The sequence below is a fragment of the Arvicola amphibius genome, chromosome X (assembly GCF_903992535.2).
Source record: "Arvicola amphibius chromosome X, mArvAmp1.2, whole genome shotgun sequence".
Classification (NCBI taxonomy): Eukaryota; Metazoa; Chordata; class Mammalia; order Rodentia; family Cricetidae; genus Arvicola; species Arvicola amphibius.
Window position 1 is genome coordinate 52,798,391 of NC_052065.1, and position 72,089 is coordinate 52,870,479.

At 40.9% G+C, this 72,089-nt stretch overlaps 1 protein-coding gene, 1 long non-coding RNA gene and 1 pseudogene across 2 annotated transcripts; 1 reads left to right on the forward strand and 2 right to left on the reverse strand.

Annotated features, from left to right (window-relative positions):
• The first annotated feature begins 13,724 nt into the window (after positions 1–13,724).
• Positions 13,725–58,299, forward strand: LOC119804725. The gene is made up of 2 exons (XR_005283837.2): positions 13,725–13,873; positions 57,427–58,299. It is a non-coding gene; the product is annotated as an uncharacterized LOC119804725 (long non-coding RNA).
• LOC119804722 lies at positions 16,568–17,561 on the reverse strand (annotated as a pseudogene).
• Positions 45,615–46,490, reverse strand: LOC119804724 (Y-box-binding protein 1-like). Its single transcript, XM_038316331.1, has one exon. The coding sequence runs from the start codon at positions 46,488–46,490 to the stop codon at positions 45,615–45,617; it is 876 nt and encodes a 291-aa protein (XP_038172259.1).
• Positions 58,300–72,089: the final 13,790 nt, after the last annotated feature.

Here is a 72,089-nt window from a genome sequence, read left to right on the forward strand (position 1 = left end):
CCAGTAGGATAACTGTATGTTTTTCTTTGCGTTCACGTTCTTACTTAGCTTCTCTAGGATCACGAATTATGGGCTCAATGCCCTTTATTTATGGCTAGAAACCAATTATGAGTGAGTACAACACATGTTCATCTTTTTGGGTCTGGGTTACCTCATTCAGGATAGTGTTTTCTATTTCCATCCATTTGCATGCAAAATTCAAGATGTCATTGTTTACCGCTGAGTAGTACTCTAATGTGTGCATATTCCACACTTTTTTCACCCATTCTTCCATTGTAGGGCATCTAGGTTGTCTCCAGGTTCGGGTTATTACGAATAATGCTGCTATGAACATAGTTGAACAAATGCTTTTGTAATATGATAGAGCATCTCTTCAATATATTCCCAAGAGTGGTATTGCTAGGTCCTGGGGTAGGTTGATCCCGAATTTCCTGAGACACCAGCACACTGATTTCCAAAGTGGTTGCATAAGTTTGCATTCCTACCAGCAATGGATGAGTGTACCCCTTACTCCACAACCTCTCCAGCAAAGGCTATCATTGGTGTTTTTGATTTTAGCCATTCTGACAGGTGTAAGATGGTATCTCAAAGTTGTTTTGCATTTTCCTGATCATTAAGGAGGTTGAGTATGACCTTAAATGTCTTTTGGCCATTCAAACTTCTTCTGTTAACAATTCTCTGTTCAGTTTAATACCCCATTTTTTAATTGGGTTAATTAACATTTTAAAGTCTAGTTTCTTGAGTTCTTTATATATTTTGGAGATCAATCCTTTGTCTGATGCGGGGTTGGTAAAGATCTTTTCCCAGTCAGTAGGTTGCCTTTTTGTCTTAATGACAGTGTCCTTTGCTTTACAGAAGCTGCTCAGCCTCAGGAGGTCCCATTTATTCAATGTTGCCCTTAATGTCTGTGCTATTGGGGTTATATGTAGGAAGCGGTCTCCTGTACTCATATGTTGTAGAGTACTTCCCACTTTCTCTTCTGTCAGGTTCAGTGTGTTCAGATTGATATTGAGGTCTTTAATCCATTTGGACTTGAGTTTTGTACCTAGTGATAGAAATGAATCTATTTTCATTCTTCTACAGGTTGACATCCAGTTATGCCAGCACCATTTGTTGAAGATGCTTTCTTTCTTCCATTGTGTGCTTTTAGCTCCTTTATCAAAAATCAGGTGTTCATAGGTTTGTGGGTTAAAATGCAGGTCTTTTATTCTATTGCATTGGTCGACTTCTCTGTTTTTATGCCAATACCAAGCTGTTTTCAATACTGTGGCTTTGTAATAGAGTTTGAAGTCAGGGATGGTAATACCTCCAGAAGTTCCTTTATTGTATAAGATTGTTTTGGCTATCCTGGGTTTTTTGCTTTTCCATATACAGTTGATTATTGTCTTCTCAAGATCTGTGAACAACTTTGATGAGACCATGATGGGGATTGCATGGAATCTATAGATTGCCTTTGGTAGAATTGCCATTTTTACTATGTTGATCCTCCCAATCCAAGAGCAAGGGAGATCCTTCCATTTTCTGGTGTCCTCTACAATTTCTTTCTTCAGAGACTTAAAATTCTTGTCAAATAGATCTTTCACTTCCTTGGTTAGAGTTACCTCAAGATATTTTATGCTATTTGTGGCTATCATAAAAGGTGATGCTTCTCTGATTTCCCTCTATGCTTCCTTATCCTTTGTGTATAGGAGGGCAACTGATTTTTCGAAATTGACCTTGTATCCTGCCAAGTTACTAAAGATGTTCATCAGTTGTAGGAGTTCTTTGGTAGAGTTTTGGGGGTCTTTTAAATACACTATCATATCATCTGCAAATAACGAAAGTTTAACTTCTTCCTTTTCAATTCCAATTCCCTTAATCTCCTTATGTTGTGTTATTTCTATTGCAAGAACTTCAAGCACTATATTGAAGAGATATGGAGAGAATGGACAGCCTTGTCATGTTCCTGAATTCAGAGGGATGGCTTTGAGTTTCTCTCTGTTTAATTTGATGTTAGCTGTTGGCTTGCTGTAAACAGCTTTTATTATATTTAGGTATGACCCTTGTATCCCTAATCTCTCCAAGACCTTTATCATAAAGAGGTGTGGAATTTTGTCAAATGCATTTTTAGCATCTAATGAGATGATCATATGGTTTTTTTTCTTTCAGTTTATTTTTATGATGGATTACATTGATAGATTTTCGTATGTTGAACCAGCCCTGAATCTCTGGGATGAAGCCTCCTTGATCATAATGGATAATATTTCTAATGTGTTCTTGGATTCTGTTTGCCAGTATTTTATTGAGAATTTTTGTGTCAATGTTCATGAGTGAGGTTGGCCTGTAATTCTCTTTCTTGGATAAGTCTTTGTGTGGTTTTGATATCAGGGTGGCTGTAGATTCATAAACGGAGTTTGGCAATGACTCTTCTGTTTCTATATTGTGAAATACATTAAGGAATAGAGGTATTAGGTCTTCTTGGAAGTTCTGGTAGAATTCTGCATTGAAACCATCTGGCCCTGGGCTTTTTTTGGTGGGGTGTTTTTTTTTCCTCATTTTTTAATTAAAGATTTCCATCTCCTTCCGTCCTTCTCTCACTTCCCTCCCCTCCCTTCCACCCATACCCCCACTCCACCCCTCTCCAAGACAAAGAGCCATCAGGGTTCCCTTCACTATGTTAAGTCCAAGGTCCACCCAGCTCCCCCTAAGTCCAGGAAGGTGAGCAAAAAACTGACAAGGCCCACAGTGAGCCCGTCCATGCTGTAGAGTTCACGTTCATTGCCGTTGTCCTTGGTTTCTCAGTCCTCCTCCACCGTCAGCCACATTCAGAGAGTCCGGTTTGGTACCCTGTTCCATCAGTCCCATTTCAACTGGACTTGGTGGTCTCCCATTAGATCTGTCCCACGGTCTCAATGGGTAAACGCACTCCTCACGGTCCTGACTTCCTTGCTCATGATCTCCCTCCTTTTGCTCCTCATCTGGACCTTGGGCGCTCAGTCCGGTGCTCCTATGTGGGGCTCTGTCATTTTCTCCATCCAATGCCAGGTGAAGGTTCTATGGTGATATGCAAGATATTCATGAGTATGACAATAGGATCTGGCCATTTCTGGCACCCTCTCCTCAGCTGCCCAAGGACCTAGCTGGGGGCGTCTTCCTGGACACCTGGGAACCCCTCTAGAGTCAAGTCTCTGCCAACCCTAGAATGGCTCCCTTAAGTAAGAGATATAATTCCTTGTTCCTATATCCATCCTTCCTATATCCCAACCATCCTATTCCCCCAAGCTCTTCCCATCCTCCACTTCACACTTTTCTCGCCCCATCCCCCCTCCCCCCATCCCACCCCACCCCTATGTTCCCATTTTTTGTCCGGCAATCTTGTCTACTTCCAGTATCCAGGAGGATAACTATATGTTTTTCTTTGGGTTCACCTTCTTATATAGCTTCTCTAGGATTTTTTATGAATTATAGGCTCGATGTCCTTTATTTATGGCTAGAACCCAATTATGAGTGAGTACATCCCATGTTCATCTTTTTGGGCCTGGATTACCTCACTCAGGATGGTGTTTTCTATTTCCCTCCATTTGCATGCAAAATTCAAGATGTCATTGTTTTTTACCGCTGAGTAGTACTCTAATATGTATATATTCCACACTTTCTTCATCCATTCTTCCACTGAAGGGCATCTAGGTTGTTTCCAGGTTCTGGCTATTACAAATAATGCTGCTATAAACATAGTTGAACAGATGCTTTTGTAATATGATTGGGCATCTCTTGGGTAAATTCCCAAGAGTGGGATTGCTGGGTCCTGGGGTAGGTGGATCCCAAATTTCCTGAGAAACCTCCACACTGCTTTCCAAAGCGGTTGCACAAGTTTGCATTCCCACCAGCAATGGATGAGTGTACCCCTTATTCCACATCCTCTCCAGCAAAGGCTATCATTGGTGTTTTTGATTTTAGCCATTCTGACAGGTGGAAGATGGTATCTCAACGTTGTTTTGATTTGCATTTCCCTGATTGCTAAGGAGGTTAAGCATGCCCTTAAGTGTCTTTTGGCCATTCGAACTTCTTCTGTTGAGAATTCTCTGTTCAGTTCAGTGCCCAATTTTTTAATTGGGTTCATTATCATTTTAAAGTCTAGTCTCTTGAGTTCCTTATATATTTTGGAGATCAGACCTTTGTCTGTTGCTGGGTTGGTGAAGATCTTTTCCCAGTCAGTAGGCTGCCTTTTTGTCTTAGGGACAGTGTCCTTTGCTTTACAGAAGCTGCACAGCTTCAGGAGGTCCCATTTATTCAATGTTGCCCTTAATGTCTGTGCTGCTGGGGTTATACGTAGGAAGCGATTTCCTGTGCCCAGATGTTGTAGAGTACTTCCACTTTCTCCTCTAACAGGTTCAGTGTGTTCAGATTGATATTGAGGTCTTTAATCCATTTGGACTTGAGTTTTGTACATCTTGATAGACACGGATCTACTTTCATTCTTCTACAGGTTGACATCCAGTTATGCCAGCACCATTTGTTGAAGATGCTTTCTTTCTTCCATTGTGTGCTTTTAGCTCCTTTATCAAAAATCAGGTGTTCATAGGTTTGTGGGTTACGATCTGGGTCTTCTATTCGATTCCATTGGTCGACTTCTCTGTTTTTATGCCAATACCAAGCTGTTTTCAGTACTGTAGCTCTGTAATAGAGTTTGAAGTCAGGGATGGTAATGCCTCCAGAAGTTCCTTTATTGTATAAGATTGTTTTGGCTATGATGGGTTTCTTGTTCTTCCATATAAAGTTGATTATTGTCCTCTCAAGATCTGTGAAGAATTTTGATGGGATCTTTAAGGGGATTGCATTAAATCTATACATTGCCTTTGGTAGTATTGCCATTTTTACTATGTTGATCCTCCCAATCCAAGAACAAGGGAGATCCTTCCATTTTCTGGTATCCTCTTCAATTTCTTTCTTCAAAGACTTAAAGTTCTTGTCAAATAGATCTTTCACTATCTTGGTTAGAGGTACCCCAAGATATTTTATGCTATTTGTGGCTATCGTGAAAGTGAAGCTTCTCTGATTTCTTTTTCTGCTTCCTTATCCTTTGTATTTAGGAGGGCGACTGATTTTTTGGAGTTGATCTTGTAACCTGCCACGATACTAAAGGAGTTTATCAGCTGTAGGAGTTCTTTGCTGGAGTTTTTTGGGTCGCTTATGTACACTATCATATCATCTGCAAATAACGAAAGTTTAACTTCTTCCTTTCCAATTCGAATCCCCTTGATCACCTTGTTTTGTCTTATTGCTATTGCTAGAACTTCAAGCACTATATTGAAGAGATAAGGAGAGAGTGGACAGCCTTGTCGCATTCCTCAATTTAGTGGGATGGCCTTGAGTTTCTCTCCATTTAATTTGATGTTAGCTGTCAGCTTGCTGTAAATAGCTTTTATTATATTTAGGAATGACTCTTGTATCCCTAATGTCTCCAAGACCTTTATCATAAAGGGGTGCTGAATTTTGTCAAATGCTTTTTCTGCATCTAATGAGATGATCATATGGTTTTTATCCTTCAGTTTATTTATATGATGGATTACATTGATAGATTTTCGTATGTTGAACCAGCCCTGCATCTCTGGGATGAAGCCTACTTGATCATAGTGGATAATTTTTCTAATGTGTTCTTGGATTCTGTTTGCCAGTATTTTATTGAGAATTTTTGCATCGATGTTCATGAGTGAGATTGGACTGTAATTCTCTTTCTTGGTTAAGTCTTTGTGTGGTTTAGGTATCAGGGTAATTGTAGCTTCATAAAAGGAATTTGGCAATGACTGTTCTGTTTCTATATTATGAAATACCTTAAGGAGTATAAGTATTAGGTCTTCTTGGAAGATCTGGTAGAATTCTGCATTGAACCCATCAGGTCCTGGGCTCTTTTTGGTAGGGAATTTTCTGATAACAGTTCCAATTCTTCGCGACTAACAGGACTATTTAGAGCATTTACCTGGTCCTGGTTTAATTTTGGTATATGGTACTTATCTAAAAAGGTGTCCATTTCTTTTACATTTTCCAATTTTGTGGCATACAGGGTTTTGTAGTAAGATCTAATGATTCTCTGAATTTCCTCTGTGTCTGTGGTTATGTCCCTTTTCGTTTCTGATCTTATTAATTTGTGTGTTCTCTCTCTGCCGTTTGATTAGTTTGGCTAGGGGTTTGTCAATCTTGTTGATTTTCTCCAAGAACCAGCTTTTTGTTTCATTGATTCTTTGGACTGTTTTCTGTGTTTCTATTTTGTTGATTTCTGCCCTCAGTTTGATAATTTCCAGCCTTCTACTCCTCCTCGGTGAGCCTGCTTCTTTCTTTTCTAAAGCTTTCAGGTGTGCTGTTAAGTCTCCAATGTGTGCTTTCTCCATTTTGTTTTTAAGTGGGCACTTAGTGCTATGAATTTTCCTCTTAGCACTGCTTTCATAGTGTCCCAAAGGTTTGAGTATGTTGTGTCTTTATTTTCATTAAATTCAAGAAAGACTTTAATTTCTTTCTTTATTTCTTCCTTGACCCAGCTGTGGTTCAGTAGTTGACTGTTCTGTTTCCATGAGTTTGTAGGCTTTCTGGGGGTAGCATTGTTGTTGAATTCTTATTTTAATCCATGGTGATCCATTAAGATGCAGGTGGTTACTAATATGTTTTTGTAACTGTGGAAGTTTGCTTTGTTACCGAGTATGTGGTCAATTTTCGAAAAGGTTCCATGAGCGGCAGAGAAGAAGGTACATTCTTTCCTGTTTGGGTGGAATGTTCTATAGATGTCTGTTAAGTCCATTTGGTTCATTACCTCTATTAAGTCTCTTAATTCTCTGTTAGGTTTCTGTCGAATTGACCTGTCCATTGGTGAAAGAGGAGTGTTGAAGTCTCCCACTATCAGTGTGTTTGGTTTGATGGCTGCCTTGAGTTCTAGTAATGTTTCTTTTATATAAGTGGGTGCTTTTGTATTAGGGGCATAGATATTCAGGATTGAGACTTCATTCTGATAGATTTTTCCTGTAATGAGTATAAAGTGTCCTTTCCATCTCTTCTGATGGATTTTAGTTTGAAGTCAACTTTGTTAGAAATTAGTGTGGCCACACCGGCTTGTTTCTTAGGGTCATTTGCTTGATAAACCTTTTCCCAACCCTTTACTCTGAGTAGATGTCTGTCTTTGTGGTTGAGGTGTGTTTCTTGTAAACAGCAGAATGTTGGATCCTGTTTTCGTATCCAATCTCTTAGCCTGTGCCTTTTTATAGGTGAATTGTGTCCATTGATATTAAGTGATATTAATGAACAGTGGATGTTAACTCCGGTTGTCATTTTTTATTTGGCAGTATAGATTGTGTGTTTCCTTTCTTTGTGATGTGCTGGTGAAGGGTCGCTAGATATCTGAGTTATTTTGGGCAATGCTGGACTCCTTTGTTTGTGAATTTCCTTCTATTACTTTCTGTAAGGCTGGATTTGTGGCTTTGTATTGTTTAAATTTGTTTTTATCCTGGAATATTTTGTTTTCTCCATTTATAGTGAATGAAAGCTTGGCTGGGTATAGTAATCTGGGCTTGCATCCATGGTCTCTAGTTTCTGCAAAACATCTATCCAGGACCTTCTGGCTTTCATGGTTTCCATAGAGAAGTCAGGTGTTAGTCTGATAGGTTTACCTTTATATGTTACTTGACCTTTTTCCTTTGCAGCTCTTAATATTCTTTCTTTATTCTGTATGTTTTGTGTTTTGATTATAATATGACCAGGGGATGGTTTTTTTTTTTTTGATGCAGTCTATTTGGTGTTTTGTAAGCTTCTTGAACCTTAATAGGAATATCTTTTTTTAGGTTTGGGAAGTTTTCTTCTATAATTTTATTAAATATATTTTCTGAACCATTGAGCTGTATTTCTTCTCCTTCTTCTACGCCTCTTATTCTTAGGTTTGGTCTTTTTTATTGTGTCCCAGATTTCCTGAATGTTTTGTGATGAGAATTTGTTGGATTTGCTGTTTTCTTTGATCAGTGCATTTATTTTCTCTGTGGTATCTTCAGAATCTGAGATTCTTTCTTCTATCTCTTGTATTCTGTTGGTTATGCTTGTTTCCGTAGTCTCTGTTCGTTTGCATAGATTTTCCAAATCCAGCTGGCCCTCGGGTTGTGTTTTCTTCCTTGCCTCCATTTCAGTTTTCAAGTCTTGCACTGTTTCCATTATCTGTTTGATTGTTTTTTCTTGGTTTCCTAGGATATCATTTACGGATTTACTCAATTCTTCAAACTTTTTGTTATTCTTCTCGTCCATTTCCTTAAGGGAGTTTTTCACCTCCTGTTTAAGGGACTCTATTACTTTCATAAAGTCAATTTTTTCTACTTCTTCTTGATTAGTGTGTTGAAGTCCTCCTGTTATAAGTTCGCTGGGTTCTGGTGCTTTCATGTTGTTTTTCAAATTGTTGGAGGAATTCTTGCATTGGCGCCTGCCCATTTGTTCCTCTGAATAATCCCCTTTGGGTCTTCTTTTAGAAGTTCAATTCACCCCAATGAATTCAATTCACTCACCCCAATGAATGATGGATCCTCTGGCAGACTGTCAGGTCTCCTTGCAGGCCAAACAGCTCACTGACAAAGAGCCTACCTTGCTGCAGGTAGACTAGTGAAGGAGGGGACCTCCCACCGGCCTGGGTGCACTCAATTCCAGGTCCCCGGCGCCCAAACAGGCTGAGCTGTGGGATTTTGTGGCCCCAAAGACGAGAGGATGAGGCAGGGGGGGTATTCTGGGTGCAAGCTGGGAAGGGACAGGAAGAGAGAGGCAGTATCCGGGGAGAATAACCCCTGCAGGAAGAGCAGGAAGTGTGAGGGTGGCGGGGGGGGGGGGGGGGGGGGGGGGAGTTGTGGAATGTCGGTGGTCCCTCTCTGGGCAGCTGCCGCGGTTCGGGCACTCGCTCCTCACTCACCCCAAAGAATGATGGATCCTCTGGCAGACTGTCAGGTCCCCTTGCAGGCCAAGCAGCTCTCTGCCAAAGGGCCTACCTTGCTGCAGGCAGGCTAATGAAGGAGGAGACCTCCCACCGGCCTGGGTGCACTCAATTCCAGGTCCCCGGCGCCCAAACAGGCTGAGCTGTGGGATTTTGTGGCCCCCAAGATGGGAGGATGAGGCGGGAGGGGGGGGATTCTGGGTGCAAGCTGGGAAGGGACAGGAAGAGAGAGGCAGTATCCGGGGAGAATAATCCCCAAATCTGGTGGGGTGTTTTTTGATAACAGCTTCTAATTCTTCATGACTAACAGGTCTATTTAGATTGTTCTCCTGGTCCTGGTTTAATTTTGGTATATGGTACTTATCTAAAAAATGTCCATTTCTTTTACATTTTCCAATTTTGTGGCATACAGGCTTTTGTAGTAAGATCTAATGATTGTCTGAATTTCCTCTGTGTCTGTGGTTATGTCCCCCTTTTCATTTCTGATCTTATTAATTTGCATGTTCTCTCTCTGTCATTTGATTAGTTTGGATAGGGCTTTTTCAATCCTGTTGATTTTCTCCAAGAACCAGCTTTTTGATTCATTGATTCTTTGGATTGTTTTCTGTGTTTCTATTTTGTTGATTTCTGCCCTCTGTGATGGAGGAGTGTCTATGTGTTACTTTCATTATTAATAAAGAAACTGCCTTGGCCCCTTAAGAGACAGAAAATTAGGTAGGTGGAGTAAACAGAACAGAATTCTGGGTAGAAGGCAGTAGGACAGACACTTCAGGCAGTCGCCATAGTGAGTCGCCATGCCTCTTCTCTCTGAGATGGACACAGGTTAAGATCTCTCTTGGTAAGCGATCCACCTCGTGGTGCTACATGGATTACTAAATATGGGTTAATCAAGATGTGAGTAAGAGGCTGAAATTAATGGGCCAGGCAGTATTTTAAAAAATACAGTTTCTGTGTAATTATTTTGGGCAAATCTAGACGGGTAGTGGGACCCAGCCCGCTGCTCCTTCTACAAGTTTGATTATTTCCAGTCTTCTACTCCTCCTAGGTTAGTCTGCTTTTTTTCTAGGGCTTTCAGGTGTGCTGTTAAGTCTCCAATGTGTCATTCTCTGTGTTGTTTCTTCCTTTTAACGATTTATTTATTTATTATATATTCAGCTTTCTCCTGGCACATACACATGCCCACCAGGAGAGGGCAACAGATCTCACTATAGATAGTTGTGAGTCATCGTGTGGGTACTAGGAATTGAACTCAGGACCTCTGGAAGAGCAGCCAGTGCTCTTAACCTCTGAGCAATCTCTCCAGCCCCTCTCCATTTTCTTTAAATGGTCACTTAGTGCTATGAACTTTCCTCTTAGCAGTGCTTTCATAGTGTCCCAAAGATTTTAGTATGTTGTGCCTTTATTTTCATTAAATTCAAGGAAGACTTTAAATTCTTTATTTCTCCTTGACTCAGGTGTGGTTCAGTAGTTGACTGTTCTGTTTCCATGAGTTTGTAGGCTTTCTGGGGTTAGCATTGTTGTTAAATTCTAACTTTAATCCATGGTGATCCGATAAGACACAGGTGCTTACTAATTTTTTTTGTAACTGTGGAAGTTTGCTTTGTTACCAAGTATGTGATCAGTTTTCGAGAAGGTTCCATGAGCTGCAGAGAAGAAGGTATATTCTTTCCTATTTGGGTGGAATGTTCTATAGATGTCTGTTAAGTCCATTTGATTTATTACCTCTATTAATTCTCTTATTTCTCTGTTAGGTTTCTTTCTGATTGACCTGTCCATTGGTGAGAGAGGAGTGTTGAAGTCTCCTACTATTAGTGTGTGTGGTTTGATGTCTGTCTTGAGTTCTAGAAGTATTTCTTTTGCATTAGTGTGTGCTTTTATATTAGGGGCATAGATATTCAGGTCTAAGACTTCATCCTGGTGAATTGTTCCTGTTATGAGTATAAAATGTCCCTTTCCATTTCTTCTGATGGATTTTAGTTTGAAGTCAACTTTGTTAAAAATTAGTATGGCCACACCTGCTTGTTTCTTTGGTCCATTTTCTTGATAAACCTTTTCCCAACCCTTTACTCTGAGTAGATGTCTGTCTTTGTGGTTGAGGTGTGTTTCTTGTAAACAGCAGAATGTTGGATCCTGTTTTCATATCCAATCTCTTAGCCTGTGCCTTTTTATCTGTGAGTTGAGTCCATTGATACTAAGTGATATTGATGAACAGTGGTTATTAATTCTGGTTATTTTTTTCGGTAGTAGCGTTTGTGTGTTTCCCTTCTTCGAGTTGTGCTGGTGAAGGTTCGTTAGATGTCTGTATTATTGTGGGCATTGTTGGACTCCTTGGTTTGTGATTTTCCTACTAGTATTTTCTGTAAGGCTGGATTTGTGGCTACGTATTGTTTAAATCTGTTTTTGTCCTGAAATATCTTTTTTTCTCCATCGATGGTGAATGCGAGCTTTGCTGGGTATAGTAGTCTGGGCTTGCATTCATGGTCTCTTAGTTTCTGCAGTACATTTATCCAGGACCTTCTGGCTTTCATGGTTTCCATAGAGAAGTCAGGTGTAAGCCTGATAGTTTTACCTTTATAAGTTACTTGACTTTTTTTCTTTGCAGCTCTTAATATCTGTTCTTTATTCTGTATGTTTTGTGTTTTGATTATTATATGGCGTGGGGATGCTTTCTTTTGATCCATTCTATTTGGTGTTCTGTACACTTCTTGAAGCTTCATAGGAATGTCTTTCTTTAGGTTGGGAAAATTTTTCTCTATAATTTATTAAGTATATTTCCTGGACCGTAGAACTGTAATTCTTCTCATTCTTCTATCCCTATTATTCTTAGGTTTGGTCTTTTTATTGTGTCCCAGATTTCCTGAATGTTTTGTGATGAGAATTTGTTGAATTTGCTGTTTTCTTTGTTCAGTGTGTTTATTTTCTCTATGGTATCTTCAGAATCTGAGATTATTTCTTCTATCTCTTGTATTCTGTTGTTATGCTTGTTTCTGTAGTCTCTATTTGTTTACCTAGATTTTCCATATCCAGCCAGCCCCTGGTTTGTGTTTTCTTCCTTGCCTCCATTTCAGTTTTCAAGTCTTGCACTTTTTACATTATCTGTTTGATTATTCCTTGGTTTCCTAGGATATCATTTACGGATTTACTGAATTCTTCAACTTTTTGTTATTCTTCTCATCCATTTCTTTAAGGGAGTTTTTCACCTCCTGTTTAAGGGACTCTATTACTTTCACAAAGTCAGTTTTTTCTACTTCTTCTTGATTAAGGTGTTCAAGTCCTCCTGTTGTAAGTTTGCTGGGTTCTGGTGCTTTTATGTTCTTGTTCAAATTGTTGGAGGAATTCTTGCATTGGCGCCTGCCCATGTCTTCCTCCAACTACACCCCTATGGATCTTCTTTTACAGGTTCAATTCTCCTTGCTGACCAGGGAGCTAGCAAGCAAAAGGCCTACCTTGCTGCAGGCAGGCTATTGAAACAGGGGACCTCCCACCTGCCTGGTTGCACTCACTACCCAGTCCCAGCACCCAAACAGGCTGAGCTGTTGGATTTTATGGCCCTGAAGAGTGGAGGATGGTGATGGGCAGGGTTTCTGTGTGCAAGCTGGGATGGGACAGGAAGAGAGAGGCAGTATCCGGGGAGAATAGCCCCTGCAAGAAGACCAGGAAGTGTAGGGGGTTGAGGAATGTTTGTGCTCAGTCTCCTGGTGGCTGCTGTGGGTCAGGCACTCACTCACCAAAATGATGGATCTGCTGGTAGAAAATCAGGTCTCCTTCCTGGCCAGGCAGCTCACAGACAAAGGGCCTACCTTGCTGCAGGCAGACTACGGAAACCAAGGAACTCCCACCGGGCTGGTTGTACTCACTACCTGGTCCCAGCACCCAAACAGGCTGGGCTGGGGGATTTTTTCTATAGAAGGGATCTTGAACTATATAAGAAGGTAGATGGGAACTGGAGCACTACCACATATACATTTATTTCCCTGGAACTGTGAGCTAAAATAAATCTTCCTTACTTAAAAATTAATGTTACCAAGATTTTGAAGGGTCTTATATTTAATATATGCTGCTTTTTATATTATAGGCTTTTCACCATGTGAATTCTGCCAATCTATATACATGGGAGATCTTCACACCTTCTAACATTAGATTGAATTACTTATGTTCCTGTGTGTGTGTGTGCGTGTGCGTGTGTGTGTGTGTGTGTGTTTGTCGGAGAGACAGAGAGAGACAGAGACAGAGACAGAGAGACAGAGAACAGGGAATGAACCTGATACCTTACACAAGATTGGTGAGATCTTGATCACTCAGCTATGGTTCCTAGTCATGCTGTTTACTTTTTGTTTTGAGACACATAATTTTAACTTTGTTTCAGAACTGCCCTTGAACTTGGGATCATCTTCTCTCAGTCTCAACAGTGACAGAGATGCAGGAGTGTCCCATAAATCAAGGCTCCTCTTTATTTTAAGAATTTTAAAGATTTGTTTGTGGAATTGTTCTGTTCTGTTAAGATTTCTCCACGATGTTGTGGAGAGTACCTATATATTCTTGGCTACAGCCTGGGTTGTTTGGGAATTTCCATAGGGCCACTTTGGCCAACAACTCTATTAGATGTAACCTAACCCCAATACTGGAAGCTTCCTTTGGTGATAAGAGATGGGAAGTTGGGATTCTGTCTCTCCCATTATTTGATGATTTCATTTCAATCACAATCACATACGTATATATTTGAGGAAGTTTCTACTGTTTTATCTTTCTATAATAGTCCTCAAATGATCCTTAATTTTCACTCTTTCTCCCTGTAGAACCCCACGGTGGGGGGGGGGAGCAGAAAGCTTACAAGAGTCAGTGTGGCAAGAGGACCCTAAGAGAAAACGTCCCTGTAAGTAAACGTGAGCAAAGCTCCAATGAACTCACAGAGACTGAGGCAGACACAGGCCCTGCAAGGTTCTGCAACAGGTACTTTGTGCATATATCATGGCTTCCTGTTTAGTGTTTTCATGGGATTCCTAAGTGAACAAACACACGAGTCTCTGATTCGTGTGCCTTTTCTTAGGCACTTTTATTTCTATGGGTTTGTCTTGTTCAACTTTAATATGATAGTTTTGTTTTATATGACTATACTTGATTTGTTACATTGTTTTAAAAATGAATGAATGAATGTAAAGTGAGTCACTATGGTGAATGTTAACAACCAAACTGGCACACCTGTTTGGAGAGGAAACTCAGGTTACTACATGGGAGTGACACTGGGTATATCAACCACTCCAAGGCGGGTCTCAGCTCAGGAGTTGTTGACACCATATAGTGGACTCCGCAGATTTTTGTGTGCTCATTCAAAATTTGTTTGCAGGTTTGTGGCTTGTTTAGTTTTAGTTTACTTTCCTTTGGAGTGTTGCTTTCTGGTGCAGGGGTGTCTTTGTTACACATGTCCCTGCCTCTCCCAAGCCTTCCCTAGTGTATTCAAGGTCCTTGGCACAGGAACTGTGTCTTCTTCCTGTACCAAGGCCATCCACACAGAGGGGTGAGAGGCTGCGCTCCAGGCATGTCTGAATATTCCCGCAAGGGAGTGCGGGCACTTTCAGCTTGTGTGGCAAGGTCTGCTGTGTGCTACTAGACCCCGCCCTGCCCCCATATTTGCCCTTTTGTCCATGGTGTCCTGGGGCTACCAGCATCCCTGATTCAATGCTGAGGAGTTCCATCCAATCAGGAATAGTTCCTGCTCCTGCACTGAGGAGATCCACCCAGAGTCAGTCACAGCAAAGATTGGACCAAGACACCAAGTCTCTCCTGGCTCCATTTGAAGGAAGAGATGGGCAGGTGCCAATGCAAGAATGCCTCCAACAACCTGAAAGGCAACATGACATCACCAGACTCCTGGCATCTCGAAACAACAAAAATTGAAGACCCTATTCCAGAAGAAATAGAAGAAATCGACTTTAAACAGTACTTTATGAAAATAATAGAGGACCTTAAACAGGAGGTAAAAAACTGCCATAAAGAAATGGTGGTGACAAACAAAAAGGTAGACGAAATGAATAAATCTCTCAAAGATACCCAAGAAAACAAGAAAAAGCAATCAAACCAGTAAGGGAATCAGTTCAAGACCTAAAAAATGAAATGGAGGTAATGAAGAAAATTTTGCAAGAATGATCGAAGACAATGAGGGAAGACTGGAAATGGAAATTCTGAGTAAATGAACAGAAACTACAGAGACAAGGATTACCAACAGAATACAAGAGAGGGAAGAAAGAAACTCAGACTCTAAGATACTATAGAGGAAATAAACTCACAGATTAAAGAACATAGCCTAAATTCTAAAGTCAGTACCACCTTGCTGAAGCTGCTAAATTCTTCTGCTTACTTGAGTAGAACATGGGCCCATCATTCAGTTACATCTTCATCTGCTTTCTGTCCTTTGCTGCCTAAACTTGGCTATCCTGAAACTTGTTCTGTAGACCAGGCTGGCCTGAAACTCAGATTCACCACCCTTCCCAGTGCTGGAAATAAAGGTGTGCCTTACCAGACCTGGCTCAAACTGTTCTTAATTCCTTTTTACATGTTATAGCTGGGTGGGATCTGTTCCTGTGATTACCACTCGTTATATTCTATTTCTTAACCCATTTATCCCTGAACACAAAATGTAACAGTATTCCATTTCCTGGTGTTCTTTTTCTCCTCAAAATTCACATTTTGCAATTTTCTCAGCTCAGCTTACTCCTTCTCTTTATAAATCTTCATTAGATTTACCACTAATAACCACATGACAAGTTTATAATAGATTGTTTTGAGATGGCTTTTGTTTATGGAATTAATTCAAAAGAGCGTCAGGCCAATTCTTTGGACAAGGGCAAAATGCAGCTCTTTAACTCACTGAAATATTGCAAGAATGATCAAAGTCAATATACTTAAATTCTTCTCCTCTGACATCTATTGAGTGAGCACCTAATACTTTGAATAACACTTAGCAACTCTGTCGTCCTTTCTCCTGCTAATATGGCTCATTAAGCAGCACTTAGAGTAGTCCATGCTTCCATAACGCAAAGTAACATAGTCCAAAGTCTTCTAAATATAAACATAGTCATGCCCACCCCCACAGTGACATACTTCCTCTAAAAATGTCATAGACACTCCAACAAATCCATACCTCTTATTAATGCTACTCCCCATGAGAATATGGGGGCCAATCATATTCAAACTATCACATTTATAGATTAGCTCAATTCCCTAAACAGGCTAGAAACCTCCTAGCCTGCCAGAAGCCAAGCCTACATCTGACACCCAGGGCACCATGCCACCACCAGAGTCCAGCCATTCCACTAAAGCATGCCCTGAATATTTCAACACAGCCTGAGAACAAAAAGTTGATCTTTTTGAATTAGTATTTAAGACCTTTAATAAGAGTTGTTGGCTGTTTGGTGACATAATTTAAAGAACATTAAAGGTATATTGACAAAAACCAAACTTTAACAAATAAAACCCCAGCACATTTGATAGGCAAAAACATGCTGCATAGTTAATGCTGATATTTCTAGTGTATCCGGGTAGCTGTCCAAAAGCAAGCTCTTGAGCTTCATTCCTTATTGGTGGTATTTTATATTCTTTCTTGTTGGATGATGAAGCTGCATGATGGTATAGTTGGTAAACTGGCCTTCATTCAGCCACACCCTAATCAGTCTTGGGGGTAGACAGATTCTCATCTGGTGGATCTGATGCTTTTGATATCTCTTTCCCACCTGTGGCTTGGGGTTCTCTGGGAGTCTTCGTTGGTGATTGATGTTGTAGTGATTTTGATGTCGAGGTGGCTGCTGACCTTGGGTCTCCTCTCCTTGATTTTCCTCATAGTGTTCATTGCTGTCCTCTCTGGGCTGTCTTTGACGAGGAGGGCCCCTGCGGAACTGTGTTCTGTAATTACGATACATATCCAGTCTAACTGGTACACTTCGCCCGTTTGTACCATGGTGGCCAGCACCCTCCATCACTTGTCTTTGCGGGTCTTGTTGAGCTTGGCCTTCATGAATACATTCTGATTGCTCCTTCTTACCCCCACTCTTGCTATTCCCGTAATATTTCTGGGAATTGCGTGGACGACCCCTACGACCTGGATAGCATCTATACTGGTTATGCTCTGATGCATGTTTACTGCCTTGAACAGGCACTCCACCAGGGCCCATAACATTTGCAGCCTCTGCACCCTTTTCCCCTTCAACAATATCAAACTCCACAGACTCTCCGTCTCCTACACTGCGAAGGTACTTCTTGGTGGCATATTTCTTTATGGCAGACTTGTGTACAAATATGTCTTCTTTGGTGTCATTTCTGTTGATGAAACCGTAACCCTTCTTTACATTGAACCATTTCACTGTCCCCAAAACCTTCCTTGCTATGAGCGTCTTCTCCCTGACGGCCGGCACTTCCGATGTGAGACTGCCTGGGATGTCACTGTCTGTGCTGCTGCTCATAGAGTCAGGCTTGGTGTCTGCAGCACTGAGGATGGCACCAGGGGCAGCAGCTGGCTGCTGGGTCTTGGCCTCACTGTTCATGGCTGTTGTTGTGTTGACTCCAGTCTGCAGGGACTGCTGTGTCTCCTCCAGTGGTGTATTGGTGACTAGGTCAGCAGCCTCGGTGGTGCTCTCAGGGCTCTCTGGGGCCAGCACTTCATTCCCGGTGTCCATCGACCTCAAGAAAATAATCTTAGTACCAACTTTGTGATGAGGATAGAGGTCCTTAAAGAGAGAAGAAAGGTATTCTTAAACAAACCAAGGAAAAGACAACCACAAAATTAGAGGTTATCAGCAAATCCCTTTAAAAAGGACAAGAAATTCATTAAAAACAAACAAACAAACAGATGATAGAAACTATTCAAGACATGAAAATTGGAATAGAAGCAATAAAGCAAATACAAACTGAGGGAATTCTGGATTTGGAAAATCTGGGTAGACAAATAGGAAATACAGATGCAAGCATCCCCAAGAGATCACATGAGATGGAAGATATATTCTCAGGTACTAAAGACAAGAAAGACTAAATGGATTCATCAGTCAAAGAAAATGTTAAATCTAAACAATTCCTAACACAAAACATCCAGGAAATCTGTCACGTCATGAAAGAAACCAAACCTAAGAATAGGTATCTGAGGAGAAGCATCCTAGACCTAAAACTCAGAGAATATATTGTACAGAATCATAGAAAATTACCCTGTTCTAAAGTAGGATTCGACTATAAAAATACAAGTAGTTTTCAAAACTAGAAAAGGATGGATCAGAAAAGAATGTCCCCAATCTACCTAATAAACAAACACTAAAGATGCAGAATAAGAAACAAATGTTAAAAGCTGCACAGGAAAAAATCCAAGTAAAATATAAAGGCAGATATATAAAACTCACACCAACTTCTCGACAGAGACTTGAAAAGCCAGAATGGTCTGGACAGAATTCTTTCAGATAATAAGACCCTATTGATACCAGCACAGACTAATAAACCCAGTAAAGCTTTCATAAATGGAGCAAATACAATATTTTATGACAAAGTCAAATTAAAACAATTATCTTTCTAGAAAACCAGTTCTACAGATAATGCTGAAGGAAAACTCCAACCCAAGGAAGTTAATGACACCCATGTAAACATAGGTAACAGAAAATCTCCCACTGACAAAATCCATAGAAGGGTTATATGAACACGTGCACACACACACACACACACACACACACAATCACACACACAGACACTCACACATACATAAACACACACACTCCACCATGACCTCCACCACCAACATAAAACAGGAAGTAACAGTCAGTGGTCATTAATATCTCTCCACATCAGTGTACTCAATTCATCAATTGAAAGACACTACTAAAAGAATGGATGTGATACCAGGACACTTTCTTTTGCTGCATACCAAAACCTCCCTCAACATCAAAAGTAGATATTGCCTCAGAATAAAAGGTTGGGAAAAGCTTTTCCAGTCAAATGGGCCTAACAAGCAAGCAGGTGTACCTATTTTAATATCTCACAAAATAGACATCCAAGAAATATTTATCAAAAGAGATGGTGAACGACATTTCATATGCATTTAAGGAAAAATCACCCAGAATTACAGTCCAATTCTGAACACATCTGCCTCAAATTAAGAACTCCCACTTTTATAAAAGATGTTTCTAAAGTTTAAATCAAACATCAAATAGTGGGAAACTTCAACACACCACTCTCACCAGTGGGCAAGTTTTTCAGACAGAAACTAAACAAAGAAATAATGGAACTAACAGATGTTATGACTCAAATGCACCTACTGGATATCTACAGAACATTTCACCCGAACTCATAAGAATATTCCTTCTTCTCAGCACCGCACTGAGCCCTCTTCAAAATTGATCACAGACTTGGTCAAAAATCAGGTCTCAACAGATATAAGAAATCTGACGTGAGACCCCTGTAACCTATCAGACCATCATGGCTTAAAGTTGGGTTTCAACAACAACAGAAACAATAGAAAACCTACAAACTCAGAGAAACTAAACAGCTCTCTATTGAATTACCACCCAGTCAATGAGGAAGTGTGATAGAAATGAAAGACTTCCTAAAATTTAATAATGAATGTACGACTTACCCAAATTCATGGGACACAGTAAATATGGCCTAAGAGGAAAGTTCATAGCACTGCCTGCCTGCATAAAGAAATGAGAGAATTCTCATACCAGTGACTTCATAATACACATGAAAGTTCTAGAACAAAAAGTAGCAGCCACACCCAACAGGAGTAGACAGCAGAAAATAATCAAAGTCAGGGCTGAAATAAACAGAATAGAAACAAAGAAGGCAATGCAAAAAATAAATTAAACAAAAGTTGGTTCTTTGAGAAAATCAACAATAAAGACAAACACTTACCTGTTCTAACTAAAAGACACAGAGAGAATATCCACGTTATCAAAATCAAAAATCAAAATGGAGTCATAACAACAGAAATTGAGGAAATCAAAAGAATTATTAGGTCATTATTTAAAAATTTTACTACAGAATATTGGAAAACCCGAAAGAAATAGACAATTTTCTCTGTGTAAACGACATATCAACCTGCAATCAACACGAGATAAGTAATGTAAACAAACTTATAACCCTCAAGGAATAGAAGCAGGATTTAAAAATCTCCCAACTAAAAAGTGCCAAACTCCAGATGGTTTCAGCACAGAATTCCATCAGATTTTTAAAGGAAAGCTAACAGCAATACTCCTCAAATTATTTCAGAAATAAAAACAAAATATATATCTCCATATTCATTTTATGAGGTCATAGTCACAATTATACACAAACCACACAAAGACTCAACACCAAGAGTATTACCAGACCAATCTTCTTCATGATCAAAGATGCAAAAATACTCAGTAAAGTGCTTGCAAAGAGAATCTACAAAACATCAAAAAATATCATTCACCAAGATCAAATGGGCTTCATCCCAGAGATTCAGCGATGGCTGCACATATGAAAATCTTCCAATGTAATCCACCATATAAATAAACTGAAAGAAAATTAAAAAAACACATGATGATCTCATTAGATTTTGAAAAGAGCATTTGAAAAAATCAAACCCCTATAATGATATTTTATGTATGTTTTCATAAATAAAACTTGCCTAAATTTCAGAAGTTCTAACTAAGCCATTAAAAGGTCAGGTTTTGGTGGCACATATCGTTAATCGAAGGATTTTGGAGGCAGAGCAGAAGAATCTCTGTGAGTTCAACTTTACCCTGAATTACAAAAGGTCAATGCAGAAACCAATCCAGGAGGAGGGGGACTATACCTTTAATCCCAGTTCAAGGGATTCACATGCCTTTCATCCCACCACTAGAGGGAATATAAAATGAGAGGAAGGAAAGGCATGGTCTGTTCAGGCTGCACTTGCCCAGCCTTGGTAGAGGTTAAGACTTCATTAGAGGCTTGGCTGCTTTGCTTTTCTGGCTTTCGGGTTGAGCCCAGATATCTTTCTCTGGGATTTTATTATTTGTGCTACAAACATCCTGTAATGATAAAAGTCTTGGGTAGATCAGGTATATAAGCGACATGCCTAACCATAATAAATGCAATATACAGCTAGCTGATTGCCAACATCCAATTAAATGGAGAGAAACTCAAGAGAACTCCACTAAAATCAGGAACAAGACAAAGCTGTGCACTCTGTCTAACTACACCAATAAGGAAAATAATGCATACAAATTAGAAAGGAAGATGTCAACACATGGCTATTTGCAGATTATAAAATATTCTATACAATCTTCCCCCCAAATTTAAGAAGGTACCTCCTACAGCTGATAAACACCCTTAGTGAAGTGGCTGGATAAAAGATTAACTCAAAAAAAAATCAGTAACCTTTCTATATACAAAGATAAATGGGCTGAGAAAGAACTCAGTGAATAAAGACCCTTTGCAATAGTCAGAAATAAAAAAAAAATACTTTGGGTAACTCTAACCAAACAAGTGAAAGACCTGTATGACAAGAACTTCAAATCTTTAATGAAATATGTTGGAGAACATTTCAGAAGGTTGAAAAATCTCCCATGCTCATGGATCGGTAGGATTAAGATAGTATAATGGCCATCTTAGCAATAGAAATCTACAGATTCAATGCTGTCTCCATTATAATATCAACACAATTCTTACATAATTTAAAAGAGCAATACTCAACGATACATGGAAAAAAAAACAGGTTATCTTAAACAATCATGAACAGTAAAAGAACTTCTGGAGATATCAATATCCCTGATTTCAATTTCTACAACAGAGCTATGGCAATAATAGAAACCACGTGGTATTGGCATAAAAATAGAGGGGCCATTCAATGGAATCTAAATTTATCCAGGTGTAAATCTACACACACATGGACTCTTAATTTTCCAAAAAAAGCCAAAATTATTCAAGGTAAAAGAAGCATCTTCAACAATCTTTGCTGTTTTAACAAGATGTTTGCATGGGAAAAAATGCAAAATAGAATAGGGAGGGAAATGGGAGGAGGGGTGAAAGTGTAAATTTTTGAATAGAAAAGAAATAAATTTTTTTTATAAAGAAAATATGTAACTGTGGTGGCTTACAGTTCAGAGGTTCAGTCCATTACCATCACAATGGGGAGAACTCAGCCTGCAGGCAGACATGGTGCTGCAGGGGTAGCTGAGAGCCCTACATCTTGCAGGCAACAGGAAGTCAACTGAGATACTGGGAGGAATACTAAGCTTACCAAGCCTCAAAGCTTGCTCCCACAGTGACACCCTTCCTCCAATAAGGCCTTATGCCCTCCATCACAGCCACACCTCCTAATAGTGTCACTCCCTATTAGAGTATGGGGGTCAGTTACATTTAGACTACCACACCTCCCTTCAGTGAGCTCTGAGCAAAGGACACTCAGGTTCTTTGCAGGTAAGGGGCATAGAAATGAAGGGGGATTCCATGCTGGCAGCAGGAGAGAGAGGATGGGCTGAAGATGCAATTTGTAATGTCCCTCTCACCTTAGCTGTGTCAGAGACGGGAATATTGAATGGCTGGTGAGCCTTGGGGCTTTCCTCAGGTGTTGCTTCATCCCTGTCTTTCGGTGTCTTTTTCTTTCTTCACTTTTTCAGGATCTCAATTTGGACAAAATTCTTCTTGTTCCTGCCTTAAATCCATAGAAACTCAGAAAACACCTCTACTCCATCACCCTCCTAATCCTGACCCAACCCCATCTCTAAGGAGGACATTTCTTGTATCTACATTGAGAGTCCCTTTGAGTTTTGTTATGGTCGTGGACCTTACTAAGAGTAGAGTAGAGTAAACAGAGTTTAATTTGGATTAAGTTTCCAGAGGTTTAGATTCCCTGATGGTGGAGCAATGGCATGGCAGCAGGAACAACTGAGCAAGCACACATCTCAAAGGAGAAGCAGGAAGAGGGAGCCCACTGCATTTCCTGCAGACAAAGTGCCTCCCACAAGGGAAGATGTCTGTGCTGGCTAGCTCTGTGTGAACTTGAAACAAGCTTGTGTCACCTCAGTGGAGGAAACCTCAACTGAGGAAATCCCTTCACAGGATCAGAAGCAAGCCGGAAGGGCTTTTCCTTAGTTACTGATTGATGGGAAGAGACCAGTCCATTGGGGGTGGTACCAACCCTAGGCTGTTTCTACTAAGTTCTATAAAAAAAAAAACTAGGCTGAGCAATGCACATTGAATAAGCCAGTAAGAATCACGCCTTCATGTCCTGAAAACTGCCTCAAGGTCCTTAGCCTGTTAGTGTTCCTGTCCAGACTTCCTCTGGTGATCCAGTGTGATAAAGAAGTCAAGAGTCAATACATACTTTCCACCTCAAATTGCTGTGAGTCATGCTTATGGTGCTTTATCACCACAACTGTAACTCCAGCTAAGACAGAATTTGATTCCAGGGTAATAGAGTTGGAACTGCAACTGTCCTAACCATGCTATTTGTGTGAAGATTGAGGAAGTACTTTGGAATCTTGGGCTAGAAAAGCCATTGAGTGTTGAGTCTTCAGGGAACAGTTGTGTAGGGTCTTGTTAAAAAAGAACTTTGAGAGGAGTGGAGACAATGGCGGCCTGTCTTGTGACCTTTCCAAGGGAAATTTGAAAGTCCCTTAAAGAATCTCTATGGACCCTTGTGTTTCTTTCCATTAAACATCTGTGGTTCTGGTCAGCTGACACAGATGAGTCAGCTGTGGTCAATAATAGAGCAGCATCATTCAGGGGACATCTCTGGTCAATACACAGAAGTTGCTTTCCAAATCGTGTCAAGGTTGTACTTCATGCTGGCAGCCATCCTAGGTCATATGGAATAGTCTTCATATGGGACTGGTTGTTAATGCATGAAGGGGGAATACAGAGCAGCTTCTGGCACTATGAGAGGCCAGAAGAGGCCATTGGAAGGTGCAGCCTCAGTAGCTGTTGAAACCAAGGACTGAAGGAGTCATGCAGAGAAGTTGAGACTTGGCACCATGGACAGAGTGCAGGAGTGCTCTTGGGGAAAGTACAGCCCAGTTACAGAAATGGACCCCAGAATTTTGGTGATTCTAGTCTCACATGACATTTTCCAAGGACAGCAACAGGCACGGAGCAGGACTGAGCATGTGAGACAAGCCATGTGTGCTGTGGCAAGCCATGATGGAGCTCTGAAAGTCCTCATTGAACCCATAAGCCAGACACTGAGGTATCTATTGTTGGGGTTTACTTTTGATTTGTGCAGGGTGTGGCCGTGGTCTGTTTCTTCCCCCTTGGAACAAGAAATTCTTCAACTTATTGTGATATTACAGGAGACCCACAGACTGAACATTTACAGAAACTGTATTTTAGAGAGATTTATAATATGTTAGGGAATTTGTACTTTAAGTGTTTGGGTGTTTAAAGACTCTGGGATGTTTAGAACTTATATTCTTATATTGCTGGTGTTAATATATGATCCTGGGATGAACAGAAAAGTATGTTACCTCTGATCAGTGATGTGTTTGTGTAACAACTTGGCAAGGGATTAGTTCTTAGGCTTAGTTTTTGTCAAGTTGGCATAAACTAGAGTTACCTTAGGGGTTGGAAATCTCATTTGAGAAAGGGCTCTTTAAGCTTAAGCTGTAGACAGGCCTGTACCACATTTTATTAATTAGTGATGGACGAGGGAGGATGCAGCCCACTGTGGGTTGTGCCAACCAAGACCAGGTGGTCCTAGGTTTAAATGGAAGACTCAGTATGCCATGCAGAGTGATCCTGTAGGATCACTCCAAACACTCCTTGGCCCTAAAGGCTCCTGACCACATCATAATGCAAAATGCTCCTTGTTCAACTTCAAATCACCATAGTTTTCACAATCTTAACAATGTTTAAAAGAAGAGTCTGTTGTGGAACATTGCTTTAACTATATAAAGTTGTGTATATTTGTTTATATTACAGAATATTACATTAACTGTGTATGGTGGATTCCATTTCATTATTCAGCATTTGCTTTCCCTACCTAAGGTACATGATTGGTCTAATAAAAAGCTGAACAGCTATAGCCAGGCAGAGGAGCGATAGGCGGTGCCTGCAGCTAGACAAAAGGATTAGGAAGTGGAGTCTGTGCTAGAGGAGAATTAGAGGAGAGTCCAAAGGAGAAAAAGAGGGAGACTGGGGGCCAGCCAGGCAGCCACCAACTACCCAGATATGGAGGAACCCTGGAATTAGGACCCACAGAAAAAAAGGAAAGTCAAAAGGCCCGAGGAAAGATGTACTTAAGGAGAATCAGGTTAACATGTGTTATAAGATAGAGAGGGATAAGCTAAGCTAAGTCTGAGCATTCAGAACTAATATCTCCATGTCATGATTTGGGAGTTGCTTGGTGCCCCCCGCAAATCTTTACAAGCGTCTATTATGAGAATCAAGGTAATGTCTTTCATTGTAAGCACTGTGCAACTCATAAAGCAAATTATAATCTTCCAAAATATAATTCACAGAATATACATTACCATTGGGAAGGGAGGAATGACAACACAGTTAGGACATACTGAAGCAGAGCAAGCCTGAAACTCTTCAGGGAAAAGTATTTCCGTGTCTGTTACTGGGGGTCTTACCTGTCTCCACTGACCATGGCTGTTTTACTCTTTTGGATTTTGGGGGGTATGTCACCCAGATCCCAAACAAATCACACATGAAGTGTTATTGTTTCTTTTAAATGCCTGACCTCAGCTTGTGTTGTTTCTAGCCAGCATTTCCTATCTTAAATTATCCCATGTTTTTTGCCCCTTTTCCTTTTCTTCTGCTTATCTTTTCTTCTTGCTTTGCAGCTGGCTGGGTGGCTGGCCCTTGATGTCCTCCTCTCCTCCTTCTGTCTTGCTCCTCCTCCTCTAGATTTCTCCTTCTATTTTTACTCTCTGTCTGCTAGCAGAGCCTATCTTTTCCCCTGCCTTGCTATTAGCCGTTCAGTTCCTTATTGGACTATCAGGTGTTTTGGACAGGCACAGTAACAGAGCTTCCCATAGTGAAACAAATACAACATAAACAGAAGGAACATACCCTAAAATAATATTCCATATCACTCCACCACTGCAGCCTCAAGTCCTGGAACACCCATCCTCTCTTGAGGTGGTTCAACTACTCCCTGTCTGCCCTCTCCTATGCAGGTTTCTCCTGGGTCTGGCATCTTCAAGATCTTGGGGTCTCCAGGGCATTCCAGGCTTCACTTTAGTACATCATCACACAGAGGTTTCCCAAGGCCTCCAAGCAGGGACCCCCTGACATAATCCTGGATTCAGAGCCTCGGAATGAACATGGAAGATCACACTTCCCCTTTCTTAGTGTATCCTTCATGACTCAAATCCAGCATTACCAAGACAACACTGCCAAGCCTAGCCATAAACTTGGGGGAAATCTCAACCACTTAAGTACATTTGAGTATCTTTGATTGGTTGCTGCTCTTTAGGCCTCTTTTCCTTTCACGGGTTGGGATCTTGGCTGTGTGGGGTCTTACCCTGGATGCATGCTTCACTTTCTTCTTCTTCAGTAGATCAGACAACTCTTTAATAACTCTATGGCTTTAATCACAAGCCTTGGCTCCAACACTAACTTTCCCATTGTCCCTTTCTCCTTAGACTGCGTATATTGTATTGAGTTTTGTCCCTCTTGTTCCTTTTCTGGGCACACCTCCAAAGAGACAATAGAGATAACATGACAGAGGCAGTATTTGACTGTTGAAACCTTCTCCACCAAGGAAATCCATCCAGTGCTTTTAACTTACTCAAGGTGTGAACCTAAGAAAAGGGGAGAAAGTAGCTAATATATCACAAGACTGGCCACTGTCCCACTTGAACTGGGCCTCCAACATTGTCACAGGCTTCAGCACCACTATCTTCCAAGCTACTGTTAGAATGTCCATAAATCTCCACTTACAGCATTCAACAGTTTTTCCTGTACAAAATCCTAAAGGTGTCCACATTCCCCTGAAGAATCCCATGGTTAGGTCTTACACAGCAACAGCCAACTTCCTGGCACCAGGGTCTACATCAGCTTCTTTTCTAATGCTGAAGCAAGACACCAGGACCAAGGCAACTTTAAGAAGTAAGATTTTAACTGGCCTTGAAGTTCTAGAGTGTCAGAGGTCCTGAGGGCAGGGCAATAATGGCAGTGAGAATGGCTGAGGGTTCACATCTCCAACACAAGCAGGAGGCAATGAGCTCAATGGCTAAGGCAGGAGTCTTTTAAAACCTTAATACTGCAATCTAATATGGATTCAAGTGGTCTTAATAAATAAAATCTGGAGTCAGATGTTAGGGGTTAATACTGAAGATCAGAGAAGCAGTGTGGCCAGCCACTAGTTAGTCCTTACCTCTACCAATGCTCAGACCAAAATGGAAATCCTGTCCTCAGACTGCAACCTCAGACTGCAACTGTGTCCACCAAACCTCAGACTGACTGAGCTCCATTCTGTTCTGCCTTATATTCCCCTCTCCACCCTGTCATGTCGCTCCTGTCTCCCCCTCCCTAGTGCTGGGATTAAATGGGTGGGATCCCAATGCTGGGATCACCTTTCCATGAGCACAGTTTCTCTTCTAGACAGATTCAATCTAGTGTAGCCCATGGTGGCTTTGACCTAAGAGATCCTGCTCTATCTGTCTCCCTTGTTCTGGGACTAAAGGTGTGTGCAAATACTTCCTGGGCCCTAATGTCTTAGTTCTGCGCTCTGATCTTCACGCAAGCTTTATTTATTAAAACATAAACAAAATATCACTACACTCAACGCTGGGACACACATCCTCCATTAATGCTAAACTTCCTAATCTTTTTTAAAAACGTCCATCAACTGGGGACCAAGACCCAAAGGACCCTATGAAGTCCATTCTCCTTCAAACCACCTGAGAGCACACACAACTTCTAGCTCATTGACTCTCAGCCTCCTGCATATCCTGCCTACTCATGAAATACTTTGCTTTTCTACAGGGAAATTTTATCTCATGGGTTGTACTCAGCTTTGACTGGTAGTGTGGGTATTGCTTGTGCTCTTTTCCATTGCTCAGGAACTTTCCATCTTGGGTTCCTTACTGATCTAGAATTGTATAGTTGTCCTGAGACCCGACAGGCTACCATAACATGATAGTGGAGCAGTCTCTGCCAGATGAGGGAAAGTGAACACTCTCCTGGATAGGTTTAAAATCCAAGACACTCCACCAATTGTTAGAAATAGCCCGTATCTCAGTATTGCACAAACACACGCATAAACAGTGTTTTCTCAGGTAGGCCAGTACTTTGGAAAATAAGATGTTTCAGAACCAAATCCAGCCTAGAAACACACCAGACCAATATAGTAGTACCCCAAACACACATTTTAACCCTGATGTACATGGTTAGCCATATCTCACTCAGTTCATGGGTAGGAACTTGAATTCACAATCTGCCATGATTGTTTCCTCAGCACAGAGGGGAGGGGAGGCTCCGGAAGTATGAGTGCTTTCTGGGATTTGTTCACCTTTGTGGTCGCTGTTGTGTGTCTTTTTTCAATAACGTTCCTCAGTCTGAGCACTGAGGGAGAGTTTTGAAAGAAATACTTTATTACAGAATGCTTATGACAGATGATTTAGTAAGGGCTTCTGTACAGGAGGATGTGGGTGTGCTACTTTGATACCACTGAGATCCTTGTCTTGGAGTTGATAAGTTTTAAGGACACGGAGGAATGTAATGTCAGAAGATGATCTGCCCAGTCCAGTTCTAACTCCTGGTGTCCAGGTGCCTTGTAGTTTGAGTCAGTGTGTTTTCCTTGAGAAGGCTGTCCTTGGGGAGAATGTGAAGAAGAAAAACTGGACACCCTGGTTGCTATGACCAGACTTAGTTCATGGCAGAGCAAGGGCGATTTTATTAGACCCTCCTGGCATTTCAAGGCTCTAGGTAGTTTGAGGTGACAACCCCAAGACCTCTTTCAACTTTTACCAAGTAAAGACACTCTTTCTGTCTTGCCAACCTCAGGCCCCTGTGTGGGACATACAGGTGGTATGGCTTATTTACCCTTATCTTGGTCTCCAGTGCCCTTCATCTGATAGTTAGCTGCCTTTACTGCATGTCCAGAGGTTTTCCTCACAGATTCTTTGGCATCCATCTGAATGTTTACATTTCTCTCTCTCTCTCTCTCTCTCTCTCTCTCTCTCTCTCTCTCTCTCTCTCTCTCTGTCTGTCTCTCTATCTATATAGATATAACTACATATCTAAGTATATATATTTAGATATATATATATATAGAGAGAGAGAGATATAGATAGATAGATAGATAGATATAAAGATAGATAGATAGATAGATAGATAGATAGATAGATAGATAGATAGATAGATAGATAGATACATATAGACAAGGAGAGTAAGAACTTGAGAGAGGAAGCCTTTATTTTCCCAGAAACAGGAGATAATCTCTGTAGGAAAGCAATCAGAGCCCAGCTCTGTGACTTCTTGAATCAGCTCTGCTTGAGCCCGTGAAATTCCTGTGCTAGATCAGGAGTGATAAGGAAAATGGTGTTCCTCACACATGCTAGACCTTCAGGACGAGAAGCCATCTGGTGGGACACTGAACACCTCAGGAACAACTACAGGAAAGGATTTCCAACCTTCTTGTCTTCACATTCCAGACCACACGGGCTGCGGAGGCCAAGGCTCTCACCTGTCCCTCCCAGACACATCACCAAGTGGTACCTGATAGAGTCAGCTGAATCTCAGAAGTTCACTTTTCAGGTCAGAGGAGCTGTGCCAGCAATGCTCTACACATCCACAGATTTCTGCTGTTCTCAACACTGGCCAAAAGGCTGCTTTTGCAGTGTTTAGTGGTGAATGCAGAATCTCATCCCTGGCCAAACTGCCGAGAATAGATGTCATCTGGAATTGCAGCCTCAACTGAGACATCGGTATCAGGCCCATCCCCATGCTCAAGGCACGGGGAACATCACCAAAGTAGGAGAGGAAAGAATTTAAGTAGAGGAGGGTGGGGACCAATGCTGGGGAATGGTGTCTTCTGCACATGGCATTTAGCCTCAGAACTCATGAGTTCACAGCAACTGTGACAAGACCTAAACAAATTCAAGCCAGTCAGATTTCCAGCATGCTGCGTGGAGAGAGGAGGCTCTAAAGGCCAGTGTTCTTGCAGAAAAGCTATTGTAGTTGATGGATGTTGGGGGCTTGTAGAGCCATTCTTCTTCAGCAGTGTGGCCTATGGTAGAGTGCCCAGGCTCAGGTGGCTGGTTCCATACCCATGTGTATCTAGGCAGTACTAAAAAGACTAGTGTGCTACTTTTTAAAGAAAATCAGAAAAGGACATGAACGTCAAAGAGAATGAATATGCCTAGACTGGGGGGGGGGGATCACAATGGGGAGTGGCAGGAGGCATTGAGGGTGGATGTACTCAAGATATATTGTGAATATGTAGGAAATATTCAGAGAGTAATTATAAGAACCATCTTTAACATTTTTTGAGTTTTAAACTTCACACATCAGAATTCTAGAGTCACAAAGAAATCTTTCACTGTACCATCTTGTGATGAAAGCCTAGCTTAAATGGGATTGAAAGGGCCCCAAATGGCCAAGACACTTTTGATATCCAAATATCACGTTTGTCACTCTTAGTCTGTTGAGATCATGACAGGGAGGTCCTTAAAATATATTAGCGGTGCGATACATAGTTCAAATACATAAATAAAGTATCATGGCATGTAATAGAGAGCATAGGCCACCAGTCCATGCATATAAAGATCCTGGATTTCTGGTACCCATGGTCATATAAGCCCCTTGGAGAAGAATTGGCTTGTCTGAATGTGGTTTGCTGAGAACACTAGCTATCCATATGAAGAGAATCCTACTGGATTTCAGATACACACTTCATATAGTAAAGACCTGGCTGTGAGAGACAAGATCATGCAGGCCATGCAGAGACTACCGTTAGGACGTTCCCTTCCTCCCTTCTCCCTTCATTCTGTCTTCCTTTCTCTTTGGGATGAGTATACTGTGGATGCTTGGCCTGTGGGACACCACAGTGCTATGAGGCCTGGCCCCTGAAACTGTTTCTCTCCATTTTGTGATTTTACTTTTTACAATACCAAACAATGCATCAGAATAAATGATGGCTCTTTCTCACGTAAATTTTTTTTGTAGTTTCTCTGGACTCTCCTTATTTTTACTGGCTCTACTGCCTCCCACCTGCAGCCTTACACCCTTTCACCCCATTATACACCTTTCTGCCATTAGGTCATGTGTGTTTATCATTCCCTCACCAATTCTCCCTCAAGATCCCTATTACACTCTGTGGATTCTCCCTATAGTCCAGATGCTATTGTTTTGTACAGTTATCTATAAAAGAAAAGCACTAGCCATGAAGCATATTATTATTACATCTGACTATATTAGTGCCAAGGTTTTCTTCTGTTAACACAATACAGGTACAAATTCAAGCAACAAGGCCCTGAAATGAAAACAGTGTGTATACACAGGAACCGGAAATTAAATCAATAAGTAGATAAATCAGCAATCACAAAATTGGGAACCAGAACTATGCAGCTTAAAGGAGTTCAGTTTGTACCAGGTTTGGCACAGAAATGATGTGGGATTCTACTCTGTATGCTGTGAATACCATTGGTTAATACAGAAACTGCCTTGATCTATTGATAGGGCAGCACTTAGGTAGGTGGTGAAAACTAAACTGAATGCTGGAAGAAAGGAGGAAGAATCAGAGAGAAGCCATGTAGCCCCACCAGGACAGATGTTAGAAACATTACCTGGCAAGCCACAGCCACGTTTCAATACACATATGACTAGAAATGGGCTAAATAAGATACAAGTGATAGCCAAAAAGAAGCTAGAGCTAATGGCCCAAGCAGTGTTTAAAATATAATGTATAATTTAAATATATATGTTAATAGATTATCATCTATGATAGTCAAACTTGTCATGTTTTCTTCAAATCTTTCAGAGGTCATCATAATATGGCATTGAAAATGTTCTAAAAACTTCGGGCTTTTCATGATAGTGAAACACATCTGCTCCTGGCAGCACCAATTACTTCAAGAAGACAATGGGCACCAAAGGGGCTACTTATCAACTTTGTTAACCTTTTGGGCAAGAAACTGATCTTTTCTGGGTAGTTTGGTAAGCTGGATATTGTGGACCCATAGAGAAATAACTTCTGAACTTGGCTAAAGATGAGGCCATCCTTTGTGCTTACTGCTTCATGAAAGAGTGTACCAGACATTCTGCAGGACACAGAAAAGTGTGACCGACAAACAGTCATTGAAATTTCCTGCTTCACGGAAAAGTCTGCCGGATGCTATGGGCCTGTGGGCTGAAGATGGATGCCCCAATGGTACAAAAGAACTTTGGGGGACTGTCCAGACAGTGAGCTATCTCTGTCAATTTTAGAGTTTGGAAATTGCTTACAATGTACTTCCTGTTAACTTAGGTAATATTATATCCTTCTGGAGTCCTTGATGCAGTTGAAGAAGTTATGGTTTTTCTTAGCTTTGATAAAAGATAAAGGAGATATAAGTATTATAGCTATAATTCATACTTGATACCTGTTTTGTTATATGTAATTTTGCTATGATACATTTAAAACCTTTTTTATTTAAACAGAAAAGGGGAGGTGATGTGAGATTCTCATCTGTATGCTATGAATACCATTGGGTAATAAAGAAACTGCCATGGCCTGTGGATAGGGCAGAACTTAGGCAAGCAGGGACAACTAATCTGAATGCTGTAAGAATGAAGGCAGAGTCAGAGAGAAGCCATGTAGCCCCACCAAAGACAGATGCTGGGAACTGTAGCTGGTAAGCCACAGCCATGTGGTAAAACATGGATTTCTAGATTTGTTTGAATTAATATATGAGTGTTAGCCAATAACAAGCTAGAGCTAATGGGCCAACCAGTGTTTTAAATAATATAGTTTCTGTGTGATTATTTCAGGACTGAGCTGCCAGGCTGCTGGGAAATGAACAAGTGGCCTTCTTTCACACAGAAGAGAAAACCTAAAAGATCCACAAGTGTGAGAATGTTTGATACCTTGGTAGAAACCTGAGTGTCAGTCGCTTTCAGATGGAAAAATTCTATGGCTGTTTGATATACCCGGGGCAACAGGGTTACTCTGTGTTGCTGGTGGGACTGATGTTTATGACAGAAAACATTCTGGGCCAACTGGAGCTACATAGAGAGATCCAGTCTCAGATAACAACACCCCCCAATTGACAGCAGTCCAGGTTGTCACTATTTGTAAAACTGGCACTATGCCCAGTCACAGAGCAGCCAGGGATTCTGTTTTTGGAGGCTTCTCCATGATGAAGATATGAAAATGCTCATGATAATAGCAAAACCACTGTAAAGACCCTCTCTGCCCATTTACTGTAGAATGGGGGGACACGGTCACCATGCCCTAAGTCCATGGCTGAATGCTCGTCAATGATGACGAAGATTTATGTCATAAGGTCCTGAGAGGCTACATGGATGGGCCTGGCACATAAAATACAATGCATAAGAAGGGAAGTGATCCACAAATAGAAACATGTGGTATGATTTGTACTATATAGCTTCATATAAATGGCACTGTTTATGGAATTGCACCTTAAAGCATCCCAACCACGGAGAACTGAGGAGTTGGCTGGACTTTCCAGATTTCATTATCAATTGCTTCACCTGCCAGGTTCCACACCTGTAGGTGGAATGCTGCCAGTCTGCTTTGGCCCCATTTGTTCTCCTTACTCCTGTACCAGGAGGGCAAAAGCCCAACTGTGTGAAAAAACTTTGACTCAGGACATGACTCATCTGACACAGAGAACGAACAGCAAATTGAAGCCTTGAGGCAAGATAGGACGATTGTAGCAAAAATTTGAAGGGGCATCTTCAATTCATGTGTACTGTTTCATATTTATTTATATACACTTACATCCCTGGCTGGAGTCTGCTTGGCCATGGTGTAGGACCTGATTTAATGCATTGTTGAATTTGATGCTACTTTAGCAGACACCGGTAGTAGATTTGGTTGCTGATCCACAATGTTCACATGTCATGCAGAATAAATACCATTAACAATCAAGTTCAGTGAAATGATAAAAATCACAGAGGAAGAGAGAGGAATGTTTTGTGTGACTATCTCAAAAAATATCTAATCATATCTGAGGGTTTCTTTTTGGGGAAAAATGATATCAAAACTGAGAGTCAAAAGTCTGATTTTACTTGACTAGAATTTGAAAGTCATGTTTTGTTTTGTTTTTTTGCACATCTTACACTTCTACGACAGTAATAGCTTCACAGATGATGTGTGTTTAGTGAAGACTTTGTTTTTCTGTCATTGTTTATTGCCTCATTGTTTGATTCTTCAGAGTCTAAATTACAATACATTTATTCCAGATAAGTGTACTGAAATTTAATTATATTGCTGGACTCTATATCCCTAATATAAATTGATGAAAATTGTAATAGCTGCCTTTTTATAAAGAATAGTGTTCAGATGGGGAAGGTGACTGAGCCCCACATTGGAGCACTGGACTGAGCTCCCAAGGTCCTGATGAGGAGCAGAAGGAGCGAGAACATGAGGGAGAAAGTCAGGAACGAGAGGGGTGCGTTCACTCATGGAGACGGTGGGACAGAACTAATGGGAGATCACCAACTCCAGTTGGAATGGGACTGATGGATCATGTGACCAAACCCGTCTCTCTGAATGTGGCCAACAGCGGGGGCTGACTGAGAAGCAAAGGACAATGGCTCTGGGCTCTGATTCTTCTGCATGGAAGGGCTCTGTGGGAGCCTTCTCAGCTTGGTCGATCACCTTCCTGGACCTGGGGGGAGCTGGGAGGACCTTGGTCTTAGCATAGAGTGGGGAACCCTGATGGCTCCTTGGCCTTGAGAGGGAGGGAGGGGAGGTATGGGTAGAGGGGAGGGGAGGGAAGGGGGAGAAGGAGGGGAGGGAATGGGGAGGAGGAGGGGAGGGAGGGGGAGGAGGAGAGAAGGAGATGGAAATTTTTAAATATAAAAAAAATAAACCATGAGAAAAAAAAGAATAGTGTTCATATGTACAATTTGGAGACTGAAATATGCTTGAAATGATTCTGTAATTTCCTGTCATTTTGACTGGCTCACTTTCAAATTCCTTTCTTCCTGTTATAGTCTCAATGTTAATTTGCGTCACTATTTACATAAGTCCTGAATAAGTTAAAGTTTGTCTCTTTCCGAAGTTTGAAGAGTTCATGTATAACTTTTATTCCAGCTGTCATCAGGGAAGCAATATTAGATATCATTGCATATGCTTTGTGAATCTATCAATTGTAAATTGCAGGAAATAAGCTCAGTCACCCTTAAACAAAAGCTGTCAATCAGAAAATAAGAACGCAGCATAAAAATCACATATGCTTCTAGCATTGTAAAATATACAAGTGGCTGACATGGTAAATGATCCATAAATGCACATTTTGCATCAAGAAAAGAAGCAGAAGTTGAATGGATAATAGGAGTTCAAACCTTAAACATTCAAGAGATTACAAAGTATCAGAAAAGGGAGAAGTAATGATTTTTTTATTAAGACAGACAGTGAATAAAATACAATTTGTTATAAATAGCATTCAAATAAATGGGACAAATTTTATATTAAAAAAGAGCTTTTGTACATTATTATCATTAAGAGAATTTGTACATACTCATGAGGTAAATTGGTATCAAAATTACTTTTGCTGTTGATGATTCCCCTTGCAGTTTGAGTATCAGGGTGATACTACTTTCAAGAACTGTGATTGGTAGTGTTCCTTCCTTTCCCATTTCATGGACTAATTTGAGCAGCAGTGCCATTAGTCCTTTCATGGCCTGGTGGAACTCAGATTATCCTACCTGATCCGCAGCCATTCAAAGCTGAAACTTTTGTTATTTTTTACAGCCCATTGCTAGCCAGTGATCTGTGCCTGTTTCCTATATCCACTTTGTTCCATTTTGTTCAATCAAGTGTATGTAGACAGGTATGCAGTTCTTGTAGAATGTTTGAGAATGAGAGGGAGCCACCATGATAATTGAGGTAGGGGGTTGGGATTGACATCATGAAAATAAGGTACTCATGTATGCAATGTTCAAAGAAAATAATAAATGTTACAAAACAAAATGATTGTCTCTATGCTCAGCATGGGTCGCCCTCTTGACCCATACCCTGCTAGGTTTAATCTTCAGTGTGCTGGCTGCTCATATTTTTCACTCACATATTTCAGTGTTCAAAATTCTGAGGTCCTGCATGCTTCCATTCAGTTTTGCAGCTGGATATTCTTTTTTTGTATTTTTCTTTTTTTCTTTTTTCTGTTCAAAATATTACACTTCCTTCTCTCCTCCCACTCCCCCATTCCCCCTCCTCCCTCCTCCTTCCTCCTTAAGAGAGGGCAGGGAACCCTGCCCTGTGGGAAGTCCAAGCAACCCCACCCCCATTCAGTCCTAGGAAGCTTTGCATCCAAATAGACAAATAGACTAGGGTCCCAAAAAACGAGTACATGCAGTAGAAACAAGTCCCAGTGCCATTATCATTGGCTTTTCAATCAGCCCCAATTTTCAGCCACATTCAGAGAGTCCAGTTTGATTGCATGCTCATTCAGTCCTGGTCCTGCTGGATTTGGTGAGCTCCCATTAGAACAGGCACACTGTCTCAGTGGGTGGACCAACTCTTCGCAGTCCTGACTTCCCCGCTCATCTTTTCCCTCCTTCTCCTTTCAACTGGACCTTGGGGGCTCAGTCCATTGCTCTTATGAGGGAATTTGTCTCTATCTCCGTCCATCACCAGACAAAGACTCTATGGTGATATTCAAGATAATCATCAGTGTGATAGTGAGGCAAGGCCAGTTCAGGCACCCTCTACTCTGCTGCGCAAGGACCTAGCTGGGGACATCACCATGGACACCTGGGATCCCCTCTAGAGCCAAGTCTCTTGCTAACTTTAAAATTGCTCCCTTAATGTAGATATCTTCTTCCCTGTGTAGTCAGGAGCTGTGGGCAGGCCTGCTTTTTGTCCCGCCTGGCTCCCAGCCGCCTGGCTAGCTTATGCCCTGAAAAAAACAACACATACACACTATATTTATTTAAACACTGCCTGGCTGATTAGTTTCATCCTCTTACTCACATCTTGACTAACCCATATCGAATAATCTGTGTAACACCACAAAGTCACGGTGTCTTACCGGGAAAAATTCAGTTGGTGGCTGGCTTCCTAGCGACTGTCTCAGTTAGGAGAGGCATGGCATCTGACTGAGCCATCTACCTCACTTCCTTCTTCCTGTTCTATCTACTCCACCCACCTAAGGGCTGGCCTATTAAATGGTCCAAGGCATTTTCTTTATTAACGAATGAAATCAACACAAACAGAAGACTCTCCCACATCATCCCTGCTACTATATCCGCCCTTCCTCCATCTCCACCCTTCCACTTCCCCAAGCTCTGCCCAATCCTCCCCTTCTCCCTTCTCTCTCCCCATCTCCCCTTCCCCCAACTCCATCCCTACCCCAACCCTCATACTCCCAACTTTTGCCCAGTGATCTTGTTTGCTTCCAATTTCCAGGAGGATCTATATATGTTTTTCTTTGGGTTGACCTTTTTATTTGGCTTCTCTAGGCTTGTCAACTATAGGCTCAATGTTCTTTGTTTATGGCTAGAGTCCACTAATGCGTGAGTACATAGTATACTCATCATTTTGGGTCTGGGTTATCTCACTCAGTATAATGTTTTCTATTTCCATCCATTTGCAGCAAAATTCAAAATGTCATTATTTTTTTTTACCTCTGAGTAGTACTCGAATGTCTATATGTTCCACACTTTCTTTATCCATTCTTCCATTGAGGGGCATCTAGGTTGTTTCCAGGAAATGGCTATTACAAATAATGCTGCTATGAACATGGTTGAACAAATGCTTTTGTAGTATGATTGGGCATCTTTTGGGTATATTCCCAAGAGTGGTATTGCTGGATTCTGAGGTAGATTGATTCCCAATTTCCTGAGAAACTGCCACACTGAGTTCTAAAGTGGTTGCACAAGACTGCATACCCACCAGCAATGGATGAGTGTTCCCGTTGCTCCACATCCTCTCTAACATAGGCTATTTTTTTTTATTTTAGCCATTCTGACATGTGTAAGATGGTATCTCAAAGTTGTTTTGATTTGCATTTCCCTGTTCGCTAAGGAGGTTGAACATGACCTTAAGTATCTTTTGGCCATTTGAATTTCGTCTGATGAGAATTCTCTTTTCAGTTCAGTACCCCATTTTTTAATTGGGCTAATTAGAATTTTCATGTCCAGTTTCTTAAGTTCTTTATATAGATCCATATCTATCACCATGCACAAAACTTAAGTCCAAATGGATGAAAGACCCCAATATAAATCTGACCACGCTGAACCTGATAGAAGAAAAAGTGGGAAGTAGTCTGCAACACATGGGCACAGGAGACCACCTCCTATGTATAAGCCCAGTAGCACAGACATCAAGAGCAACAATGAATAAATGGGATCTCCTGAAACTGAGAAGCTTCTTTAAAGCAAAGGACACTGTCATTAAGACAAAATGGCTTCCTACTGAATGGAAGCTGGATAGTCATTATTATTATTATTATTGTTGTTGTTATTATTATTATTATTATTTTATTAAAAATTTCTGCCTCCTCCCTGCCTCCCATTTTCCTACCTCTCCCCCACTCCCCTCCCCATCCCTCTCCAGTCCAAAGAGTAGTAAGTTTCCCTGCACTGTGTGAAGTCCACGGTTCTCCCCCTCCATCCAGGTCTAGGAAGGTGAGTATCCAAACAGACTAGGCCCCTCCAAAGCCAGTACACGGAGTAGGATCAAAACCCAGGGCCATTGTCTTTGGCTTCTCAGCCTCGCAGGATTCAGCTGCTTTTAGAAACTTATCGAACTCCTGTATCATCAGAGTGAAAAGGCTGGTCCTGCCCCACACCTGCTACAGCACTAGGGGAGCAGGTCCTACACCCTCCATGTCACCAGAGTAGTGCTACCCATTGGGTGGTGACATGGGTGAGCCTTATCAGAGGATATGGGATTGGGAGAACTGGCCCCCTCATCTAACAAGGATTAGCGAGGGTGAGGGAAAGATGCCCTTCATTATACTTTGAATTCTAATTGGTCTTACTAATAAAAACCTGGTGTCAGATATTGGGTTAATAGCTGCCAGAGCAGAGAGACTAAGAGGAATTTACAGCCACCCCTTCCTCACCAACTCCTCAGTCTGAATGTCCTGTCTCCCCCTGCCTTATATTACTGTCTTCACCTTCACAGTGCAGGAATTAAAGACATGAGTTTCCACCAACTGGCAATACTTTTCTTTTACTTAGACTGGATCTACCTCATGTAATCCAGGGTGGTTTTGAAATCCTGATCTTCCTGCTTCCTGTTCAAAGGTGCTGGTATTAAAGGCATATGCCACACTGGTCTGGCCTCTATGGCTAACCAGTGCCTAATGCCACCCTCTGATCATTAAACAAGCTTTATCTGTTAGAGCACAAACAAGATTTCCTCACAATGACCCCTCATGCCTTCCACCTGCAGCAAACCAGAACTGACTTGGTTTCTCAAGAGATGCAGCATTAGGGAGCATGGACCCTGCCCCTCTCCTGGGCAAAACAGTAGAGCTGACCATGTTGCTGGGGGGACAGGTGAGCAAACTCTGAGAATGTAATGTTGAGTGATCTGACCCGGCCCTTCATCTAACACACAGTGTTATGGGCAAGGGATAGAATCCCCCTCAGCACATCTCAAGGCCTGTGGAAGGTAGGGGAGCTGTCCATGTGGTCAGAAGGCCAAGAGAGCTGGAGTTAGCCCTGCCTCTCACCAGCTACAGCACCCTGCAAAGTGGACCCTATTTGTTGCCTGAGGAACACAGTAGAGCTGGCCCTGGTGATAGGTTTGGGCATGCTGGCCCTGGCAGTATAGGTTTGGGTGAGCTAGCCAGGAGCACAGAAAACAGCAGAAACAACCTCAACCCTTGCTGCTCACTGCATAAACTGAGCTATCCAGGGTCTTGCTGAAAAGATTACTCTCATTTTGAGAATGAGGGAGAGCTGGCATGCTGACCAACCCAGCAACCATGGAGAATCTCATCATCCACCCCTTCTGTGTTCTGCTGGAGCACATGAAGGGACCAGCCCTGCAGACACAAATTACAGAATCTTTGTGACAAGGACAACAACAGGATATTCAAGAAAAGCCCTAGGGAGAGCAGCTGTCTATGGTGTAGCAGAAACTAGAGGCCTGGGACCAGAACAATGACTCATTTCTGTGTACACTTGCAAGTGTATATGGACTAAAGGGTTTACTATGTGACCTCCTGAGTCACTACAGCTGCCATGATGAGATTTTCCTGTTTTCTTTTTCTCATTTCTTTTCTTTTAAATTTTGTTTTCTTTTTTTTTCTGGTTGGGAGAGGTAGCGGGCAGATTGGAATGGACAGGTATATGAGTGGGATTGGGATCCATGAAGCAAAACCTACAAGGCAAAATTAAAAATGTTAATTTGGGAACATAATATGAAATTGGACCTAGAATTCTGAAACAAACCCATTTCATAACGACAATACCCCTGGAAATGATCACACCCATCAGAACAGAGACGATCATGTAGCCATCTCTGTGGGAAGACAGATGCCTTTCCACTGGGACTAATACAACATACCTGTATGTTTTCAGGCTGCTTAATCTCCTAAACTGTTTTTATTCAATTTCTCAACTTTGTCAGATACCTCAAAGTGAAATAATGTTTCTCCTAGAACCCCCAAACATACTACATTTACTTATCTATTTAAATATATATCACCATGTGTGTCTATGTGTCTGAGTTTATGCCTTTATTCATGGCCGTGGGCTTCTCATGGTGCACATGGATAAGTCAGAGTAAAACACTTGATAGTTGTTTCCCTTCTTAATACCATGTGGGTCTCTACCATCAAGCTGAGGTTGTCATTGGAGACAAAAGGCTTTGTGACCAACAGCTTCACTTGTGTATCATCTTGAAGACCCCCAGGCTTCTTTTCCCAGCATCCCTCAGTGTTTGCCTAAGTACACTTGCATCTACACCACCACCAGTCATATCCACGTTGCTCTCAGGTCAGCCATTCACATAGGCACTGCATGGGGGTCTGTTTGCAACCTGGAGAATTAATAGTTCTTAATGTACCCTGTCAGTGGTGGACCAGACATTTAATCCCAGCATTTGGGTGGCAGAGGCAGATGGTTTAACAAAACCAAAAAAATTAAATCTGAATATTCTGGTCTCCCAGCAGTAAGAGTAGAGTGTAGAGATTCTCGGGATCCGCTCCCTCCTGAGAACAAAAGTTCCTGGAAGGACAGCAGCTTACTCTGAACCTTCTCCAAGTCTTCCCACTGATTATAATTTCTGTAATAGTGGAGAGCTAAGGGCTCAACCACACTTTGTCTTCGGATATCTTTATCCCCCATGGTAGACATTCAAAGACCAGCCCTGTGCCTGACCTCACATTCTGTGACTGGCCAGTGACTTGGAAATGTACTAACAAACCAATGGGTGACACCAAGTTAGGGGCTTCTAGTGTCACTAGATGGCATCTCAGGCCCATAGAGAAGATTTCCCCACTTTGATGCAATCTGTGGACTTATTTCTTCCAATGTATTTCAAAATGGGTTGGCTCTTGACTAGTCTTTGTTCTGGTATTACAAAAACATAATGAGATAGTGGTTACTTTGGAATGTGGAATTCAAGGTTACCCAAATTTGAGATCAAAAGCTAAGGTCACTCATGCGTGGGTACAGAATAAACTAAAGCCTGTCACCTTGGAGGTGAGAGTTGTGTTTCTCTATGGAGTGGCTTCTCTACCAGCCTCAGTGGTAGAGTTAGGGAGTAGCCTCTTTTCTTTATCTTCGTAATGAACTTTCCTTAAAAATAAACTATACTTCAGAATCATGATGGCTTCAGTTGTATGTATCTGTTTAGTGTAATGTATATTTTCTACATTCTGAGTCATATTTCCCTCATATTTGTTCACTTTCTATGAATATGTTTTCCCTTCACTCTTAGCAGTGAACAGCTCAGACTTACGGCTCTGCTTTCCACTGTGAGGATTAGGAGTAGCTTCCCTCAGCTATGAAGTACAAGTGCATCCACATCTGATCTTGAGGGCAAACTCTGGAGTAGCCCTGACTCTGGGACAGTGACTTAGTCATGAGCAGATAATGCAAATAACTGCATGAGGCCATACTCAAAGTAACTAACTGGTCAGATTTCCTGTTAAAAAAATCTCCCACAAACTCAGTTGACAATTTCTCTCCTTCCCAAATGTGTCTTCTTCCCTTGGTTGTCTCTCTTGTTAGACCTTGGGTCAGGACTTTTGCTTTTGCCATGTTCAATTCAGACCAAGGGACAATATTCTGAGTTGAGAGGTGGAGGTGAGAAGCAAATTTCTCACCCTGATCTTCCCTACTCTGGAGAATTTGGAGAAGCTGGGGAAAGATGTACACTGAAGTCGACTTGTTTAGACAGGAAGACCTTGTGCCCTAATGCCTGTGACAGATGGGTGGAACACCAGTAGCCCCAGGTGCAATCTAGGCAGCTGCAGGACAAAGCTTTTCTAGAGACAAAGGTGACTCTGGCTTCCCAAACCTCTTGCCTCAGCCCGGGCTTTCTGATTTGTCCAAGAGCACATTCCTCACCTCTCAGACAACAGGGAACTGAAATGACCAAATGAGGTCCAAGACCAAATGAGGATGCCTAACCATTGCTTGCAGTTCTAGGAAGGGTGAGGCTGTTATTAAGAACAACAATCAACTGACTAGTAGGTGAATACAGAAATTGAGATGGTTTGATTAACGAGTTGTGTCCCCCCTCCCCATGTCTCATGAATGAAAACCTAGTTTGTTATCTTCCCCAACTCTGCTGGTGTCTTCCCAACATAACCCCAACTTCCCTTCTCCTTCTTGGAACCATATCCTGGCCCAGAACTCTGTGAGAAACCTCCTCTTCCCCCAGAGGCCAGGCCAGCATCCTGAATCCCAGGTAAGACTGCCCCCACCATGCCCTTTCTTGAGAACCTTATTCCAATTGCCCTTCCTCTCCTTGTCACCATGTCCAGTCCCATTCCTCTGGTGGAAAGTTTCTACCCCATCAAAGTCCAGGCCAGCTTCTTGGAAACCAGGTAAGCCACCCCCATTTTTCTACTGATGCATGCCAAACATAACTGTACCACCTAACCTAGTGAACATATGCTGGTCCACGACTTCCCTGGAAGCCCCTATTTCACCAGTGGCCAGGCCAGCATGGTCAATAAGACTACTCCTGACATTGTCTTTTCTGGCTCCGCTTAGCACTTATTGTCTATCCTCTGATCATCAACATCCCTGTCTGCACCTCTGGAGGAAACCTTCCTCTCCATCAGAAACGAGGCCAGAATTCTGATACCCAGAGACCAGACCACAATCCTGAACTTCAATGGTTTAGGGTTTCTATTGCTCTGAAGAGACACCAAGACCACAGCAACTTCTATAAATAAAAACATCTAATGCAGAGAATCACTTATACTTTCAGAGGTTCAGTTCACTACCATCATGGCAAGCAGCCTCACACCGTGCAGGCAGAGTTGGTGCTGGAGGTGTAGCTTAGAATCTTACATCATTAAGCTACAGGAAGTCATCTGAGACTCACCTCAACCCCCACCCCCATATTGACATGTTTCCTTCTTCAAGGCCGTGCTTACTCCAACAAAGCCATACCTCCCAATACTGCTACTCCCTGGGAGATTCTGGGACCAATTACAGTTAGACTACCACATTCCATTGCCTGGTCCCATAAGCTTAACAATATCATAATGCAAAATTCATTTAGTCCAAACTGAAAATCTCCAGAGTCTAATACAGTCTCAACAACATTTTAAAGTCCCAAGTTTCTTCTGAGATTCATGTAATCTCTTAATTGTAATCCCTTACAAATTCAAAATAAACAGATCACATTTTTCCAGCAGGTAATGGAGCATGACAGACATTACCATTCCAAAGCATGGGGAAGGAAGTATAGTGAGGACATACTAGACTATTGAAAGACTGACAGCCAGCTGGGCAAACTACAAACTCTGCATCTCCATGCCTGATGTCAAAGGACTCCTCAGATCTCCTACACTGTTCAGCTTTGCTGACTTCAATAGACTTCTTTCTCTTGGGCTGGTTCCACTCCCTGTTAGCAGCTCTCCTGGGCAGGTATCCCATGACTCTGACATCTCTAACACCTTGGGTCCTCAAGGCAACCCAAGCTTCAATTCCACAGCTTTACACAATAGCCTCTCTAGGCCTCCATTCAGGGACATCCCTAACACATGCCTGGAGTCAGCAGCTTTCTCTAGGAATGGAAGCAAATTCTATAGGTGTTTCTTTTAGCCTAAATTCTAATGTCAGTACCACCTTGCTGAAGCTGCTAAATTCTTCTGCTTACTTGGGTAGAACATGGTCCCATCATTAAGTTACATCTTCACCAGCTTTCTGTCCTTTGCTGCCTAAACTTGGCTATCCTGAAACTTGTTCTGTAGACCAGGCTGGCCTGAAACTCAGATTCACCACCCTTCCCAGTGCTAGAATTAGAGGTGTGCCCCACCAGACCTGGCTCAAACTGTTCTTAGTTCCTTTTCACAAGTTTGGAAATATAGCTGGGTGGAATCTGTCCCTGTGATTAACACTCATTATATTCCATTTCTTAACTCATTTATCCCTGAACACAGAACATAACAGTATTCCATTTCCTGGTGTTCTTTTTCTCCTCAAAATTGACATTTTGCAATTTTCTCAGCCCAGCTTACTCCTTCTCTTTATAAATCTTCATTAGAGTTACCACTAATAACCACATGGCAAGTCTATTCTACACTATTTTAAGATGTCTATTGTTTATGGAATTAATTCAAAAGAGCATCATGCCAATTCCTTGGTAAAGGGCCAAATGCAGCTCCTTAACTCACCAAAATATTGCAAGAATGATCAAAGGCAATGTACTCAAATTCTTCTCCTCTGACATCTATTGGGTGAGCACCTAATATTTCAAATAACATTTAGCACCTCTGTCATCCTTTCTCCTGTTAATATGGCCCATTAAGCAGCACTGAAAGTATTCCATGCTTCCCTAACGCAAAGTAATATAGTCCCAAGGGTTCTAAATAAAAACATGGTCATGCCGACCACACAGTGACATATGTCCTCCAAAAATGCCATAGACTCTCCAACAAATCCATACCTCCTATTAATGCTACTCCCCATGAGAATATGGGGCCAATCATATTGAAACTATCACATTTATAGATTAGCTCAGCTCCCTACACAGGCTAGAAACCTCCTAGCCTGCCATAAGCCAAACCTACATCTGACACCCCGGGCACCATGCCACCACCAGAGTCCAGCCATTCCACTAAAGCATGCCCTGAATATTCCAACACAGCCTAAGAAACAAGAAGTTGATTTTTGAATTAGTATTTAAGACCTTTAATAAGAGTTGTTAGCAGTTTGGTGACATAATTTAAATAACATTAAAAGTGTATTGAGAAAATCCAAAGTTTAAAAATAAAACCCCAACACATTTGTTAGGCAAAAACATGCTGCATAGTTAATGCTGATATTTCTAGTGTGTCCGGAAGCAAGACTTTGAGGTTCATTCCTTATTGGTGGTATTTTTTATGACTTTCTTGTCAGCTGATGAAGCCCCGTGATGGTTTACATGGTAATCTGGCCTTCATTCAGCCACACCCTACTCAGTCTTGGGGGTAGACAGATTCTCATCTGGGGGATCTGATGCTTTTGATATCTCTTTCCCACCCTGTGACTTGGGGTTCTCTGGGCGTCTTCGTTGGTGATTGATGTCATAGGGATGCTGATGTCGAGGTGGCTGCTGACCTTCGGTCTCCTCTCCTTGATTTTCCTCATAGTGTTCATTGCTGTCCTCTCTGGGCTGTCTTTGGCGAGGAGGGCCCCTGCGGAACTGTGTTCTGTAATTACGATACATATCCGGTCTAACTGGTACACTTCGCCCATTTGTACCATGGTGGCCAGCACCCTCCATCACTTGTCTTTGCTGGACTTGTTGAGCTTGGCTTTCATGAGTGCATTCTGATTGCTCCTTCTTAACCCCACTCTTGCTATTCCCGTAATATTTCTGGGAATTGCGTGGACGACCCCTACGACCTGGATAGCATCTATACTGGTTATGCTCTGATGCATGTTTACTGCCTTGAACAGGCACTCCACCAGGGCCCATAACATTTGCAGCCTCTGTACCCTTTTCCCCTTCAACAATATCAAACTCCACAGACTCTCCGTCTCCTACACTGCGAAGGTGCTTCTTGGTGGCATATTTCTTTATGGCAGACTTGTGTACAAATATGTCTTCTTTGGTGTTATTTCTGTTGATGAAACCGTAACCCTTCTTTAAATTGAACCATTTCACTGTCCCCAAAACCTTCCTTGCTATGAGCGTCTTCTCCCTGACGGCCGGCACTTCCGATATGAGACTGCCTGGGATGTCACTGTCTGTGCTGCTGCCCATAGAGTCAGGCTTGGTGTCTGCAGCACTGAGGATGGCACCAGGGGCAGCAGTTGGCTGCTGGGTCTTGGCCTCACTGTTCATGGCTGTTGTTGTGTTGACTCCAGTCTGCAGGGACTGCTGTGTCTCCTCCAGTGGTGTATTGGTGACTAGGTCAGCAGCCTCGGTGGTGCTCTCAGGGCTCTCTGGGGCCAGCACTTCATTCCTGGTGTCCATCGACCTCAAGAAAATAATCTTAGTACCAACTTTGTGATGAGGATAGAGGTCCTTAAAGAGAGAAGAAAGATATTCTTAAATAAACCAAGGAAAAGACAACCACAAAATTAGAGGTTATCAGCAAATCCCTTAAAACAGGACAAGAAATTCATTAAAAACAAACAAACAAACAGATGATAGAAACTATTCAAGACATAAAAATTGGAATAGAAGCAATAAAAAAACACAAGCTGAGGGAATTTTGAAAATGGAAAATCTGGGTAAATAAATAAGGAATATATATACAAACATCCCCAACAGCATACCAGAGATGGAAGAGATAATCTCAGGTAGCAAAGAGAAGAAGGAGTGATGTAGGAGTGTTTCTATCTATCTGCTGTTTCATTGGTTAATTAATAAAGAAACTGCTTGGCCTGATAGGTCAGAACATAGGTGGGTGGAGTAGACACAACAGAATGCTCGGAAGAAGGGAAGTGAGGCAACCGCCATAAAGCAGTTGCCATGACTCTCCTCTCTGAGATGGATGCAGGCTAGAATCTTCCCAATAAGCCACCCCTCATGGTGCTACACAGATTACTAAATATGGGTTAAAGCAAGATGTGAGAATTAGCTAATAAGAGGCTGAAACTAATGGGCCAGGGAGTGTGTAACGAATACAATTTGTGTGTTGTTATTTCAGGGCATAAGCTAGCCAGGCGACCAGAAGCCAGGGCAGTGGGAATACTGCCTGCTGCTCCCACCACAAAAGAGGAAATAGATTTATCAGTCAAAAAATGTTAAATCTAAACCATTCCTAATACAAAACATCATGAACATCTGTCACATCATGAAAAAAACAAACCTAAGAGTAATAGGTATCAAAGGAAAAGGATTTCAGCCCCAAAACTCAGAAAATATATTTTATATAATCATAGAAAATTTTCCTGATCTAAAGTAGGATCTGTCTATAAAAATACAAGTAGCTTTCTAAACAACAAAAGGATGGTTCAGAAAAGAATGTCCCCACTGTACATAATAAACAAACACTAAAGTTGCAGAATAAAGAACAAATACTAAAAGCTGCAAGGGAAAAAGGCCAAGAAAAAATATACAGGCAGATATATAAGAATCCCACCGACTTCTCAACAGAGACTTTAAAAGCCAGAATGGTCTGGACAGATTTCTTGCAGACAATAAGAGACTACAGATACCAGCACAGACTAATAAACCCAGCAAAACTTTCATAGATGGAGCAAATACAACATTTCATGAGGAAGTCAAATTTAAACAATTAAATCTAGAAACCCAGTCCTACAGATGGTGCTGAAGGAAAACTCCAACCCAAGGAAGTTAATGACACCCATGTAAACATAGGTAACAGAAAATCTCACACTGCCATAATCCATAGAAGGGTATATGGACACACACACACACACACACACACACACAAACACACACACACACACCACCATGACCAGCACCACCAACATAAGATCAGGAAGAAACAGTCAGTCGTCATTAATATTTCTCTACATCAGTGTCCTTAATTTGTCGATAAAAAAACACTGGCTAAAAGAATGGATCCTATACCAGGAGACATCATTCTGCTGCATACTAGAAACCAACGTCAACATCAAAAGTAGATATTGCCTCAGAATAAAAGGTTGGGAAAAACTTTTCCAATCAAAAGGGTCTAACAAGCAAGCAGGTGTACCTATTCTAATATCTCTCAAAATAGACATCAAAGTAAAATTAATCAAAAAAAAATGATGGAGGACTCTCATTGGTTAATAAAAAACTGCCTTGGCTTTTTGATAGGGCAGGATTTAGATAGGTGAAGTAGACAGAACAGAATGCTGGGAAGGAGGGAAGTTAGTCAGATGCCTCTAGCAGTCGCCATGAAGCCAGCCTCCAGGTTAGACATGCTGAATCCTTCCCGGTAAGACACCACTCATGGTGTTACATATATTATTAGATATGGGTTAAAGCAAGAGATATGAGAGTTAGCCAAGAAGAGGCTAGATATAATGGGCCAGGCAGTATTTAAATGAATACAATTTGTGTGTTGTTATTTCGGGTTTTAAGCTAGCCATGCGGGAGCTGGGTGGGTCGAAAAGCAGGCCTTCCCGCAGCTCTCACTACAGAATGGCACCCATGTGGATAACTGAATCCACAGAAAGCTTGAGAAAGCTTGGGAAAGAATAGAGTAAAGCATGGCTTCTTGATAGCAGCAATTTCTCGGGTCTGCTCTGCTTGCTAGAGGCTAGCAAGTTCTCTCATCTTAGAGAGGTTTCCTGACTCAGCTTTAGCTGCAAAACCCTGCAGCTCTTTTAAGAGGTCCTGCCACGAAACACTTAAACAGTGTTGATGAAGAACCTACTGCATGCTTTTCGGTTTTCAGCTGTAGCAGGAAAAAAAAGTGCTGTTTTAAAATGCCTGCTTTCTGGGCCATCCTGTCAGGGCAAACTCTGGTGGTCCTGAGTATGGAGCCTTTGATTGTTGTTTAACACTGTTGCAGCTTGCTTGCTGGCAGGGACCTTGAAACACTGTAGAGTTGTGGCAATGAACAGGGCTCTGGCCGGTATCTCAGCCACAAGGCTAGGATCACAGAAAGCTAAGGAAATGGCTGGATCTAGGTGTCAAAGCCACGGCTTTAGTCCTACCAATATTGTTCGGTAAAATAAAGACTCATGTGGTCACAAAAAGAGAGATATACAGTAAAAGAAAGATTCAAAATCGAAAAAAAACATCTAAATGGTTTACAATGTGTTGAAAATATATGTAGACTAAAGGTTAAAGTTCTTAAAAGTAAAAAAGATAGAAAGAGTAGTTGGGTGTGGTAGTACACACCTTTAATCCCAACACTCGGGAGGCAGAGGTAGATTGACCTCTGTGACTTCAAGGTGTGGTAGCACACGCCTTTAATCCCAATGCCTGGGAGGCAGAGACAGACAGATCTCTGTGAGTTCAAGGTGTTGTAGCATACACCTTTAATCCCAGCACTTGGGAAGCAGAGACAGTGGATCTCTGTGAGTTCAAGGACAGCCTGGTCTAAAGAGTTATTCCAGGACAAAGATACAGAGAACCTGTCTCAAAAAATAAAAGTAAAAAAAAAAACCAAAATAGAGGTTAAAATAAAGTCATATAAGATGGAAAATACACAGAGAATCTTGATACTGTATGCTATTATGCTCTCTTTGAATTGTTTGAATGCTCAGGAAGAAGCAACAGATGTTAAAAGATATTTGTTTACACATGCTGCTGAAAATACCTTGACTTCAGAATTTTGATCTAAGGATATGATACTTTGGAAAAGAGATTCTTCTTTTATTTTTACAGAAAATGAGACCCTGTGGATTGCTTCTATCCCAGTATGGTATGATAGACCATGCCCTCCGGAAAGGCTGCTGTAAAACCTTTGGAAAATTACTTCACCCAACTGATGACTGAGATGAACCGAGCACACACAGGTTACACCATGAAAGATCTGAGTAACAGCGCCCCCATTCAGCAAGAAGAAGTTTGGAGAGAAATAACTACGTCCATATTCCCAGATATTGTTTATAAATGTTATTTTACATTTAAAGGGGGATATGATAAGATATGAATAATTTGCATTGATATGGATTTTGCTTTAGTGATTTAAATTTAAGGTCAATTTTGTTATATGTATATGTATTTCTGATCTTGATTAAGGAATTGTGATTGTGTAGTTCATTTAAAAAATGTAATGTATAATTAGAAAATATAAGTTGTTAATGAATAATCATCGATAATAGTCAAGCTTGTAGTCATGTTAGTTAGATTTTCTAGATATATAGAGATATATTTCAGTTAGATAGGGATTCCTAATATCTTTCAAAGACTATAGAATATGTCATTTAAATATTTTAATAACTTAGGGCTTTTCATGACAGTGAGACACGTCTGCTCCTGGCAGCACCAATCTACTTCAAGAGGAAGATGGGCATCGAAGAGGCTCCTTATGGACTTTGATAGCCATTTGGGCAAGAAACTGCTCTTGCCTGGACTGTTGGCATAAACTGGACACAAAGAACCCACAGAAAGAGGACTGTTGAACTTGCCTAAAGGTGAGATGGTCTTTCAGGGTTCCTGACACATGAAAGTGTCTGAGAGACATTCTGCAGAACACAGCAGATAGTGACTGAACTGTCTTTGGAATTTCCTGCTTCATGGAAATGTCTGTTGGATACTATGGGCCTGTAGGCCAAGATGGATGCCCCAACGGTACAGAGGAACTTTGGGTGACTGTCCAGGCAGCGAGTTGTCTCTGTCATTTCTAGAGTTTGGAAGTTGCTTATTTCTAGTTTGCTTAGGTAATATTATATCCTTTCGGAGTCTTTGATGGAGTTGAAGAATGGTTAGTTATAGTTATAGTTTTCCTTTGTTATGGTAAAAGATAAAATAGATCTAAATATTGTAACTGTAATTCTTGCTTGATAACTGTTTTGTTATATGTAATTTGACCATGTTAATGTTAAAGCCTTTCTTTTTTGTTTAAACAGAAAAAGGGAAAATGATGGAGGACTCTCATTGGCTAATAAAGAAACTGCCTTGGCTTTTTGATAGGGCAGGATTTAGATAGGTGGGGTAGACAGAACAGAATCCTGGGAAGAAGGAAAGTTAGACACTTCAGGTAGTTACAAGAAACAGTCACCATGATTCTCCTCACCGAGATGGATGCAGGCTAGAATCTTCCTGGTGGGCCACCTCTTGTGGTGCTACACAGATTACTAAAATTGGGTTAATCAGGGTGTGAGAATTAGAAAATAAGAGGCTGGAACTAATGGGCCAGGAAGTGTTTAAATGAATACAATTGGAGTGTTGTTATTTCGGGGCAAAAGCTAGCCAGGTGGCCAGGAGCCGGGTGGGATGAAAAACATGCCTGCCCACAGCTCATCACTACAAAAAAAGATGGTGAAGGATATTTCATACACATTAAAGGAAAAATCAGCCAGAATGATAGTTCAATTCTGAACACATATGCTCCAAATGAAGGGCTCCCACATTTGTAAAAGAATATTACTAAAGTTTAAATCACACATCGAATACTAGGAAATTTCAACAGTCCACTCTCACCAATGGACAGGTCTTTCAGACAGAAATTAAACAAAGAAATAATGGAATTAACACATGTTATGAATCAAATGTACCTACTGAATATCTACAGAAAATTTCACCTGAAATTAAAAGTATATTCCTTCTTCTCAGCACCTCATTGAGCCTTCTCTACAATTGATCACAGACTTGGTCACAAAAGTAGGTCTCAATAAATACAAGAAATCTGAAGTTACCCGTGTAACCTATCAAACCATGATGGCTTAAAGTTGGGTTTCAACAACAACAGAAACAATAGAAAGCATATAAACTCATGGAAACTGAACACCTCTCCACTGAATTACCACCCAGTCAATGAAGAAATAAGAAAGAAATTAAAGATTTCCTAGAATTCAATGATAATGAATGGAAAACTTACCCAAATTCATGGGACACAGTGAATGTGGGCTACAAGCACTAAGTGACTGCTTAAAGAAGTGAGAGAATTCTCATACCAGTGACTTCATAGTACACATGAAAGTTCTGGAACAAAAAAGCAACCACAGCCAAGAGGAGTAGATAGCAGGAAATATTCAAAGTCAGGGCTGTAATAAACAGAATAGAAACGAAGAAGGCAATATAAAAAATCAATTAAACAAAAGTTGGTTTTTGAAAAAATCAACAATAAAGACAAAGCCTACCTATTCTAACTAAAAGACACAGAGAGAATACCCACATTAACAAAATCAATACAGAGTCATAAAAACAGAAACTAAGGAAATCCAAAGAATCATTAGGTCATTATTTAAAAATTTTACTACACAAAATTGGAAAATCTGAAAGAAATAGACAATTTTCTCTATGTAAACCATGTACCAACTTTCAATCATCATCAGATAAGTAATTTAAACAGACCTATAACCCTCAAGGAATAGAAGCATCATTTAAAAATCTACCAAATAGGGCTGGAGAGATGGCTCAGAGGTTAAGAGCATTGCCTGCTCTTCCAAAGGTCCTGAGTTCAATTCCCAGCAACCACATGGTGGCTTACAACCATCTGTAAAGGGGTCTGGTGCCCTCTTCTGGCCTGCAGACATACACACAGACAGAATATTGTATACATAATAAATAAATATTTTTTAAAAAAATCTACCAAGCAAAAAGTGCCCAGGGCCAGATGGTTTCAGCACAGAAATCTATCAGACTTTTAAAGGAAAGCTAACAGCAATACCCCTCAAATTATTTCAAAAATAAAAACAAAAGAAATATCTCCATATTCATTTTATGAGGTCATTGTCACAGTTATACACAAACCACACAAAGTCTCAACAAAAAAAAAGTATTACAGACAAATGTTCTTCATGATCATACATGCAAATTACTCAATTAAGTGCTTGCAGGAGAATCTATAAAACACCAAAAAAATTCATTCACCATGGACAAGTGGGATTCATCCCAGAGATGCAGGAATGGCTGCACATATGAAAATCTATCCATTTAATCCAACATATAAAGAAACTGAAAGAAAATAAGAATCACACAATGATCTCATTCGATTTTGAAAAGAGGATTTGAGAAAATCAAACACCTATAGTGTTATTTTATTTCATTTTAATAAATAAAACTTGCCTAAATTTCATAAGTTCAAAAGTAAGCCATTAATAGGTCAGGTTTTGGTGGCACACATCTTTAATCCAAGGACTTGAGAGACAGAGGTAGAAAAATCTATGTGGGTTCAAGTCTAACCTGAGTTACAAAAGATCAATGCAGAAACAAATCCAGGTGGTGGGGGCCTACACCTTTAATCCCAGTACAAGGGATTCACATGCCTTTAACCCCACCACTAGAGGGAATATAAAATGAGATGAGGGAAAGGCTTAGTCTGTTCAGGCTGAGCTTTCCCAGCCTTGGTAGAAGTTAAGACTTCATTAGTGGCTTGGCTGCTTTGCTTTTCCACTGTTCGGGTTGAGACCCAATATCTGTCTCTGGGTTTTTATTATTTGTGCTACAAACACCCTGTCACGAGAAAAGTCTTAGAGAGGTCAGGAATACAAGTGTCATGCCTAACCAAAATAAATACAATATACAGCTAGCCGATAGCCAGCATCCAATTAAATGGAGAGAAACTCAAGACAGCCTCTCTAAAATCAGGAACAAGACAAAGTTGTGCACTCGTTCTATATCTATTCAATATACTGCTTAAAGTTCTAACTAGACCAATAAGACAACTAAATGCATACAAATGAGAAAGGAAGGAGTCAACACATGGCTATTTGCAGATTATAAAATATTCTATACAATCTTCCCCCAAAATTTAAGAAGGTACCTCCTACAGCTGATAAACACCCTTAGCAAAGTGGCTGGATACAAGATTAACTGAAACATATCAGTAGCCTTCGTATATACAAAGACAAATGGGCCGAGAACGAACTCAATGAAGAAAGACCCTTTGCAATAGTCAGAAATAATATAAAATATTTTGGGATAACTTTAATTAAACAAGTGAAAGATCTGTATGACATGAACTTCAAATCATTGATGAAATATGTTGGAGAACATTTCAGAAGGTTAATAAATCTCCCATGTTCATGGATCGTTAGGATTAACATAGTATAATGGCCATCTTAGCAAAAAGAAATCTATAGATTCAATGCTCTCTCCATTATCATCTCCACACAATTCTTACAGAACTGGAAAGAACAACACTCAATGATATATGGAAAAACAAAAATACCTAGGTTAACATAAACAATCATGAAAAATAAAAGAATGTCTGGAGACATCAACATCCCTGCCTTCAATTTCTACAACAGAGCTATGGTAACAATAGAAACCACATGGTATTGACATAAAACATAGAGATCATTCAATGGAACCTAAATTTACCCAGGTGTAAATCTATACATCTACGGAGATGTGATTTTCAAAAACAAAGCCAAAATTATTCAAGGGAAAAAGAGAAGCCTCTTTAAGAAATGTTGCTGATCTAACAAGATGTGTGCAGGTAAAATAATTCAAAATTGATATATATCTATCACTGTGCACAAATCTCAACCCCAAGTGGACCAAACCACAAACTGAATCCATTTACACGGATCCTGATGGAAGAGAAATTGGGGAAGTAGCCTTGAGTGCATTGGCCCAGGAGACTCCTTCCTGAAAAGAAAACCAGTAGAGCAAACACTAGGAACAACGATTACTAAATGGAACCTAATGAAACTGAAAAGCTTCTGTAAGGCAAAGGACACTATCAATCTTTGATGTATAGAACAAAACGGCAGTCTACAAATGGGGAAAGATCTTCACTGTGCCCAAATCTCACAGAGTGCTGTTGTCCAAAATACAGAAAGACCTCTAGGAACCAGATATGAAAATACAAATAATCCATTTTAAAAATGGGGCACACATCTAAAAAGAGAATTCTCAACAGAAAAGTCTTAAATTGTTTAAGATCACTAAGAAATCTTCAACATCTTTAGCCATCAGTACACTGCAAGTCAAAACTGCTGAGAGATTTCACCGTGTACCTGTCAGAATGGCTAATGTCAAAATCACAAGGGACAGCTCAGAGAGGTTAGGATGTGGATGGAGCACATGCAACAATCCTCCAAGGCTGATGGGACTACAAGCCTGTAAGGAAGTCAATATGGCAGTTTTTCAGAAAATTGGGAATCGATCTATCTCAACATCCAGCTATACAATTCTTGGTCAAATACCCAAATGATGTTCAATCCTACCACCAGGACTCTTGATCAATTATGTTCCTAGCAGCTTTATATGTAATAGCTAGAACCTGGAAACAACATAGATGTCCCTCATCTGAAGAATGTATTTTATACAGTGGACTATTACTCAGCTGTCATAAATAATGACATGAAATTCAACAGCAAATAGATGGAACTAGAAAAAAAATCATCCTTAGTGAGCTAATCCAAACCCAGAAAGACAATGAGGGGATGAGTTATTTATAAGCTGATATTAACTCTAAAAGATAACCATGCTACAAGCTACAGACTCAGAGAGGCTTAGTTACAAGGAGGGCTCAAGGGGGCGGGAACTCTGATCTCCCTGGGAAGGGGAAATAGAAGACATTTCATGGGTGAACTGGGGGCACATTGGAATGGGAACAAGCATGATCAGGTAGGGGAGGGACTGGGGAGAGAGTTCTGAAATAGCATACTATAAAGGGGGGGTATATTCTGGGTCAGGTAGAAACCTGGTGCAAACTCACGTAGATCTACAAGGATTCCCTCAGCTACTGCTCTTCGGAATAGCAGATACAATATCTGAACATCTCCTGTGATCAGGCAAGACTACTAGTGGAGGGATCAGGCAACAGTCTATTTACATAATCTTTGACCTACATCTTTCCTGTCTATAAGATGTGCTAGGCTAAAGGTGACACAGAGATCGTAGGAGTGACCAACAAATAACTACTTCAGCCTTAGACTCATGCCACGAGAGTGAGTCCACCCTGACTTTTCCTCCAGCACCAGGACCCAGACACTGGATGACCCAGAGACCTAGGCTGGAACCAAACACGACTGGAGGAAAGAAATGTCAGTGTGATGATGCCTAAGGATGTTCTGTCCTGCTCACAGATTGGTGCCTAGCTCAGTAGTCATCAGACAGGCTTCCTGCAGCAGCTGTGGAAACAGAAGCAGAGATTCACAGTCAAACGTTAGACTGAGCTCAGGGAATAATGCTGAAGAGAAGGTAGAGGACTGTAGAGATAGAAGGGTCCAGGACATCCCAAGAAAACCTATAGCATCAAGTAACCTGGGCTCATAGGGCTCACAGAGACCAAACTGACGGTCAGGGAGCCTGCTTGGGACTGACATAGGCACTCTGCATATATGTGGCAGTTGTGTAGCTTGGTCTTCTTGTGGGACTCCTTACAGTAGCAGCAGGGACTGTCTCTAACTCTTTTGCTGGCTTTTGGGACCCAACTCTTCCTACTGATTTGCTTTGCTCATTCTTAATACAAGGCACGGTGCTTAGTTTTACTGTAACTTGTTAAGCCATATTAGTCGATATCCATGGTAGGCTTGAGCTTTTCTGAATAGAAAGAGGAAGAGTGGGTAAGAGGTGGGCAGGAGGGAGTTGGGGGTGGGGGAGGGCTGTGAGGAGAGAAGGGGTAAGGATCTATGGCCTGGATGAAAAATAAATAAATATTTCTAATAATTGATAAATGAATAAAATAAATGAAGAAGGAATTGGGCACAATTCAAAACGCTTTGGGCATAAAACATTTATGGAAACCTGGAGGGTAATGTATCACAGACAGGCACCAGAGAAAGCATACTTTTCGCTTAGAAGAAGCATACAGACTGTGTTTGGTTTGATTTTTTTAGTGTAGGAATTGCCAGGTTTTCAAAAACTGCAGCTAGTTTTTAGAAAGAAAGATGGACGTATCTCTCCATCTTATCTTCATCCTTCACAGGACTTTGGAGACCCTGACACCCAAAGCAGCCTGACTTATGCTCTAGCTATGAGTCCTCTGCTAGAGTCATGTAGATTATTAGTGTGGGGGATACAAAATGGCAATGGGTTGTTTTTGCGTCCTTGGTGTGCAAGTTCAGGAAGAAGACATGGGACACTCAGCTCGTGTGTGTAAATATGCCATGACAGATTTTTTCCATTCTGTGTCTCATGGGTAACTCGTGAATTCATTGCCCCACAGATGTGACTACCGCATTCAACAAATGCAAGTTGGGAGCATAGAGTTCACAAAAACCTGGTTTTGAATCTGTTTGGTTCTGTCTAGGGAGAATGGCTGATTGATTACCCAGTAGTGACTGAAACCCTGGAACTGGCCTAAAGACTGCTCCTGGTTGAATTTCATATTTCATATATTGAAATCGCCACTGCCTGAGAGACAGCTGTACCTGGCAGCAGAGGGAAGCAGTATTTAAAGGATAAACCCCTTCCCTTCATACAGTCTGGCATGAAGCTCCTACCATCTAAAGAATGCGGAACAACATAAATTCAAACAGAGAGAATGGGCATCAGCCTCTTCATTTCTTCAACCTGGCCCTATCATTTTAACTTGAAATCAAAACAAAACCAGGAGTATCCAAGTATAGGTGTTGCAGAAAAATTTAAAAGAAAGAAAAAAAAGAAATGAAAAAAACTTGCAACAGGATCTGTTGTGCAGAAATATTAAAAAGGAGAACGAAAAATAACCAAAAAGAAAAAAAAAACCTTTCAACAGGAACAAAAGAATCCCAAGAATGTAAATAATTCTCTTACTTTTTCAGAGAAAAATAGGCTTGAAAATAAAATGGAGAAAGAGCAAGCTTGAAGAGCCAGCAGAGCCTGCATCCAGCTTCCACCCCACGCAAGATGTCTCTTGGCCTCCAGCTGTTGCATCTGCTCCCTGCAGCATCTTCTCTAGCCCTGGCAATCTATCCCTCAGGTCCTATGTTGGATATGCCTTCCCATGTTTTCTATGGGCTACTGCAAAATCACAGAAATTTTTCTAGTCCAGTTGTCCAAAGGGCCAGTTGTGTTTAGTACCTTGCTATGGTTTGAGCTAATGGCTGGGAAAACTTTTTTAAAACCTGTAACTCTAGGATGTGCAACAATGTATCAAAATGAAAACGAAACAAAGCTGAAAAAAAGCAAACAGGAAACCCAAGAGTTTGTTTGTCTCTTCCTTGGTTTGACATGAAATGGGTGACGTGAATTCTTGAAGTACGGTGGCACTGTGGAGTTTTCTGGGTGCCACCATTATGGTTCATTGCATGTGTTTGCATTAATCTTGACGGCAGTGAATTACTTAACATTTGTTATGATCATGGTGTCACTAACCTATATGATGCCATTGCATGTGGTTGTCTCCATTGTGGTGATATGGACAGCCAAGATCCAGACAAATAACCCAGTGGCCTCTATGATGATGAGCTCTCCATCACGATTGAGACTCCATGGTGATTGTGATCTTGGTGAGCTCTGCTCAATGATAAAATGAGCCCATTTCCCCATAAGGGCTCATGGTCCTGTGGGAGTCACACATCTGACAGAATCAATATGGACAATCATTCCCATTCCTTAAGTGGATAGAGCAGGGGATGTTAATAGGTACTAGGTAGCGTAGCCATTTGGATACAAATAAGACAGTCAAGAAATTTCAAAGACAGTTTCACCTATATTGACAGTTTGTCAGTCACTTTCTTCTGTGTCCTGCAGAATGTCTAGCAGACTCTTTCATGAAGCAGAAACCCCCAAGGACTGTCTCAGCTTCTTTTGGTAAGTTCAGCAGTCATTTCTCTGTGGGTCTTGCATGTCCAGTACAGCATAACATCCAGAAGTCCAGGCAATAGCATTTTCTTGCCCAAATGGAGAGCCTTGTCAATTGAAGGCAAATTCCATAATTGGTTTCTTTAATGCCCATCAACCTCTCTGAAGCAATTGCTGCTGCCAGAAGCAGACATGTCTCACTGTCGAGAAAAGTCCAAGTTCTTAAAACCTTTTTAAAGCCATATTCTGTAGGTCTTTGAAGTTTTGAAGATTGTCTATGTAACTGAAATATATCTCTGTATATCCAAAGTATCTAACTATCATGACTACAAGTTTGATGATTATAAATGACTATCTATTAATTTGCAATTTTTAATTATACATTACATTTTTAAATGAGCTGCACAAACACAATACCTTAAACAAGCAAAGCAATATATATACATAGTGTATCAAATTTGTATCAATATATTTAAATTTGTATCAATATACTTAAATACATACCAATGCAAAGTATTAATCTCTATATCATAACCCCCTTATTTTTGTATTTTAGAAATTGACTGTTACCATTAACTATTTATAAGCAACACAAGCATTTACAAAAATTATTTTGGGATTATAAGAAAATGTCCTACTTGTTCATTATACAACCAAACACTGCTACCTGCAGGACACAGAAGAAAGTGACTAACAAAATGCCAATATAGGCTAAACAGTCTTTCAGATTTCCTGCTTCATGGAAAACTCTGCCAGATACTGTGGACCTGTAGGCTGAAGATGGATGCTCCAATGGTACAGAATGACTTTGGGTAAATTTCCATGCTGGCCTCCAACTCATGACTTTCCTGCCTCTGCCTTCTTCAGCAAATCCTACTGACATGCAGCACCACATCTGGCTTTCTTTTCCAACTTTATTCTCGTGCTAACACAATTGTGATGATATTTAGTTTGTAATCAAATAAATAAGGCTTGCCTGAAGATCAGAGTATGGAGCTAGTCACAGTAGTTAGCCATAGAGACAGATCTCTACGAGTTCACGGCCACCCTGGGCTACAGGAGATGGATCCAGTCTAAAAGAAAAAGAGAGCTAAGCAGTGGTGGCTCAAACCTTTAATCCAAGCACTGGGGAGGTGGATACAGGAATTGACATGACTGGGCACACATTCTATACTGATGCAAATAAATCAGAAAAGGCGGGTACAAATCAGAAGATTTACATAAGGTGGAACAAAGCCCTTATATCCTGCCTACTAAAATAATAGTCATGACTCACTTAAAAATCAAAGCTGGCTTTGGAGTTGGGCAATGGCTCTATCCTTCTCTAAATCCAAGCATGTTGTTAAAAGAAAAATTCATAGTTCCTGTCTCATGTCAGGAGTCAACTGGTATGGTACAGAAAGTAGAAAGAATTTAGGAAAAATTTTACTTTTCTCCATACCTATTTTTGTCTATAGTGCATCTTTCATTGAAAATATGTCTGTATAAATAACATTTAAGTTTTCCACAATGAACAATGAATTTTCCTTATGTAATCTTTGAAGTTTCCAGGAAGAAGATGGGGCCCCACAACAATGACCCCACCTGGTTGTTATGATGTTATGATGCCTATAGTACTACTATAAGACTGGTTTTGGGTACTAGCTTCTCAAGATGATTCCAACTTGTGTAGCTGAAATGGTGCACCTTTTTTGACAACGTTGTGGCCAGAAGTGATGCAGAGACCATGGAGGGGTGCTGCTTACTTGCTTGCTCCCTATGGCTTGTTCAGCCTGCCTTCTTAGAGAATTCAGGACCAGAGAAGGCACCACCCACCATGGGCTAGGTCCTTCCCATCAATCACAAATTATAAAATGCCCTACAGTAGGATCTCATGGACACATTTTCTCAATTGAGGTTCCCTCCTTTCAGATAACTCTTGCTTATGCCAAGTAGACATAAAACTAGCCAGCACAACTTGATACACAAACACATCACTGTTAAGCCACAACCTCCTTTCTTGTTTATCTCCAAGATCACAGATTAGTAATGCCACAATATAAAATATTTTACAAATTTAAAAATTCCCAGTATTTACAAATTCAAACACTCTAAAATTCAGTCTCTTTAAAGATCTTTAAAAAATTTTTAAAGTCTCTTTTAAAATCTAAAATTTCTTTAAACATTCAGTCTCTTAATTGTGGGCTCCTCTAAAACAAAAACGTAAGTGAAATACTTTCTTATTTTAAGAGGAAAGGACCAAGGCATAGTCACAATGAAAGCAAAGCAAAACCAAACTTCTAAAGTGTAAATAACTCAATGCCAGTAGCTGGGATTCACTCGATCTGGGCTCCTCCAAGGGGCTTGGGTCATATCTTTGGTGTGCCTTCTCCAACCATGCCCAACTTGTCTTTTTTTGCCCTCCCCCCCAGCCTGTCTTCTAGGCTCCAGTGGCTTCTTTTCATAGCTACTGCTGTTCTTGTTGGTTGTCCCATGGTCCTGACATCTCCAAAATGCTGGGATCTTCTGCTGCAACTGGCTTGCACTTCCACCAATAGCATCTCCTTGGCTTTTTTTCAGGGATTCCAACCCTGCCACACAGTACCAAGCTTCAGCTTCCCTCTACAACCCCTTCACACCTTCAAAACCAGCACCACCTGGGTGACTCTTACACTACCAAGTTTGGCTGCCAGCACACTCCTCATCAAAGAAGCTTCTCTCTACACCAGGTGGAGGTCATTACAGAAAACCACAACTAGTCAAAATACAGGAAACTTCTCACGTTCTGGAGAACAGCTCGAAAGAGAGTTATATCCCACAGTTACAGAATATTTCAAGGCTTCTCCGATAGTCCTCTTTGTTCTAGCTGACCCTGGAGGACAAAGCAGAAAATATCCCCTCTTTTAGTCATTCTGATCAAATCAGTATATTCTGTAGTGAGGGGCTGCGGGCAGGCCTATTTTTCATCCCACCCGGCTCCCAGCCACTGGCTAGCTTATGCCCCAAAATAACAACACACAAACTGTATTCATTTAAACACTGCCTGGCCCATTAGTTTCAGCCTCTTACTCACATTTTGATTAACTCATATCTAATAATCTGTGTAGCACCACGAAGTTGTGCCTTACCGGGAAGATTTTAGCGTATGTCCATCTTAGGCCGGAGCTTCATAGCATCTGGCTCAGAGAGGAGAGGTATGACATCTGTCCTAGCCATCTACCTCACTTCCTTCTTCCTGTTCTGTCTACTCCACCCACCTAAGGCCTGGCCAATCAAATGGGCTGAGGCAGTTTCTTTATTAATGAATGAAATCAACACAAACAGAAGACTCTCCCACCTCAAGTATAGGCCTTCAACTATGGTTTTAGAATATCCAGAAGATTGGTTACACCCATCTGGTATTTAACTACTTATAATATCTGTATAAAGTTGGGACAAATCCAACAACAACAAAATTCTAAATAAACTTTTATTAGACATACATTTTAGCCGGTCTTTGTACTTGTTATAAAGAGCAGACCACTAGCTTCGTTGATTTAAGTGAATGTTTGATATTTGTCTTTGACTTTAGAGTTTTTACTAGCATACATATCTTTAAGTTCTTTTATATACCTTAAAAACCTTATTCAGACCTGTACAACTTTGTCATGAGACCTGATAATATCAATGAATAAATTTACCATCTGTTGTGAGAACTTTCTTCCAGGTGGGGGACTAAATGATGTCTTCCCCTCAATAAGGTCTTAATGACAATTCAAAGTTCTGTATTATCAGAGATTATTTACAGAGCAAGGTGAGGGATTACTGTTAGAAGTGCTGGTGACCTGATGGTAGTTATGCTCTAAGTCTTCACTTTCTATGGCCTTTCCATAAACACATAGGTGGATGCCATTCTCCCAAGTTTTTCCAAATTCATCACCTTAGTTCTTCCCTGAGTCCTTGAAATTTTGGGCAATTAAGGCCTAAGTACCTACAACTGTGTGAGAGGAGTGGCTGGATACTCCGGTGAGGGTCCAAAGATCCTGGCCATTTTCTCCCTCTATGAAGGAATAACAAGTCCAGTAGTCACTTATTTTGTAGGCAGGCACAGCTGAAGTTATGAGGTAGCAGTTATTTGATTCAGGAGATGTTGTGCAGCATCATTTTAATAAAAGAAGTTGAATCTAATCTTTCAACAGGGCCTTCCATGATGGTTTTGCTCTCTCTTTCATAATGATTTTGGCCTTGGGTGCCTGAGGGATGATAGCCAGGACTGTCAGGAGATCAATAATAGCATGGCAGGGGGTGACTATTGGAGGCAGGGGGCAACAGTTTGCTATGTGCAACTCCTCAAAGATTGACCAAAAAAGGAGTTTGAATCTGGAATGATGCTTCTGACCCTCCAGCAACTATTCAAGAAGCTGATGTTTGAGTCCTATGATGATGTGCATTCTGCCTTTAAAGTCAAAACTATTGGAGCAAATGAGGTGCCCATGGGCTGTGCTGGTCAGAAAGAACAATAGATGGTGGGCCAGGACCTGAATCTTGCGGGACCCTATGGGAAGGCAGGAAGCTTCATAACCCTTGGTCATTGGGAGATCTGGGAAGGCAGTGCCCAAGGACCTGAGCCACTGGGAAGCCCACACATCTTCTTTGTCATTATGTAGATGGGACTCTTGATTCCAGGAGCCTGTGGTAGGGGTACTTGGAGGTCATTGCTATTATGTATGGCCTTAGAGATTGTGTGTCTTCTGAGGTTGTCTGTGACTAGGGCCCCAAGTGGATCTCCTCTTCCCATGAAAATGACTTGTTTCTTCTAGTTTATGTGACACTGAGGTGGCCCATGTCTGTGTTGTTACACATTTGAGAACTTCAACTTCACTCATGCTGTTCTTATTCTCCTTTCTCAGGGAATCTTGGGGAAATCTGGCCATTGGGAAGCAGAGTGTATCCTTCTCGAGATAAGGGCAAGCCACAGCCATGAACTCTAGTGTGATGTCACTTTACAAGGCCCCTAAGAAATGCCCTTGAAATTCCCAAGGAAATAGATGACAAACAAGAACAATGGCTACTGAAATGAGCTGTCCCATGGGTGAGACCTTGGAGGGGTCAGATCTGAGGGTGGGGATGAGGGGGATGGCATGAGGTGTAAGAGATAAGGAACTTCACAGAGAGGAGCATACTCGACTTTCCAGGAAGTGGTCTCCCTGAGGACCTTCCTGCTTGCCTCAGTGGATATCAACAGAAACTGACCAATGAGAATTCCTGGAAAGAAGCTGGATCAGCAAAGATTAATTGACTGATGAGGATGGTAGGGATTTAGAGAGGTTGGGATGTGGCAATCCCAGAGACTAATTATATTTTTATCGTGGGCTAGTTTTAGCCTCCTGATAGCCATTCCTTGCACACGTTTGTCCAAACTAACATCTGTGACTAACAGATTAAAAACCTTTTGGAATCAATTAACATAGCAAACCATTAGTTTCCACTAATCTAAAAGCTAAGAATATCATTAGGTTGCACTGAGGCCTGGAGGAGAAATTACCCCATCTTGCTATCACCCACCTCTCTGCAGGTTCCATCAGTGTATTTCTAAACTGCCTTGATTTATAACTTTTTTGTTCTGTTACTATAAAACTCCATGAAACTGATTCCATGTTGGAAAATATTTGGAGAGATGTAACTGTATGTTCTAGGGCTATAGTCATGAATATTCGCCCCAGAGTCCATTTTTGTTGGCTTCAGAAGCATTTTGGTCTAGACATTTGGTTTGGTTTGGTTTGTCCCTTGCGTCCAGATATCTAAGGCATTTTGGATTCTGACTGTTTAGCTTGTTTTTGTTTGTTTTGGTTCTCTTTTCCTTTGGAATATTTTGATTTATTACCATTTGGCCTTTGTCTCCTGACACTTCTCATTCTTAAATCTACATTTTTCTATGGCATCTCCTACAATTTTGCCAAGTTTTTATTTTAGCAATATTATTATCACCTGATCATAAAGATGCTGAAGACAAGAGGCACTTATTCTCTCTGTTCCAAAAGGCTGGCAGTGGCAAGGGGAAACTCTGTGATGTACAAGAGCCTCAAAGAGAAACCCAACAAACATCTCCCATTCTGGGATCAGAAGCAACTTTAATGGCTTACCTGGGAAGACACATATAAGGGATTGGTCACCCCTTATCTTGAACACATTTCTATAAATATGCAGAATAATCCCAAGTCCCAGTGAGAGAAGATGAACTCAGAGTAAAAGTGGAGAAAGTTGATCCCAAAGGAAGCATGTAAAATACATCTTCTCCCCTGGCTAGCATAGACAGGCAGATTGTCAGGGAAAAGAAAATAAAACAGGTAACACAGTTTCCAAAAAGGAGTTCTTGGAGATAAAGCATATGATACCTTAGCCAGCTTTATGTGCAATAAGTATGGACATTCAACTTGGAAAATGGGAGCTTTAACTAAAGATAACCTGGCTTTATGGTTTCCTCAGTGAGGAACATTTGACGTTCCAAAATTGATATTTTGCATGGAAAACTAGAAGTCCTTAGCAGCAAAACAAAGATAACGAATGAGCAGTCTATTAGAATTAGAATTTAGAAGCAACTAAGAGAAGAAATGTCAAAATTGCTAGCTTATACAAAAGCAATAAAAAATTTGAGAACAGGATCAGAATTACAGAAGGACATTGAAAGACAGGAGACTAATAAAATCATAGTGGCTGCTTGAAATGTAAAGATAAATGGTGAAAAACTTAACTCTTCTCAGCCCTCTGCTCCTCTCTACCCCTCTGTCTTAGGGTTCCTATTGCTGCAACAAAACACCATGACCAAAAAGCAAGTTGGGGAGGAAAGGGTTTATTCGGCTTTCACTTCCACATCACTGTAGTCTATCATTGAAGGAAGTCAGGGCAAGAAGTCAAAGAAGGTAGGAATCTAAAGACAGGAGCTGATGCAGAGTCCATGGAGGGGTACTGCTTATTGGCTTGCTTCACATGGCTTGTTCAGCCTGCTTTCTTGTAGAATCCAGTCCAGGCATGGCACTACCACAATGAGCTTGGCCCTCGTCCATTGAGCACTAATTGAGAAAAGGCCTTACAGCTCATGGAGTCATTTCCTCAACTGAGGCTCCTTCCTCTCTGAAGACTCGAGCTTACGTCAAGTTGGCACACAAAACCACCCAGTATATTCTCTATACTCTTTGCATCCTCTAATAAAAGAATTTCAACTTCCTCCTCCCTCACCACATTTCCTTCCTACCCTTCCTTCTAGTAATGGCCAGAAGGATTTAAGAGGTTTTACAAGGGAACAAAATTCTAAACAAAACACCCACAGTTCCTTTTAAGGAAAAGACTCTTGGGGAGAGGAATGGAGTTACTCTCTCTACTCTCTGGACAAAAGGAGATGTGAAATCTTTATGTGGTTCCCCGACTCATACTGGGACCTTCAAGGATTTGTTAGAGAAAACACTAGGATCACTCTATTAATGTATGACCAGGGTTTTCTGACTTATACAAACCAATTCAATCATTAGCTTCAGGAAGCAAGGCAAAGGAATGGGTTCACTTGGCAGAATTGTAATACCCAGAGAACCTTAATGAAATAGATATTGATGCTAAAACCTCCTGTTAAGTATTAAGAAACCACTGCTTTACTGTGATACCAAAATTATTCCCATGGATAGTAATAAGAATAACAATGTTACTATAATAATAATTATTATTATATGACAATATAAGATAAGGCCAGAAAAAAGTACCTGACTTCTATGTCAGATTTAAAAAAAAACTACATTTAAATAGCACTAAAGAATTCCATCTGAGAAATCTAAAGACAAAAGAATCAAAGAAGTGATACCTTATCAAAATATTAATTTATGGAATGGCTAGAAGATTTGGCCACTTCGGTCAAATGGAATAATACAGTATCGATCTCACTTCCCAGAGATGTCCTTGTTACTTTACCAGATCAACCTTCAAGAACTATCAGGAAAAAAAATGAGCTTATAATTAAAACAGTTGGACTCTCAGGCAAAACAAAGAAACAAACAAGCAAACAAACCTATCAGTTCCTTCCATCATGAAGAAGACAAAGACAAAGTGATGTATGTGTACTATTCTTAACAGCCTGGACATTTCATGAAGTGCTGCAAGAAACTGAAATGTATTCTCTTTCAAATGAGACAGCAGGAGAGAGAGAGAAAGAGAGAGAGAGAGAGAGAGAGAGAGAGAGAGAGAGAGAGAGAGAGAGAGAGTGGTTGAAAACACTAGGCTAGAGAATCCAGAGAGTTTTTCTTTTCTGCTTAATAATACCATAGGAGGAGGAATAGACATAATTATTAACCAAGAGAGAAAGATAGGCCCTGGTAGATACTGAAACTACTCTGCTATAAATCGCACCATGTTTAAAAATTCTCTCCCTCTGAGTAAAAATCCAATTCATGTGGTGGCAGTTTCTAACTTAGCCATAACTGCCTTTAAGACAAACCTTATAAAATAACCACTGGGAGAGAGTGTAGGGTGTCATACTTTTGTACTGATTGTGTCCCTATCCATCTGTTAGGACCTGGGTTTTTAGAAGCATTGTTATGGAATTTGAACCTACTGTTAAAAAAAAAAGTCATTAACTTGATTCAAATTGTAATTAAAAGTATGTATTAATTTCTGCTAGCAGTCCAGCAGCCTCAAAGTCAAATCAAAAAAGTGACAGGCAGAAGAGGCTAAATGAAGGGTTTAAAGCTTGGGATCACAATTATCTCATCTGTGTGGAGTGTGTAGCTGGGTGAGAACCTGCTTTTCCTCCCCTCAGCTGTGAGGAGTAGTCTCTCTCCCCCTGTATACAGCAATAAAGGATTGTCTCACTCCCTGGTACACAGCGATAAGTGGATTTACACAAACCGGAACAAGCAGTTAATTATCTCACAGCAGTTTTCGGGGGTGAGGGGAGCAAGGAGCTAGAATTGCTGGGATTTTATATTTTAGGAATTTAAAATGGGTGTCTAGCACAAAATGGAGTTTTCCTTAGCTATTGCATTCTCCACCAACCCTAGATCATATGAATCAAATCATCGATTCCTGTTGAGGCTCAGGTTGATATTGAATCTATAGGACTAATATTTTAACAGAGTTCAATTTTTATGAGATGGTGCAACTATAGTTTAGTAGTCCATTATATTCCCCACTGGTTCTAGGAGAATGAGTCGAGTCTAGGGAATTTAATTTTGTGGCCCCGAATATCTATAGTGTTCAACAGAACACCCATGACTGAGCATTAGAATGCATAAAGCAGTGAGAGAGAAAACAATTGATAACCAGGAAGTCAGTTATTGAATCAGATCCTAGCCTCCATCTTGAGTAGCTCTTTTTGCAAGCTTTGTAACTCTCTGATTTTTAGCAGGTATTGGTGATACTGAAGGAGCCTGGTGGCCAACATGGACCCTGGGATGCCAATAGGTACTACGAGTAGCGATTTTTCCCTTTTGCCAGAGAGAAGGGAAGGGACTCCTGGTAGAGGGGCACCGGTTTCCTTTGAACTTAATATTCCAGCCTTTTTCAGGGGATAGGGGGGTGACATACTCTCTTCTGTAAACGCTTCTCAGCTGAAATTGAGATGTTGTTGTCAGGGCCCAGGAAAGATCAGGAGGGATAGGTGCACATCTAGTTCACTGCCCAGGTTCTGCTGGATGACCTGGAGCTAGGGAAATGCAGGCTGCTTTTGAGCAATCTGGAATGCTGGTTCAAAGCAGGGCCTCAAGCTCGTAGGAAATTCCTGTCAGAAGCCCCTTGTTTCCGTCAGTTCTCAGCAGATCCAGGGCTTTTCGTTTGTGAAGGAGCCCCTGAAGCTGGTGCAGTTTGGAGCAGTTAGTCGTCTTCAGTTGTCTGGAAATCCCTTGGGACAGATAGAGACTAGGGATAGAAGGTAAAGGCCAGGAACTTTTCCCATTAGGACAGAGTTCACCCTCAGTGGGGACTCTAAAGCTGTTGATTGTCAGGAGAGCTTCTCTGGAGTCCCTTTGACCTGTGACAGATGGAGTCAAGTCGTGAGTCCCTGAAGCATATGTGATTTTTTTTTAGTTTACAAAAGAAACTTACCATTGTTTTAATCTGTAATGAAATCCTCATTGTTGAAAAAGCAGTTTATTAGTTTCTGTAAATAGTTTGAATAGAATCATGCCTTTGAGTAATAGCAAAAGTTTAGGGACCCAAAATAATGATTCTTGGTTTAAAATGTGAACATTCTTCCCTCTGTTTTGAGGGCTGCATATACATACAGATTGAACAAAGGTGGTTTTTGGTATGATGAGAAATGTCTTTATGTCTACTTGCCGGACAAACAAAGGAAATTTAAAATCTTGAGCCTGTGATATAATAATAGTAGCTGGTACTTTACCAAGGGTAGATTATAGCGTATCAGAACTCCATTGATTCATATGTTAAAACTGAATTTTGAACTGTTAGCATCATGTGTCATTTTAAGTCTTGTTTTTATGTATCTTAAGTCATTTTTTAGATCCTTATAACTTGTATTTATATATTTTAAATTTTTAGACCTTTACATATATTTTAAATCTTTTTTATCCTGTTATTTACTGTGAGACATTGGTGGTTAATTATTGAGAACTGTCATGGATGTGAAAGTTTCTTTAAATAAAGGAATAGTAAAAAGTTACATTGAAACCCCTGTGGTGGGTTTACCCCCCTTTTTAGTGTGAAGCCTGTCAGTGGGGTAGACTGTTTAGGTAGGCCTTTCCCAGCGGGAGACCTCGTAGCTCTAGAAAAAAGCAAAGCCTGCTTTTATGTGTAAAATGGACTGATGAGGCAGCTGTAGCCATTGGGGGAGGAGCTGTTTTGCTTTCTGTTATTAAACTGATTAAGCTACCGCTGGCCACCAGCATGATCAGAGATCTGAGGAAGATAAATTTGAGCAGGAAGTACCATCCAAATGGCCTCAGTTTCAGTGAAAATGGCAATGAGAAAGAAATACCCACTACCCAGATGGTTAACCAGGGAGGTGTCAAGCGCTCACACAAGACTGCATTCACTATTTGAGTGCCATACAGGGCAGCATTGGTCTCTGACTGCCGGACCCTGAAATCTGAGAGACTTTTTTATGGGTGAGGAACTCGAGCTACTGGCCAGCCTTGGAGAGGCAAAGGGTGGTAGCCACTCCACATTCAGCAGATCTCTGAGCCTTTTGAGGGACAGCATCTATTAACTGTACCTGATTTTAAACAAACTTTGTTTTTAGTTACTTGTTTGAGGCTTATCATTGAAAACATGTGCAGGAGGCTAAATAAAGTGTGTCCCTGTAAACGAATTGCATGTATTTGTACTTGGTATGACTATTAAGTCTAATTCAGTCATTTATAAGATGATTGATCCATTAACTTACGTGTCTTAATTATCTTTAACAGTTTGCAAGTTAGCAGCTTTAATGAGATTTGGATTTTACAGTGTTGTTGCTGTTAACTTTTAGCCTTTGAAATTCGGATTGAAGATTTACCTGAAAATCCTTTGGCAGTAAAATAAAACTTGAAGTCATAATAAGTACAGTTCATAGAAGGATTGAGAACTGTAAGTATGGTCTACAAAGAGACCGAAAATCTTACTTTTTCTTCCCTTTTTATAGTGCACCATTACAAAATATTCGTTTTTTGGTTTTGGTTTTGGTTTTTGATGACTTAGTTTATCCAAATAGCTAAAGTTTAACAAGTTAGCAAACTTAAAGTTAGTCAGTTTCTGTTGGCCTGGATATCGAAAAGTTTCTGCACCTGATAAGCCTTTCTGCCGATGCAGCAATCCAAATCAGACCACATCAAATTGAGTTAGAAAAAGCCAAGGTTAAAGGGATAAAATGTTCCCAGGTGATTTTCCAGCCCCCCAGAGTAGGGATAGGAAGAGAGACAGAAAAACCATTTGTCTTCTTGTCTGTTTTCGGGGGTCGTGCAGTTTAAATACCTGTGGGAACGGTCTTGAGCATCTCTGGGGAGGAGCCATGGTTGGTGAGCTTTCTGAGATGAAGGGCAGAGTTTGGGAAGAGAAAGATGGTGAGGGGAATTGAGGTAGAGCTTCCACCAGAACAGATATATCTTAGGAATTCATAAATTTTACTTATCAAACATACCTTTTTAAACAAACGTATATTGCTTTTATCTAATTTTTTAAAGTCTGCTGTTGAACACAGTTAGCAAAGACATGTCTATCTCTGAGTCAGTTTCTGTTAACTTCAGGACAGTGGCTGTGCCTTAAATCCACTGCTATTTCAGCAGGCAATTGCAACTCCACAGTTACCTGCCTGCTTCTCTGGGAGTGGCTCAGGCTGCAGCCTGCTGGGAATTCTGTTCCTGGAGGCACCGACTCTGTTGCAGCTACTAAAGGTAGCTTTAGCTAAATCTCTATCAGTCTATTTATAAATGAGACTCAAGATTCAAAGGCTGCGATAAAAACCTGTGAACGCAGAGAGGCTGGGTAGCAAGTAGGTAACCTCTCCTTGCTGGCCTCTCAGAAAGACTTGTGCTTCTGCTTTGTCAAACCAGAAAAAAGCTTCACCACTCCAAATCCCTTGCTGCTACATCCTGTGTCTCTAGCTCTCTCTGATGCCCTTTGATGCTCTAGGATCACTTTCTATCAACTAGTTGCTAATGTAATCTTCTGACCCAAGGTTAAATTTTAATGAATGCAAAGGCAAACTCGGGGTTCACAGTGTGATCTAACATCCCCCCCAACAAACCTAAGTAGACTTTTATAACCTAAGTAATTTGTAAATCTCATTTAAGCAATTTTTGCTTGGAATTTTATGTTGCCCTCCCCCCCCCCCCCATGGTCTTATAGTTCCTGAGAAAAAGAAAGTTTATATTTCAGCAAGAGCAATGGATATTCATGACCTTAAATAAGGAACATTTTTTATTAATGTGAACCAAGAAAAAAGAAGTCAAAGACTTAGATATCTGTACTTACATTTAAGCCATTCTAATTTTATATGAATCTTTTAATTTATTTTTTATTTAATTTATTTTTTCCATTCAAAAATTTACACTTCATCCCCTCCTCCCATTCCCCTCCTGCTCCCCCACTCACCCTCCTCCCTCCCCCTCCCTCCTTAAGAGAGGGCAGGGAACCCTGCCCTGTGGGAAGTTAAAGCACCCCCCCACCCTACATCCAGGCCTAGGAAGCTTTGCATCCAAATAGACTAGGATCCCAAAAAGCCAGTACATAAAGTAGAAACAAGTCCCAGTGCCT

Coding starts and splice junctions, on each gene's coding strand:
- LOC119804724 (XM_038316331.1), bottom strand. CDS start 46,490: ATGAACAGTGAGGCCAAGACCCAGCAGCCAACTGCTGCCCCTGGTGCC.